This window comes from Chenopodium album, chromosome 24, assembly GCF_948465745.1.
Source record: "Chenopodium album chromosome 24, dcCheAlbu1.1, whole genome shotgun sequence".
Classification (NCBI taxonomy): Eukaryota; Viridiplantae; Streptophyta; class Magnoliopsida; order Caryophyllales; family Amaranthaceae; genus Chenopodium; species Chenopodium album.
Genome location: NC_137857.1, coordinates 17,778,879 through 17,850,967, shown reverse-complemented (window position 1 = coordinate 17,850,967; position 72,089 = coordinate 17,778,879). Strand labels below are relative to the sequence as shown.

Here is a 72,089-nt window from a genome sequence, read left to right as displayed (position 1 = left end):
AACAATCTCAAAAGCATCGTTAGTAGAAGAATCAACCATGCACACATCATCAATGGAACGAGAAAGACTAGCACATGCTATATCTTGCACACAAGACAAGGACTCATGCATTGACTTCAACTTAAAACTCTCTTCTAATTTTCCACATCTCAAAGTGATTCGGCCTCCCTTCACATCTATTAAGGCTCCCGAGGTGGCTAAGAAAGGTCTCCCAAGAATGATTGGAATATGCTCATCTTCCTCAATCTCCAAAACAACAAAATCCACGGGAAAGACAAACTCTCCAATCTTTAGAGGGACATCATCAATTCTCCCCTTAGGAAGCTTAATAGAGCGATCGGCCGATTGAAGTGTTATATTAGATGGTTGAAGCTCACCTAGATCAAGCCTCTTGAAAACCGAAAAGGGCATAATACTCACACTAGCCCCTAGATCACACAAAGCATTCTCAAAAACCATCTTCTTGATTTGGCAAGGGATTGAAAAATTCCCCGGATCTTCCATTTTCTCCGGAAGCTCACCATGGACAAGAGCAGTAAAACACTTCCCTCCTTCCACCAAACTACTCTCATCAAAATTTTCCTTCTCCTCTAGTATCTCCTTTAGAAACTTGGAGTACTTAGGCATATCAGGAATTGGCTCGGTAGAGGGTGTGGAATCATGGACTTCCTTAAGATCTTCAAGGAACTTCCCAAATTGCCCATCCATTTTGAATCTCAAGAATTTTTGAGGGTATGGTAGATCAGGAAATCTCTCTACCTCACTCATCTTTTCAACAACACTTTCTTCTTTTTCCTCAACCTCACAATAAATTTCCTTAGACTCAACCCTCTCCACTTCATTCTCCATAGCACCACTCTCATCTTCTCCCTCCTTTGAACAAGAAACTCCCTCACTAAAGTCATTTCCTCCACTAGTGGCAATAGAGTACACGGGTTTCTTTGGTTCAATACCTTGGGAAGGCAAAGATGAAGGACTAGCATAATCCTTAAGAGTGCTTGCTAGTTGGGGGTATTTGAGTCTCAAGCATCTTATTGTGAGTCATCATCTCATTGAATTTCTTATCACTAACCGCCATATTGGTGTTAATGATCTTGGTTTGATTATCAATCAATTCCTCCAAAGTAGTCCTAGGAGAAGAAGGTTGTGAATAGGAATTTTCACCTTGAGTCTTTGGAACAAATCCAGGTGGGGGACCTCTTTGAGCATTGTTTTGAAAATTTCCCCTTCCTTGATTGTTCCAATTACCCCTATTTTGATTTTGACCATAACCTTGATTATGATTACCACCACCTTGATTATGGTTACCATTACCTTGGTTATGATTTCCATAACCTTGGTTTTGATTACCATAGCCTTGGTTTTGATTACCATAATTTTGGCTTTGATTTTGGCCACTATAACCTTGGTTATGGTTACCACGAGAACCTTGTTTCCCTTGGTTCCTATAACCACCACCATGATTATAGTTGTCAAAATTGCCTTGGTTTTGGTAATTCCTATTCCATTGGCCTCTTTGATTATCAAACCTTTGGACATTGTTGTTTAACACAAAATTCACATGCTCACACTCATTGTTGTCAAACTCATCAACACATTCATTGTTGCAATTGCTAGAATCATGATCATATGATCCACATACATCACAAAACAAACATCCCATAGGCATATTATGTGAAGTAGAAGGAGTTTGAGAGTTAGAAGAAGTACCTCTCCCCTTAATTTGGGAGGGAAGAGTTGAACCTTGAGAAGAGGAAGAAACACTCTCCAACTTGGCCTTGATTGCCGTCATCTCCTTTCCCAAGTTTGTCATTTGAGAGGAAAGATTGTTGATGGCATTGAGATGGTCCACCGAATACAATGAAGATTGCTTGCTTGAGGAATCTCTTTGCCCATCTTGCCAATCTCTATAGTAAGTCACCACATCCTCTATTATGTCCACAACATCTTCTTCGGTTTTGTTCATGATTGGACCACCGGCCCCTCCATCAAGACATGCTTTGCCTTGAGGACTCAAACCACCATAGAAGATTTGGATCAATTGATATGTTGGAATTCCGTGGCGAGGATATTCTCTTTGATACTCCTTGAATCTTTCCCATGCTTCATAAAGACTCTCATTTGGCTTTTGCTTGAACCCTTGAATTAAAGCTCTTGCCTCCGCCGTTTTCTTTTGAGTATAGAAACGGGACAAGAAAGCTTTAGTGACATCATCCCACGTTCTCAATGAATTGGGCTTCACCTCTTTGTCTAGCCATTCCAAAGACCTTCCTATGAGGGAGAAAGGGAACAACTTAAGGCGGATAAACTCTTGAGACACTCCATTAACCTTGATTGTGTTGCAATATTTTTCAAACTCCTTAAGATGGTTCAATGGGCTCTCATTCTTTCCCCGCTATATTGTCTCCTCTCAATTAGGGTGATCATTGTCGGCCTAATTTCAAAATCGTTTGCCGGTGTTGTAGGTGGAGCTATGTCGCTCTCGAACCTATATGCACCGGGCACTCCCAATTCTTTCAAGGCAACTCTTGGTTGTTCTCCCATGACTTGCTCTTGTTCAATCTCTTCTTCGCTTGAGGAACTATAATCCAACGTTTTATTTGCTACTCTCCTCCTTGAGAGAGTTCATTCAATCTCCGGATCAAAGGGAACAATTGAACGATCTCGGGACCTATGCATACAAAACTCAAAGAAAATAAAGTGAAATAGACTCAACAACAACATGCACTCAAAGCACCATTCCCCGGCAATGGCGCCATTTTGATGGGATGAAGAACGGTAGGTCGTTGGGCTACCACCCCACCTAATCAAACAAAATTTATAACTCAACAAACCCCTATTAAATGTAGTGGTAAGTCAAGGCCGAACCCAAGGGAATGGAGGTCGAATGCACAATGCCCAAGTCAAGTTATTCCGAAGTCAAGTAAAGGGGTTTATGAAGGAAACTAGAGCTAGTGCTAAATGATGCAAGAATTTGTATGAAATCAATCTAAAAGACACTAGGGCAATGGATCCACATGTAATTGTAATGGAGAATGGTAATTTGGGAGGTCAAACCGACTAAGTCAAGTGATATGAAGGAAGATCAATCATGTATCCAAAAGAGCATACCAAGATAGTTCACCTAGAGGTCTAACTAGCGTCAACTACGCTAAACACTACATAGGGAACGTCACAAAGCACCTCAATCATGAAATTGCAAGTTACTAATCAATGGTCCGTATCATAGCAAGCTCACAATGCAATCTAGTGCAATAATCAAAGATGGCCAAACTTCAATCAATCACACACATGCACATGAATTATCAACCAAATTTAATCATATCATCAACTCCATCAATTATCCCCAAATTACTCTAATCCATCACTCAAACATGCTTCACCGTTTCCCTAGCTAGAAAACTACTCACTAGCCATGGAAATCAAGATCAAAACTACACTAATCATCAATTTCATCATCAACATAATTGAAATCAAAGATCAAATCAACAATCAATCAAAAATCAATAAAACTTCAATCAATCATTAAACAAACTTCAATCAATCAACAATAACATGGAAAACAAATGAAATCAACTAAAATCAAACTTGTATTGAAATCAAGAAGAAGATCCTTACAAAACTTTCATCTAAAGATCAATTACAATAAAGAAATCTTGAGCAATCACCAAAAACCATGAGTTTCTCTCTCTTCAATCCTTGAGTTTCTCTCTCTAAAATTCTAATAAAAAACTAACTATATGAAATCCAATATAAAAAAAACTCCTAAAAATAGAAAGAAATAACTATATATACAAAGAGGAGGTTGGTATTGACGCCCAAATATAGACCCATGTCGGTGCGGGCGCTTGGAGGAGAGAGAGTGGCGCGCCCCTGAACACACCCAGATAGGTGTGCCCGCACGCACCAGGTGTGCGGCCGCACCCGACCAATGTGTGGCCGCACACACATGGCGTTGTTTAATGCATTTGACTTTCATTTGACTTTCTTTTGACTCAATTATCTTTGTTGAATGCATTTGACTTTCATTTGGTTCAAAAAGTTTTGTTTGAATATATTTGACATTCATTTGATTCAAAAAGATTTGTATGAATGTGTTTGACATTAATTTGACTCAATTATCTTTGTTGAATGCATTTGACTTTAATTTGATTCAAAAAGCATTGTTTGAATGTGTTTGACTTTCATTGGACTCAATTAGCTTTGTTGAATGCATTTTACTTTCATTTGATTCAAAAAGAATTGTTCGAATGTGTTTGACTTTCATTTGACTCAATTAGCTTTGTTGAATGCATTTGACTCTCATTTGATTCAAAAAGAATTGCTTGAATGTGTTTGACTTTCATTTGACTCTATTATCTTTGTTGAATGCATTTGACTTTCATTTCATTCAAAAAGCTTTGTATGAATGTGTTTGACTTTCATTGGACTCAATTATCTTCATTGAATGCATTTGACTTTCATTTGATTCAAAAAGATTTTTTTGATTGTGTTTGACTTTCATTTGACTCAATCATCTCTGTTGAATGCATTTGACTTTCACTTGATTCAAAAAGCTTTGTTTGAATGTGTTTTACTTTCATTTGACTCAATTATCTTTATTGAATGCATTTGACTTTCATTTGACTCAATCAGCTTTATTTGAATGTGTTTGACTTTCATTTGAGTCAATTAGGTTTGTTAATTTAATTTCACTTTCATTTAATTCAATAAGCATTGTTTGAATGTGTTAGACTTTCATTTTACTTAATCAGATTTGTTGAATGCATTTTACTTTCATTTGATTCAAAAAGCTTTGTTTGAATGTGTTTGACTTTCATTTGACTTAATTAGCTTTGTTGAATGCATTTGACTTTCATTTAATTCAAAAAGCTTTATTTGAATGAGATTGACTTTCATTTGACTCAATTAGCTTTGTTGAATGCATTTGACTTTCATTTGATTCAAAAAGCTTTGTTTGAATGTGTTTGACTTTCATTTGAGTCAAAAAGCTTTGTTGAATGCATTTGATTTTCGTTTGATTCAAAAAGATTTGTTTGAATGTGTTTGACTTTTATTTGACTCAATTAGCTTTGTTGAATGCATTTGACTTTCATTTGATTCAAAAAGCTTTGTATGAATGTGTTTGAGTTTAATTTGACTCAATTATCTTTGTTGAATGCATTTGACTTTCATTTGATTCTAAAAGCTTTGTTTGAATGTGTTTAATTTCATTTGAGTGAAAAACCTTTGTAGAATGCATTTGATTTTTATTTGACTCAATTAGCTTTGTATAAATGTGTTTGACTTTCATTTGACTCAATTAGCTTTGTAAATTGCATTTCACTTTCATTTAATTCAAAAAGCTTTGTTTGAATGTGTTTGACTTTCATTTGACTCAATTAGATTTGTTGAATGCATTTTACTTTCATTTGATTTAAAAAGCTTTGTTTGAATGTGTTTGACTTTCATTTGTCTCAATTAGCTTTGATGAATGCATTTGACTTTCATTTAATTCAAAAAGCTTTGTTTGAACGTGTTTGAAATTTCATTTGACTCAATTAGCTTTGTTGAATGCATTTGGTTTTTATTTGATTCAAAAAGCTTTGTTTGAATGTGTTTGACTTTCATATCACTCAATTATCTTTGTTGAATGCATTTGACTTTCATTTGATTCAAAAAGCTTTGTTTGAATGTGTTTGACTTTCATTTGACTTAATTAGCTTTATTGAATGCATTTGACTGTCATTTGATACAAAAAGCTTTGTATGAATTTATTTGACTTTCATTTGACTCAATTATCTTTGTTAAATGAATTTGACTTTCGTTAGATTTAAAAAGCTTTGTTTGAATGTGTTTGACTTTCATTTGATTCAAAAAGATTTGTATAATGCGTTTGGCTTTCATTTGATTCAATTAGCTTTGTTGAATGCATTTGACTTTTATTTAATTCAAAAAGCTTTGTTTGAATGTGTTTGACTTTCATTTGACTAAATTATCTTTGTTGAATGCATTTGAGTATCATTTGATTCAAAAAGCTTTGATTGAATGTGTTTGACTTTCATTTCACTCAATTATCTTTATTGAATGCCTTTGACTTTCATTTGATTCTAAAAGCTTTGTTTGAATATGTTTGACTTTCATTTGAGTCAAAAAGCTTTATTTGAATGTGTTTGACATTCATCTGATTCAAAAAGCTTTCTATGAATGTTTTTGACTTTCATTTGACTCAATTATCTTTGTTGAATGCATTTGACTTTCACTTGATTCAAAAAAGTATTGTTTAAATGTGTTTGGCTTTCATTTGAGTCAATTAGCTTTGTTAAATGTATTTTACTTTCATTTTATTCAAAAAGCTTTATTAGAATGTGTTTCACTTTCATTTGACTTAATTAGCTTTGTTGAATGCATTTGACTTACATTTGATTCAAAAAGATTTGTTTGAATGTGTTTTACTTTCATTTTACTCAATTAGCTTTGTATGAATGTGTTTACCTTTCATTTTACTCCATTAGCTTTGTTAATTGCATTTCACTTTCATTTAATTCAAAAAGCTTTGTTTGAATGTGTTTGACTTTCATTTTACTCATATAGCTTTGGTTGAATGTGTTAGACTTTTATTTTAGTCAAAAAGCTTTGTTTAATGTATTTGACTTTCAATTGATTTAAAAAGCTTTGTTTGAATGTGTTTGACTTCCATTTGACTCAATTATCTTTGTTGAATGCATTTGACTTTCATTTGGTTCAAAAAGCTTTGTTTGAATGTGTTTGACATTCATTTGATTCAAAAAGCTTTGTTTAATGAGTTTGAATTTCATTGGACTCAATTAGCTTTGTTGAATGCATTGGACTTTCAATTGATTCAAAAAGCTTTGTATAAATGTGTTTGACTTTCATTTGACTCAATTAGCTTCGTTGAATGCATTTCATTTCCATTTGATTTTAAAAGCTTTGTTTCAATGTGTTTGCCTTTCATTTGATTTAAAAAGCTTTGTTGAATAAGTTTGACTTTGATTTGATTCAAAAAGGTTTGTTTGAATGTGTTTGACTTTCATTTGAGTCAATTATCTTTGTTGAATGCATTTGACTTTCATTGGATTCAAAAAGCTTTGTATGAATGTGTTTGACTTTCATTTGACTGAATTAGCTTTGATGAATGCATTTGACTCTCATTTGATTCAAAAAACTTTGTTTGAATGTGTTTGACTTTCATTTGAGTTAATTAGCTTTCTTGAATGCATTTGACTTTCATTTGATTCAAAAAGCTTTGTTTGAATGTGTGTGACTTTCATTTGACTCAATTAGCTTTGTAGAATACATTTGACATTCATTTGACTCAATTAGCTTTGTATGAATATGTTTGTCTTTCATTTGATTCTAAAAGCTTTGTTGAATGTGTTTGACTTTCACTTAACTCAATTAGCTTTGTTAAATTCATTTCAATTTCATTTAATTCAAAAAGTTTTGTTTGAATGTGTTTGACTTTCATTTGACTCACTATTTAATCATATATTTAATTTGACTAGTTAATCATATATTTAATTAGTATTTTATATTTGTTAAGTGACTTATATAATCTTTGAACCAATCAGGATATATGTTTTCATATTTGATCCAAACTTCATCTGAACTTTGGCATCTATGTTCTCTGATTATATTAGTATGTAAACATATAGATATGTTACGAGCAACATGTTATGGTACTTTTATAGAAATGTACCTTTCATATTGCTGTAGAGTTTCACAATTACTTAGAACATATCGGTGAGCAATTTTGTAATCTTTTTCAACAAGGTAACAAAGTTTGACCTTCTAACGAACTATGTTCAAAAGTTGAAGAGCACATCTTAGGTAAGTCAGGATTATTGTTCAATTCACTTTCAGCATGTGCACCCAATCCTAAATCCTTCACCTTAGAGTCAACTTCTTCTTCAAAATAAAGGGAGCAAAAATTTGTTACTTCCTCGAGTAGGTAGGCATTACAAATTGAGGCTTCCACTTGCACTTTATTACCCACTTTCCTCTTTAAATGGTATAAAAACCTATAATAAAAAATGTAAGTATCTTCAAATTAATTTAAAAAAAAAAGAAAGTAAAAGATGAATTTTATATGATTACCTCTTAAAAGGGTACATCCACCTATATTGAACCGGCCCACCAATTTTTGCCTCATATGGCAAATGAATAGGAAGATGCTCCATACTATTAAAAAAACCAGGCGGAAATATTCTCTCTAATTTGCAAATAAAAAGATCTCTAAAAAATTGGCTCAACTCAGTAATAACATTCCACACATTTAAGGCTGACAAGTCTTTAAATACCGCTGGTAGCAATCGTTGCATAAAACCATGACAATCATGAATTTTCATACCGAATAACTTACACTCCTTTAAATCAACGCATCTACCAAAATTAGAAGCATATCCATCACGAAACTTTAATTTCTTCACCCATTCACAAATAAGTTTCCTTTTCTCTTTAGGCAACACAAAAGGAGCATTCGGTTTTAAAGTCCGTTTTTCCCCTTTACTATTAACAACATCTTGCGCCTCCAATCTTCGTCGTTTACAATACTCCCCCAAGTCTCTTCTTGTTTTCACATTGTCTGTATTTTTACCCTTAACATCCATTATAGTGTGAAACACATTATCAAATGCATTTTTTTCAATGTGCATGACATCAAGATTGTGGCGTATCAAGAGCTTGCTCCAATATGGAAGCTCCCAAAAGACGCTTTGCTTTGTCCAATGGTGGAATTTTCCATATCCTTCTGCCTCGTTGTCTGATCTTGTTCCATATAATCTTTGTAATCTCGGGCCTATAGTAAAGTAAATAAGAGCACTGTGAGGAAAATTGTTGCCACTTTCTCTAAGTGTCTTATAACGACTTCCTCTGCAATATAGACATTCTTTGAGATCTTTGTGTTCCTTCCAAAATAACATACATCCATTTGGACATACATGAATCTTTTGGTGCGGAAGTTCTAGCCCTTCAAGCAATTTCTTAGTCTTGTAAAAAATATCTTTCATCTTGTTTTCATCTGGGCACATGTCTTTCATTAAGGAAGCAACACCATCTATAGCTTTATGTGGAATATTATACTCGCACTTGATGTTTGCCATCCTTGCAGCAGCAGACAATACAGACAACTTGCAACCATCATACAATGGCTCTTCCGCTGCCTTCAACATGTCAAAGAACTTCTTGTAACTAGCATGTGGCTCTTGTTCAATATTTTCTAAACCACCTTCTAGTCCAAAGGCATCTAATACCATGTTTCTATATGGGTTCAAAGCATCCTCGGTGGATATGGAGCTGCTACTTTGGGATTCTCTTTGGAAGTGCAGTTCACCATAAAAAAAACCCATTGGAAATAGTTAGGCAAAAAACCATGCCTATAGAGATGCTCCTTAATGGTATCAAAATCTTGATAAGGAATATTTCGACACTTTGCACATGGACATTTTATCACACCATCTATCACGACATTGTCTTGTGTGGTAGCAAATGTAATAAATTCATTGACCTTTTCAGCAAAGGTTGGACTAAGGAATTTTCCTTCTAACCGTTTATACACCCATGCTAGATCCTCCCTCATTTTATAGCAGTTTCACTAAAAGATAAATGATACAAAAATCATAGACAAAGTAAGTAAAGCACTTAGAAGAATGACATTCTTTTAGGTCATTTAACTATTTAAGGTCATCAAAATGAAAATTATTGTTCCCAATTAACATCATATGAGAAGAAGCGTTCCCATTTTCTACACGCTCTTTCTAATGAACTTGAAAAGGCTTGATTCATGTCTAATATATGTATTTATAAATTCCTAAGAAAATAAATCACAAAAAAAAGCATGTTATAAGGTTTTAAGGTCTTGTAGAACCAAAATCAAGCAAATTCGGCCAAAATGGGAAGAAGCGTTCCCATTTTCTACATGCTCCTTCTAATGAACTTATAAAGGCTTGAATCATGTCAAATATATGTATTTGTAACTGCCAAAGCAAATAAATAACAAAGAGAAAGCAGTTTATAAGGTTTTAAGGTCTGGTAGAACCGAAATCAAGCAAATTCAGGCAAAATGAGAAGAAGCGTTCTCTTTTTCTACATGCACTTTCTAATGAACTTGAAAAGGCTTGAGTCATGTAAAATATATGTATTTATAACTTCCTAACAAAAGAAATCACAAAAAAAGGATGTTATAAGGTTTTAAGGTGATGTAGAACCAAAATCAACCAAATTCGGGCCAAATGGGAAGAAGCGTTCCCATTTTCTACATGCTCATTTTAACGAACTTATAAAGGCTTCAATCATCTCACATATATGTATTAGTAACTGACTAAGAATAGAAATCACTAAGACAAAGCAAGTTATAAGGTTTTAAGGTCTGGTAGAACCGAAATCAAGCAAATTCGGGCAAAATGAGAAGAAGCGTTCCCATTTTCTACATGCTCTTTCTAATGAACTTGAAAAGGCTTGATTCATGTCAAATATATGTATTTATAACTTTCTAAGAAAAGAAATCACAAAAAAAAGCATGTTATAAGGTTTTAAGGTCTTGTAGAACCAAAATCAAGCAAATTCGGCCAAAATGGGAAGAAGCGTTCCCATTTTCTGCATGCTCCTTCTAATGAAATTATAAAGGCTTGAATCATGTCAAATATATATATTTGTAATTTCCTAAGTAAATAAATAACAAAGAGAAAGAAATTTATAAGGTTTTAAGGTCTGGTAGAACCGAAATCAAGCAAATTCAGGCAAAATGAGAAGAAGCGTTCCCATTTTCTACACGCTCTTTCTAATGAACTTGAAAAGGATTGATTCATGTCAAATATATGTATTTATAACTGCCTAAGAAAATAAATCAAAAAAACAAAGCATGTATTAAGGTTTTAAGGTCTTGTATAACTAATATTAAGCAAATTAGGGCAAAATAGTAAGAAGCAATCCCATTTTCTACATGCTCTTTCTAATGAAATTATAAATTCTAGAATCATGTCAAATATAAATATTTATAACTTCCTAAGCAAATAAATAACAAAGCAAAAGCAAGTTATAAGGTTTTAAGGTCTTGTAGAACCAAACTCAAGCAAATTCGGGCAAAATGGGAAGAAACGTTCCCATTTTCTACATGGTCTTTCTAATGAACTTATAAATGCTTGGATCATGTTAAATATATGTATTTATAACTCCATAAGAACATTAATCACAAAAACAAAGCAAGTTATGAGGTTTTAAGGTCTTGTAGAACCAAAATCAAGCAAATTCGGGAAAAATAGTAAGAAGCATTCCCAAATTCTACATGCTCTTTCTAATGAACTTATACCTGTTTGAATCATGTGAAATATATGTATTTATAAATGCTTAAGCATAGAAATCACAAAAACAAAGCAAGTTATAAGGTTTTAAGGTCTTGTAGAACTAAAATCAAGCAAATTCGGGCAAAATAGTAAGAAGCATTCCCTTTTTTTACATGCTCTTTTTAATAAACTTGAAAAGTCTTGATTCATGTCAAACATATGTATTTATAACTGCCTAACAAAATAAATCGCAAAAACAAAGCAAGTTATAAGGATTTAAGGTCTTATAGAACCAAAATCAAGCAAATTCGGGCAAAATTGTAAGAAGCCATTCCATTTTCTGCATGCTCTTTCTAATGAATTTATAAATTCAGGCAAATTAGTAAGAAGTCAAACGCATTTAAAAAAGTTAATTGAGTCAAATGAAATTCAAACTCATTCAACAAAGCTTTTTGAATCAAATCAAAGTCAAAAACATTAAAAAAGCTTTTTGAATTAAATGAAAGTAATTGCATTCAACAAAGCTAATTGAGTCAAATGAAAGTCACACACATTCATATAATGCTTTTTGAAACAAATGAAAAGTCAAATGCATTCAACAAAGATAATTGAGTCAAATGAAAATCAAATACATTCATACAAATTTTTTTGAATCAAATGAAAGTCAAATGAATTCAACAAAAATAATTGAGTCAAATGAAAGTCAAACACATTCAAACCAAGGTTTTTAAATCAAATGAAAGTCAAATGCGTTCAACAAAGCTTTTTGACTCAAATGAAAGTCAAACACATTCAAACAAAGCTTTTTGAATTAAATGAAAGTCAAATGCATTCAACAAAACTAATTGAGTCAAATGAAAGTCAAATACATTCAAATAAATCTTTTTGAATAAAATGAAAGTCAAATGAATTCAACAAAGATAATTGAGTCAAATGAAATTCAAACACATTCAAACGAAGCTTTTTGAATCAAATGAAAGTCAAATGCTTTCAACAACGCTTTTTGACTCAAATGAAATTCAAACACATTCAAACAAAGCTTTTTAATTCAAATGAAAGTCAAATGAATTCAATAAAGATAATTGAGTCAAATGAAAGTCAAACACATTCATACAAAGCTTTTTGAATCAAATGAAAGTTAAATGCATTCAACAAAGGTAATTGAGTCAAATGAAAGTAAAAAACATTCAAACAAAGCTTATAGAATCAAAGGAAAGTCATTAAATACATTCAACAAAGTTAATTCAGTCAAATGAAAGTCAAACACATTCAAACAAAGCTTTTTGAATCAAATGAAAGTCAAATGCATTCAACAAAGATAATTGAGTCAAATAAAAGTCAAACACATTCAAACAAGGCTTTGTGAATCAAATGAAAGTCAAATGCATTCAACAAACCTAATTAAGTCAAATGATAGTCAAACACATTTAAACAAAGCTTTTAGAATCAAATGGAAGTCAAATGCATTCAACAAAGCTTTTTTATTCAAATAAAACTCAAATATATTCAAACAAAGTTTTTTAAATCAAATGAAAGTCAAATGCATTCAACAAAGATAATTGAGTGAAATGAAAGTTAAACACATTCATACAAAGCTTTTTGAATCAAATGAAAGTCAAATGCATTCAACAAAGCTAATTAAGTCAAATGAAAGTAAAAGAAATTCAAACAAAGCTTTTTGAATTAAATGAAAGTCAACGACATTCAGCAAAGATAATTGAGTCAATAAAAAGCAAACACATTCAAACAAAGCATTTTGAATCAAACGAAAGTCAAATGCATTCAACAAAGCTTTTTGACTCAAATGAAAGTCAAACACATTCAAATAAAGCTTTTTGAATCAAATGAAAGTCCAATGCATTCAACAAAGCTAATTCAATCAAATGAAAGTCAAATGCATTCAATAAAGATAACTGAGTTAAATGAAAGTCAACCACATTCATACAAAGCTTTTTGAATCAAATGAAAGTCAAATGCATTCAACAAAGATAATCAAGTCAAATGAAAATCAAACACATTCATACAAAGCTTTTTGAATCAAACGAAAGTCAAATTATGCATCCAACAATGATAATTGAGTCAAATTAAAGTCAAACACATTCATACAAATCTTTTTGAATCAAATGAAAGTCAAATTCATTCAATAAAGATAATTAAGTCAAATGAAAGTCAAACACATTTATACAGAGCTTTTTGAATTAAATAAAAGTTAAACGCATTCAACAAAGGTAATTGAGTCAAACGAAAGTCAAACACATTCAAATAAAGCTTTTTAAATTAAATAAAAGTCAAATGCATTCAACAAAGGTAATTCAGTCAAATGTAAGTCAAACACATTCGAACAAAGTTTTTTAAAACAAATGAAAGTCAAATGTATTCAACAAAGCTTTTTGACTCAAATGAAAGTCAATCACAATCCAACAAAGCTTTTTGCATTAAATGAAAGTCAAATGCATTCAATAAAGATACTTGAGTCAAATGGAAGTCATACACATTCATACAAAGCTTTTTGAATCAAATGAAAGTCAAATGCATTCTACAAGATAATTGAGTCAAATGTAAGTCAAACACAATCAAACAAAACTTTTTGAATCAAATGAAAGTCAAATGCATTTAACAAAGATAATTGAGTCAAATGAAAGTTAAACTCATTAAAACAAAGCTTTTTGAATCAAATGAAAGTTAAATGTGTTCAACAAAGCTTTTTGACTCAATAGAAAGTCAATCACATTCAAACAAAGCTTTTTGAGTCAAATAAAAGTTAAATGAATTCAACAAAGATAATTGAGTCAAATGAAAAAAAACACATTCAAACAAAGGTTTTTGAATCAAATGAAAGTCAAATGCATTCAACAATGATAATTGAGTCCAATGAAAGTGAAACACATTCAAACAAAGATTTTTGATTCAAATGAAACTGAAATGCATTCAACAAAGTATTTTGACTTGAATGTAAGTCAAACACATTTAAACAAAGCTTTTTAAATGAAATAAAAGTCAAATGCCTTTAATGAAGATAATTGAGTCAAATAAAAGTCAAACACATTCATACAAAGCTAATTGCGTCCAAAAAAAGTCAAATGCAATCTACATAGATAATTGAATCAAAAGAAAGTCAAAGACATTGAAACAAAACTTTTTGAATCAAATCAAAGTCAAATGCATTAACAAAGCTAATTGAGTCAAATGAAAGTCAAACACATTCATACAAAACTTTATGAATCAAATGAAAGTCAAATGCATTCAACAAAGATAATTAATTCAAATGAAAGTGAAACACATTCAAACTAAGCTTTTTGAATCAAATGAAAGTCAAATGCATTCAACAAAGCTTTTTGACTAAAATAAAAGTCTAAGACATTTAAACAAAGCTTTTTGAATCAAATGAAAGTTAAATGCATTCAACAAATATTATTGAGTCAAATGAAAGTCAAACACATTCATACAAAGCTTTTTCACTCAAATGAAAGTCAAATGCATTCAACTAAGCTAATTGAGTCAAATGAAAGTCAAATACATCAAACAAAGCTTTTTGAATCAAATTAAAGTCAAATGCATTCAATAAAGATAATTGAGTCAAATGAAAGTCAAACACATTCAAACAAAACTTTATGAATCAAACGAAAGTCAAATTCATTCAACAAAGCTAATTGAGTCAAATGATACTTAAACACTTTTAAACAAAGCTTTTTGAATCAAATGAAAGTCAAATGCATTCTATAAAGATAATTGTGTAAAATGAAAGTCAAACACATTCATACAAAGCTTTTTAAATCAAATGAAAGTCAAATGCATTCAACGAAGATAATTGAGTCAAATGAAAGTCTAACACATTCAAACAAAGCTTTTTGAATAAAATGAAAGTAAAATGCATTCTACAAAGCTAATTAAGTCAAATGAAAGTCAAACAGATTCATACAAAGCTTTTTGGATTAAATAAAAGTGAAATGCAATTAACAAAGCTAATTGAGTTTAATGAAAGTCAAACACATTCATGCAAAGCTAATTGAGTCAAATGAAAGTAAAATGCATTCTACGTAGCTAATTAAGTCAAACGAAAGTAAAACACATTTAAACAAAACTTTTTGAATCAAATGAAAGTCAAATGCAATCAACAAAGCTAATTGAGTTAAATAAAAGTCAAACACATTCAAACAAAGCTTTTTAAATCAAATGAAAATCAAATGCATTCAACAAAGATAATTGAGTCTAATGAAAGTCAAACACATTCAAAACGGTCGCAGATTGCGACCGTCTCTGACGGTCACAGATTATAGTAAAAACGGTCGCAATTAGTAATTGCGACAGTCAACGGTCGTAAGGTGGTGGTCGTTATTCACGTGGTCGAAAAAAATCATTTTTGCGACCGTTTTTATTATTTTTCAACGACTGCTTAGAAAACGGTCGCAATAATTAAAAATTGCGACAGGTCATATCAGCGGTCGCAATTTTTGGAATTAAAGACCGCCATAAGCCGTCGCTAAAATTTTAAAAATAAAAACAAAAAAAAAAAAAAGAAATATCACACTACTGTACTTCACATCCAGCCTCACACCACCGAAACCACCTTTGCCCACTACCACTGCCAACCCAAACCACCTTTACCCACCATTTCTGCCCACCCTAACCACGAAAACCCGCCGCCGCTCACCTGAAACCACCTAACCCACCACCACCGCCAACCCACCACCTTTACCCACCACAACTCCCCACCCTAAATAGTAAATCAGCCGCTGCTCACCTGTAACCACCTTAACTCAGCGCCACTCACTTGTAACCACCTCAACTCAGCGCCGCTCACCCGAAACCACAAAAAATTTCAAAAAAATTAAGAAAATTACCCACAAAATTAGAAATAAAGTTATACAATAATTATACAAATTACAGAAAATTACCCACAAATCAAAAATAAAGCAATAACATAGATCTTTCTAAAATTATAAACTGAAATTAGAATAAAACAACACAAATCAGAAATAAAACAATAATATAGATCTTTGAAAATTAAAAATTAAAATTACAATTAAATAATTACACATAATAAAAAATTAGAAACAATAAAGTCAAACACATTCAAACAAAGCTTTTTAAATCAAATGAAAATCAAATGCATTCAACAAAGATAATTGAGTCTAATGAAAGTCAAACACATTCAAACAAAGCTTTTTGAATAAAATGAAAGTCAAATGCATTCAACCAAGATAATTGACTCAAATGAAAGTCAAACACATTCAAACAAAGCTTTTTGTATCAAATTATAGTCAAATGCATTCAACAAAGCTGACGTGGGGAAAACTAGGTCGTTGGGCTAATCTTCCCTAAGCCAAACAAAATTTATAAACACTCAATAAACCTAAATACAAGTATAGAGGTAAGTCAAGGGTTGAACCCAAAGGAACGGTAATGTCTAAGTGCTTCCAATTATGTGCCTAAGCTAGGTCGAAGTCTAAGGGTAAAAGGTTGCACTAACAACTACTAAAACGGAAAAACCAAACAAATATAAGAGCTAGGGATTAGGATTTGCAAATAATAGCAATGAACATAGCAAATTGGAATGGAAAGTCGACTAAGTCAAGCAATGTGAGGGTAGATCAAACATGTAACCAAAAGAGCATATCAAGCTATTCTCCTAGAGGTCTAACTACCGTCAACTACGATAAACTCTATCTAGGAAACATCACAATACACCTCAATCGTGTAAATGCAAGCCACAAATCAATGGTCCGTATCAATGTGAACTTACAATGCAATCTAGTGCAATAATCAAAGTTAGCTACTCTTTTATTAATCACACACATGCACATGATCAATCAACCAAGTTTAATCACATCATCAACTCCATCAATAATCCCCAATTTACATCAATCCATTACATCATAAGCTTCACCAAATCGCTAACCAAACAAGTACTCTAACATCATCATCTAACCAACAAACAACTAAAGAAATCAACAATCAACAATCTATGAAGAACAAATCCACTAATCAAAGATCAAATATCAATATAAAACCAAACAAACATGAATATCAAAGATCAATCATCAAATCATCAAATTCCAAAACAATCCAAACATTAATACTAAACAAAACAATAAATGAGATAGAGTTTAGAAATAAGCTTGGTGGTGTTGTATTTGTTTGGTGATTTCTTGATCGTGTTGTTAAGGATTGATCACCCTTTTGCTTCACTTTTTAGGAAAACCGCCAAATTTTAATGATTTGCCTTCTTGCAACCATTTGAGCCTATTTCCTTCTTTTCAAGCCACATCTTTAGTTCTTTGGCCCTTTGTTTCATTTTCTTTCTATTCTTGGTTTTTTGTGAAGCAAATTGATCATGTATGATGGAGTTTGTGGTGGATAAGTTGTATGTTTGGTTTTTATGAGTGCAAGATTGTGTTAAGTTTTCTTTGTGAATAATGGCAAGTGTTTGAGTAGAAGCCGTCCTTAATCATAAAAGGCATGGACTAATAAATTGCATTATAGAAAAAGCCATCCGAATTTAGCAAAAGGCAAGGACATTGCAAGTTTAAGTAAAAAAAAACACAAAAAAAATTGAAAAACAGTGAAAATTCAAAAATATTCTTTTCTCCTTCTAAGCATCGAGGACAATGCTTCATTTAAGCTTGGGGGATAAGCGTTTACGCTTTTTGTATATATTTCTTGTGAGTATAGCTTCAAATAAGCTTGGGGGTGTTGCTTTTAATTTGTTTGGTGATTTCTTGATCGTGTTGTTAAGGATTCATCACCCTTTTGCTTCACTTTTTAGGAAAACCGCCAAATTTTAAATTTAAGCCTACCTTTACCCCTTTATGCCTTACGTTACAACCTTGGGAAAAGACCTTTCGACCTAGAAAGTTGAGTCACTATTCGGGAGAGGGTATCATGGGTCATTGCCTAAGGAAAGTGATGAGTGACATTTATGGCACTCATTTGGTCCCTTTTTGGATGAATTTCATTCCATTTTATTACTACTTTCTTTAGTTTTCCTTAGTTTTATTCTTGTTTTCTTCATTTTATGCTTTTCGTAGTTAGTTTCTCTACTTTATGCATTTTCTAGTTTACTTGTTATTTTTCCCTTTTACTTGCTTTTTATCCTTTGTTTGTAGGTTGTGATTGATTGTCCAAGAATTCCCAAGCTTCCTCTCCATGATCTTTCATTATTTTCATGCCTAAAGCTTGTGCAAGAAGTTTCAAGTCAAAGGGGGATCCAAGAAACATGCTTCAAGGCCTTGCATATGCTCTTTCCATGGCCTATATCCTTCAAGAATTGCAAGAAAGTTACTGCCTACCTTGTCCTCCATCACCATCATCTAGGATGTGTGCACCACATGAGCTAGGACGAAGAAGAAGAAAGGAGGCTGCAGTTTTGTGCGGGCGCACATGGGGAGTGTGCGGCCACACATGTGTCGTGTGCGGCCGCACATGGGGTGTGTGCGGCCGCACATGGGGTGTGTGCGGGCGCACCTTTCTGGGTGTGTCCCGTGCGCACTTCTCTCTCTCCTCTGAGCGCCCGCACCTGCGTGGGCCTATTCTTGGGCGTCAAAACCGACCTTCTCCTTTGTATATATAGTTATTTCCTTCTATTTTTGTAGCAAGAAGTTTCATAATAGAATTAGATCATATTCTTAGCTTAGTTGAGAGCCTCTCTCTCTAGATTTAGGGGTTAGTTTTAGGAGTAGATTTTAGAGAGAGAAAGTGAAGAATTTCAATGGTGATTGAGAGATTGAAGATCCAATGGTGACAATTGTATTGGAGATCTACTCTATTATCAATGAGCATTTCTAAACTCTATCTCATTTATTGTTTTGTTTAGTATTCATGTTTGGATTGTTGGATTTTGATGATTGATGTTTGATTAGAGTAATTGTTCTTCTTTGATTGTTGATTCTTTGATTATTGATTGTTGATTTCTTTGGTTATTAGTTGAATTGATGATGTTGCTAGAGTAGTTGTTTGGTTAGGGATTTGGTGAAGCTTGTATTATGTAATGGATTGATGTAGATTGGGGATTTTGATGGAGTTGATGATGTGATTAAATTGGTTAATTGATTATGTGCATGTGTGTGTTTGATTTAGGCTTGATCACCCTAGTTATTCACACTAGATTGCATTGTAAGTTCACATTGATACGGACCATTGATCTGGGGCTTGCATTTACACGATTGAGGTGTCTTGTGATGTTTCCTAGCTATAGTTTATCGTAGTTGACGCTAGTTAGACCTCTAGGAGAATAGCTTGATATGCTCTTTTGGTTGCATAATTAATCTTCCCTCACATTGCTTGACTTAGTCAACTTCCTAAACCAATTTGCATTGTTCATTGCCAATATAAGTGAATCCTAATCCCTAGAATTTTATTTGTTTGATTTCTTTGTCTTAGTAGTTGTTAGTGTTCTCTTTTACCCTTTGTCTTCGACCTAGCTTAGGCACATAATTGAAAGCACTTAGACATTACCGTTCCTTTGGGTTCGACCCTTGACTTACCTCTATACTTGTATTTAGGTTTGTTGAGTGTTTATAAATTTTGTTTGGATTAGGAGGATTAGTTCAACTACCTAATTTTCCCACGTCAGAAAGGGGATGCGAAGTCAAGATGTCGAGTAGTCTAAAATTTTGATCTTTTTCCGGTTACTTCGCGGAATCTATGAGATGCTCACTAAGGGGAGACATGAAATTAGTAGGGGGAACGCGGTAAGACCGTTTGGGATGAAAGTGGAGTGTGATAACTAGTTCCTATGCTTAGCATATTTATGTTTCAATCAACCTTAGGTATCTTATAGCGTGCACTCCCTTACTTGTTTAGAAATATTTGCATTCACTTATGCTTGTACATTTGCAAAAGTCCTTTCATGAACATTTGTTTGCTTTTCTTGTATTTTGTTTTCTTTTTCATGCTTTTCCTTGTTTGTATTATTATGAGAGTTATGGGCAAACTCTTGGGATACCCTTACGAGAGCATCACTCGTCCTCTAGGGCGATCTATGGGTTTAAATGGCTTGTCTTTAGTTGCTAAAATTGATCGTGATTCCTACGAAAGTGAGTTAGTGTATATTCCCATCTTCTCTAGTTTTCTCGTTTCTTTCTTTGCTTGAATAATGTCATCATTTTTCCCTTGGGTTGGATTTTGTTTTGCTCGAGGACGAGCAAAAGTTTAGGTTCGGGGAATTTGATCCATGCCATTTATGGCACCTTTAGGCTATGTTTTCTTTATATTTCTATGCTCCTTTGTAGTCGTTTATGTCGTGTTTTTACAGAATAATGCTCGATTTGTGTGATTTTGTGTTAGTTTAGAGAAATGCATGCTTTTAATGGTTTTCTTATCATTTTATTCATTTCTCGGCTATTTCTCTTGCTTCTATGTTTCTTTGTGTTGTTTTGTAGGTACGTCGCGGGCTATATGCATGGAATTTGAAAATAGCACCCACTAGCATCAATATGCACTTTTTGGAATTGAATTTGAGTTTAAAACAAAGGAAAACGAAGGATTGCAAAGTATCAAATTGGACCTTTGTGCATTATTTCAGCCATATCTCACGTTTTAGAGATTGGATTGATGTGATTCAAGTTGGGTTGGAAACTAGACTTAAAGAGCTTTCCAATGATAGGTCGCACGCCCTCATACGATTCATATATTGAGAGTTACAGCCTTCCGAAGTTACCCCTAAAATTCTACCGCAGGCGCGGGCTACAGTACCTGCGGGCGCGGGGTTACTGCAGCTCCTAAACTGCCGTTTTTGGGCAGTAAGCACCCGCGGTTGTCCCGAGGGCGCGGGCCTTGGCCCCGCGGGCGCGGCTATTGGGGTGTCCGTTCTTCTCCGCGGGCGCGGCCGATTTCTCCGCGGGCGCGGGTTTCTAGGTCTTTTACGATTTTAAGCTTCTTTTCTCCTTTTGTTTATATAGTTTTTGGCTTCCTTTATTCTTCATTCATGTAATTCTTTAGTTTTAGGATAGTTTTCTCTCTCTTAGGTTGAGATCTTTTCTCTCTAGATTAGGAGTAGTTTTAGAGAGAGAAAGTGAGGAATTTCAATGGTGATTGAGAGATTGAAGATGCAAATGTGACAATTGTGTTGGAGATCTTTCTAATTATCAATGAGCATTTCTAAACTCTATCTCATTCAATTGTTTGTTTAATTTGATGTTTGATTGGTTTGATTTTGATATTTGATGTTTGATTAGAGTAATTGTTCTTGATATTTTGTTGATCCTTGTTTTCTATAGTTGATAGTAGATTTGATGATGATGTTTCTTGAGTAGTTTACTTGCTAGGGTTTGGGTAAACATGTGTGATTGATGGATTGAGATTGATTTGGGAATTTGAGTAGTTCTTGTGTTGTGATTAAATTGATTCATAGAGGTTTGCATGTTGCATACGTTTGACTGGAGTAGCTAACCATGATTGCTAGCATTGATTGCATGATTGAATTGATTGACATGACCACTTGATATCGATTTGATCATAATTAGTTGAGTATTTGATTATGTTTCTTCATATTGTTTAGCACTAGAGAAATCTATGTTAGAGAGTGTTAGGATGATTAGTTGAATGCCCCTAATTGCTCCTACTATTTGTCTTTGCATTGCTTTGATTGCTTGACTCCCTAATTAGCTTGGTTATCATGAATGCATGTTGATCCCCATTCCCTAGTGTTTCATTTGTTTGATTCTTGATTTAGGAAGTAGAATAGCGCTACCTTTCACCTTAGACTTCGACCTAGCTTAGGCGTTAATTAGAAATACTTGAACATAACCGCTCCTAGTGGTTCGACCCTTGACTTACCTCTATACTTGTATTTAGGTAGTTGAGTGATTATAAATTTGTTTGACCGTAGGGAGGATTAGTTCAACGACATAGTTTTCCCCACGTCAGTTGGTGAAGACCACATGGAGAGTAAGGGACCATACTTGCTCCCCACTCAATACTCACCTTGTGCCACATGTCCTCTCCCACTTACTCCCATATTCCAAGCTTCCCCTTATTCACAGCCCTATGGCCCGAGCCAAGCCACGAGCCAAGCCCGAGCCCAGCCCGCACCTAGCCCGAGCCCAACCCGCACCAACTGCTGCTGTGGCGCGGTGCGGCTGCGGCTGCTGCCGTGGCGCGGCACGGCTGATGCTGTGCCTAGCCGTGGCTGCTAGCACGGTGTGCTAGCTCGTCTTGCCCCTAGCATTCGGATGCTCGGGACACTCCGATGCTAGGGGTATTTTCGGGAATATGGTTGATTTTTTATTATATTGCACGTCTCGTCTTTTATCATTTAGACTCGACTTCTGACGATCGATTTTGACGCTCTAAGCTCGAATTACCGACGTCCAAATATTTAACACTCAGGCGACGAATTAATTTCTTCCGAATTAATTCGTCGAGTTGGTTCGCATATATTTGCTTGGGTGTGACCCGAAGGGTTCAGTCAAGATTAAGCTGTAATATTAATTATATTAATATTACTGATTGGAAGCGGCCTCCACCCAGGCATTCCGATCACTTGACCTTATTGAATATATTAGCTTTCTAATAATTCTGGACCCGCTATCAGAATAATACACTTGTTCGAAGGACACCATTCCTTTCAAATAAACATGCAAACAACTAAGGTATGTACACAACAACAAATATTGGTCACCGAGCAAAGCCTTAGTTCCCCCAAGCTAGATAAAAATACATCTCAACATCCCAAACAATACAAAACAAGCATCAAAAATATAAGGGATGGAGGTAAAAAGCACAAAAAGCACAAGGGAACTAATGAGTACTACCATCACCACCACCACCACCACTATCGCTAGGCCCGACCCCATTGGGGTCAATATTGCCCACGGGGTCATCGAAGGGATGAGGGTAAGGCTCCCATCCTCCGGTGAAACCCTCGGGCCACCCATAATGCCCCTTGAAAAGATCTTGTTGCCAAGGAGCAAGAGGGGTGAAGTTATCGGGCAAGCGAAGTTCGTAAGGGTGGTTTTCATGGACATGGGGGTAGTTAGGATCACCCCTATAGTCACATCCACCGGGAGCCTTGTAATCATAGTTACCGTGCTCATCCGAGTAGAAGCGACGCTCAATATCAGGGTCGGAAGGACCTGACCAATATGGATGCCCATATGAAGGTATAGGACCTTGTTGGGGCGGGAAATACGGATAGTTAATCGGGGGAACAATGTTCCCGCGGTCAACTTCCGCATCATAGAGTTGTTGTTGTTGTGCAAACATACCTTGTTGCATTTCTTGGATACCTCTCAATTGTTCGTAGATGGCCCCAAAATCTTGATCATACATGCCGTCCAAATGGATTTTCAATCCACTCATTTGCTCACTAAGAGCCCTCATATCGGCATTTTCATAAGTATGTTGCCCTTCTTGTTGTTGTTCTTGAGGAACTTGTTGTTGTGGAATTTGTTGTTGTTGTTGTTGTTGTTGGACTCTTTGGAGCTCCTCATCATCATCCTCATCGGAGTCGAAGTTGGGACGCCGAAAAGACCTAGGGACATGCCAAATGTTGTCGGTGTTGATCCGGCCTAATGAAGTCAATACGGGGTTAGGCAAAAAGCACCAATGCTCATTGTTCCTTAACCACTCATATCTCCCATCCTCGTAGTTCTTGGAGATGAATTGAATTTGACCCAATTGCCTCAAGTCGAGGTATAGGGTGGTGTTGTCTCCAATCTCCTTGCAAAAGGGAAGATATTGGTCAAGGCTGAGGCGAGTCAAAAGCCTAGTCACCATGCCCCCGCATGGAATCTCTCCCGAGCTCCGGCCTCTAAGATCAACACAATATTGTGCGAAAATGTACCCCAAGTTCAATCGGCCCACATACTCCGGGCGAGTAGACAACCATAGCACCTTGAGCTCAAGCTTGCTCATCTTCCCCAACTCTTGCTTTGGGAACACAACATATCCCAAAAGGCGGTGTACAACCCTAAGGCAAGGTTGGTACACCGAAGAGATCTTGGCTTTGTTGGTGATGAATTCATTTCCACCCGAAATATCATCCCACCAAGAGTTATGGTCATACTCCGGGAAGATGTAATGCTCAACATTCATGATATCCCCATGGGGGTCAAAGTCCAAAGCCGCGTTGAACTCTTCCAAAGAATGATCGAAATAGTGGTTGAATATTTGGAAACGCACCCTATATTGCCCTCCCAAGGGCACAAGCTCCAAGGTAACCAAAAATTCCAAAGTTGGCTCCTTGTAGGTGCGGTAGGCCGAGTTGATGAAAGACCCCAATCGCAAATTCAAGAGCAAGGATCTCACATCATCATCTATCCCCAAACTAACCATATCACGCTGGAGATAGTGGCGGGTCGGTTTAAGGGTTCTTTCTTCCTTCAATTGTTGGTAGAAGGTTTTTTGTTCGTTTGTGAAGTTTTTCTTTTTGGGAGGAGAGGTGGGTGGTCGTGTTAGAGAGGAGGGGTTTGATGTGCTTGGCCTAGAAGAAGTGCTAGGCCTAGAAGAAGTACTTGGGCGAGGTTCCTCAATGGAAACATCGGTCTTTCTCTTCTTGGTGAGTTTCTTGAGGATTTTAGACATGTTTGAGGTTTAGGGAAAAATCACCAACAACAATCAAAGAGCAATACCAATAACCAAAGAACACCACACCAAAGTCACAACTTACTACCAAATTCTCCAATTCACAACTTCACACTTTCTTCCACCAAAATCAATTCCTATCCAATCAAATACACCAATTATCCAAGAATAACTTCTTTCAATCAATCCAAGAACAACCAATAACCAATACCAACAATCAACACTTACTACCCAATTTCCAAAATTCAAACTCACAAATTATCAATCAAGGATGATGAAAATTGCTACAAAACCAACAAACAACTCAATGTTATGCAAAATCAATCAACAAACATCACAAAATCACATCCAATATCAAAATCAATCATCAAAAATCACAAAACCCATACTACACTATTCATGCTCATACAAAATTTCAATCTTAGCAAAATTATGATATAATTGACGAAATTAAAGCAAGGATAAGTGATTATACCATACAAGATGCAAGATTGACCAAGTTTGAGCCGCCAATTTCGATCACACACAAAAGCCCCAAATTTTCGTTCAACAATGGAGGAGAGAGAATGAGGGAAATTTGGGTCAAAATGTGAGGAATTTGATGTGTAGGAAGGTTTGTGAGTGAATTTAGATGAGAATGGAGTATTTTTGTGAAGATTGCTTGAAATTTGATGGAGAATGGTGAGTGTATGAGGTGCGCACGAAGAGGGTTTGAAGAGGAGATGCCGTGAGCTATGAAGATAGGGAATGAGGAAATGAAAGAAAGAAGAAGAAGGAGGAAATAAGAAGGGAGCACGGCGCAGGACGTGCGGCCGCACCAAGCTGGTGTGCGCCCGCACACGTAGCATGCGCCCGCACCATGCGCGTGTGCGGCCGCACATCAACGTGCCTCTTCATTCTCTTTTTTTTTTCTTTGATACTTACTGCCTATTTGGGTGCGCACATGAATCATGATGGTGATGAGGAACACCATAGGCAGTAGCTAAAAACATATTTATAGAGCTCAAAGATAAAGATTCATGTGCTCCCCACAAAAACTCACTAAGTATCAATTTCCTCCAACCTTTAAAACATGAATTTCCTATCTTACCTCTCTAAATTTCTTACCCCCTTTTACCTCAAATTTCGATCGGAATCGAACATATTCATGATAAGTGCCGCAAACACCTTCCATTCACCATGCATTCTTGAAGAAATCCAATCCCGCAAAATTCATCCTAAAAATCCAAACATGTAGAAAAGTGAAAGAAAAGAAAAGGTAATAAAAGAAACAAAAACAAGAAAACTCAAAAATCAAAAAGAAAAGTTAGAATCTCCGGGTTGCCTCCCGAGAAGTGTTTTCTTAAGGTCCTAAGCTCGACCCTTCCTCCAAATCATGGAGGGTCAAAGAACACCACCTTCTTCAAGGTAGTAGAAAGAGCAAAATCCTCTTCAATCTTAAGTAACCTCTCATTGTTGCTTGATGAAATCTCCATAGAATTCTTCTCAAATTCACTTTTCTCTTTTCTCAACTTCTTTCTTTTTCTCAACTTCTTTGAATCACGAGCCTTCTTCTTCGGCTTTTTGTTCAATGTAGATGGAATTTCAACATTCAAAACCATAGAAACTTTCTCTTCTTCTTGAGAAATAAGCTCAAACCAACTTGGAATCTCAACTTCCTCCTCATCCTTTGGCTTGGGAATCACAAATCCATCTTCACTAACCTTCATGCTATCAAAACTAGGAGTGGCAGTAGCTAAGGCTTAATATTGGAGGGCACACACTCCTTTGAAGGGAGCACCGCAAGCGAGCACAAGAGAAGAGCCAAGAGCGAGCACAAGAGAAGAGCCAAGGCTTGGAACTCCCACTTCTTTGCATCTTGAACTTCCCAAATGCCATGAACTTGATCCAAAAGCTTCTTCCACCATAGTGGATCACCAAAATCAAGACCCGAACCTTGTTCAATACCTACAACCACGAAAATAGAACAAATAAAGGAGAAAAGGCTAGAAGACCAACGAAATGCACGAAAGCTACGAAAAGAGAGAGGAAAGGTAAAACTAAGCAACAAAGCATAAAACTAAGCATTTATTAAGCATGAAAGCTATGAAAAGAGAATAGAAAGGACTTAAATGCTCATCAAATATGTGCCATTTATGACACACATCAAAAGCTAATTGAGTAAAATGAAAGTCAAACACATTCCAACAAAGCTTTTAGAATCAAGTGAAAGTCAAATGCAATCAACAAAGCTAATTGAGTCAAATGAAAGTCAAACACATTCAAACAAAGCTTTTTGAATCAAATGAAAGTAAAATGCATTCAACAAAGCCAATTGAGTCAAATGAAAGTCAAACAGATTCATACAAAGCTTTTTAAATCAAATGAAAGTCAAATGCATTCAACAATATAATCGAGTCAAATGAATGTCAAACACATTTAAACAAAGCTTTTTGAATCAAATAAAAGTAAAATACATTCTAAAAAGCTAATTGAGTCAAATGAAAGTCAAACAGATTCATACAAAGATTTTTGAATTAAATGAAAGTGAAATGCAATTAACAAAGCTAATTGAGTCAAATGAAAGTCAAACACATTCATGCAAAGCTAATTGAGTCAAATGAAAGTCAAATGCATTCTACATAGCTAATTGAGTCAAACGAAAGTAAAACACATTCAAACAAAACTTTTTGAATCAAATGAAAGTCAAATGCATTCAACAAACCTAATTGAGTTAAATAAAAGTCAAACACATTCAAACAAAGCTTTTTAAATCAAATGAAAATGAAATGCATTCAACAAAGATAATTGAGTCTAATGAAAGTCAAACACATTCAAACAAAGCTTTTTGAATAAAATGAAAGTCAAATGCATTCAACCAAGATAATTGAGTCAAATGAAATTCAAACAGATTCATACAAAGCTTTTTAAATTAAACGAAAGTGAAATGCAATTAACAAAGCTAATTGAGTCAAGTGAAAGTCAAACACATTCATGTAAAGCTAATTGAGTCAAATGAAAGTCAAATGCATTCTACATAGCTAATTGAGTCAAACGAAAGTAAAACACATTCAAACAAAACTTTTTGAATCAAATGAAAGTCAAATGCATTCAACAAACCTAATTGAGTTAAATAAAATTCAAACACATTCAAACAAAGCTTTTTAAATCAAATGAAAATCAAATGCATTCAACATAGATAATTGAGTAAAATGAAAGTCAAACACATTCAAACAAAGCTTTTTAAATCAAATGAAAATGAAATGCATTCAACAAAGATAATTGAGTCTAATGAAAGTCAAACACATTCAAACAAAGCTTTTTGAATAAAATGAAAGTCAAATGCATTCAACCAAGATAATTGAGTCAAATGAAATTCAAACAGATTCATACAAAGCTTTTTAAATTAAACGAAAGTGAAATGCAATTAACAAAGCTAATTGAGTCAAATGAAAGTCAAACACATTCATGTAAAGCTAATTGAGTCAAATGAAAGTCAAATGCATTCTACATAGCTAATTGAGTCAAACGAAAGTAAAACACATTCAAACAAAACTTTTTGAATCAAATGAAAGTCAAATGCATTCAACAAACCTAATTGAGTTAAATAAAATTCAAACACATTCAAACAAAGCTTTTTAAATCAAATGAAAATCAAATGCATTCAACATAGATAATTGAGTCTAACGAAAGTGAAACATATTCAAACAAAGCTTTTTGAATCAAATGAAAGTAAAATGCTTTCTACAAAGCTAATTGAGTCAAATGAAAGTCAAATAGATTCATACAAAGCTTTTTGAATTAAATGAAAGTGAAATGCAAACAAAGCTAATTGAGCCAAATGAAAGTTAAACACATTCAAACAAAGCTTTTTGAGTCAAATGAAAGTCAAATGCATTAAACAAAGCTTTTTGACTCAAATAAAAGTCAAACACATTAATACAAAGCTTTTTAAATCAAATGAAAGTCAAATGCATTCAACAAAGATAATTGAGTCAAATGAAAGTCAAACACATTCAAACAAAGCTTTTAGAATCAAATGAAAGTCAAATGCATTCAACAAAGCTAGTTGAGTCAAATGAATGTCAAACACATTCAAACAATGCATTTTGAATCAATTGAAAGTCAAATGCATTCAACAAAGCTAATTCAGTCAAATGAAAATCAAACACATTCAAACAAAGCTTTTTAAATCAAATGAAAGTAAAATGCATTCAACAAAGCAAATAGAGTCAAATGAAAGTCAAACACATTCAAACAGTGCTTTTTGAGTCAAATGAAAGTCAAATGCATTCAACAAAGATAATTGAGTTAAATGAAAGTCAAACACATTCATACAAAGCTTTTTGTATCAAATGAATGTCAAACACATTCAAACAAAGCTTTTTGAACCAAATAAAAGACAAATACATTCAACAAATATAATTGAGTCAAATGAAAGTCAAACACATTCAAACAAAGCTTTTTGAGTCAAATGAAAGTCAAATGCATTCAACAAAGGTTTTTGACTCGAATGAAAGTCAAACACATTCAAACAAAGCTTTTTGAATTAAATGAAAGTCAAATGCATTCAATAAAGATAATTGAGTCAAATGAAAGTCAAACACATTCAAACAAAGCTTTTTGAATCAAATAAAAGTCAAATACATTCAACAAAGCTAATTGAATTAAATGAAAGTCATACGCATTATTCAAAGCTTTTTGAATCTAATGAAAGTCAAATGAATTTAACAAAGTTTTTTGACTTAAATGAAGGTAAAAAACATTCAAACAAAGCTTTTTAAATCAAATGAATGTCAAATGCATTCAATAAAGCTAATTGAGTCAAATGAAAGTCAAACGCATTATACAAAGCTTTTTGAATCTAATGAATGTCAAACACATTCAAACAAAGCTTTTTGAACCTAATGAAAGACAAATGCATTCAACAAATATAATTGAGTCAAATGAAAGTCAAACACATTCAAACAAAGCTTTTTGAATCAAGTGAAAGTCAAACGCATTCAACAAAGAAAATTGAGTCAAATGAAAGTCAAACACATTCAAACAAAGCTTTTTGAATTAAATGAAAGTCAAATACATTCAACAAAGATAATTGAGTCAAATGAAAGTCAAACACATTCAAACAAAGCTTTTTGAATCAAATGAAAGTCAAATGCATTCAACAAAGCTTTTTGACTCAAATAAAGTCAAACACATTCAAACAAAGTTTTTTAATCAAATGAAAGTCAAATGCATTCAATAAGGATAATAGAGTCAAATGAAAGTCAAACACATTCATACAAAGCTTTTTGAATCAAATGAAAGTCAAATGCATTCAACAAAGGTAATTTAGTCGAATGAAAAGTGAAACACATTGAAACCAAGCTTTTTGAATCAAATGAAAGTCAAATGCATTAAACCAAGAAAATTGAGTCAAATGAAAGTCAAACAAATTCATACAAAGCTTTTTGAATAAAATGAAAGTCAAATGCATTCAACAAAGGTAATTGAGTCGAATGAAAGTAAAACACATTGAAACAAAGTTTTTTGAATCAAATGAAAGTAAAATGCATTCAACAAAGCTAATTGAGTCAAATGAAAGTCAAACAAAGTCAAAAAAAGCTTTTTAAATTAAATGAAAGTCAAATGCAATTAACAAAGCTAATTGAGTCAAATTAAAGTCAAACACATTCATACAAAGCTAATTGAGTCAAATGAAAGTCAAATGCATTCAACATGGCTTTTTGACTCAAATAAATTCAAACACATTGAAACAAAGCTTTTTGCATCAAATGAAAGTCAAATGCATTCAAGAAAGATAATTGAGTCAAATGAAAGTCAAACACATTCATACAAAGCTTTTTGAATCAAATAAATGTCAAACACATTCAAACAAAGCTTTTTAAACCAAATGAAAGTCAAATGCATTCAACAAAGATAATTGAGTCAAATGAAAGTCAAACACATTCAAACAAAGCTTTTTGAGTCAAATTAAAGTCAAACGCATTCAACAAAGCTTTTTGACTCAAATGAAAGTCAAACACATTAAAACAAAGCTTTTTGAATCAAATGAAAGTCAAATACATTCTATAAAGATAATTGAGTAAAATGAAAGTCAAACAAATTCATACAAAGCTTTTTAAATCAAATGAAAGTCAAATGCATTCAACAAAGGTAATTGAGTCAAATGAAAAACAAACACATTAAAACAATGCTTTTTGAATCAAATGAAAGTAAAATGCATTCTACAAAGCTAATTGAGTCAAATGAAAGTCAAACAGATTCATACAAAGCTTTTTGAAGTAAATGAAAGTGAAATGCAATTAGCAAAGCTAATTAAGTCAAATGAAAGTCTAACACATTCATGCAAAGCTAATTGAGTCAAATGAAAGTCAAACGCATTCTACATAGCTAATTGAGTCAAACGATAGTAAAACACATTCAAACAAAACTTTTGAATCAAATGAAAGTCAAAAGCATTTAACAAAGCTAATTGAATTAAATAAAAGTCAAACACATTCAAACAAAGCTTTTTAAATCAAATGCATTCAACAAAGATAATTGAGTCTAATGAAAGTCAAACACATTCAAACAAAGCTTTTTGAATCAAATGAAAGTCAAATGCATTCAACCAAGATAATTGAGTCAAATGAAAGTCAAACACATTCAAACAAAGCTTTTTGTATCAAATTATAGTCAAACGCATTCAACAAAGCTAATTGAGTCAAATGAAAGTCAAACAGATTCAGACAAAGCTTTTTGAATTAAATGAAAGGGAAATGCAATTAACAAAGCTAATTGAGTCAAATGAAAGTTAAACACATTCATGCAAAGCTAATTGAGTGAAATGAAAGTCAAACGCATTATACAAAGCTTTTTGAATCAAATGAATGTCAAACACATTCAAACATAGCTTTTTGAACCTAATGATAGAGAAATGCATTCAACAAATATAATTGAGTCAAATGAAATTCAAACACATTCAAACAAAGCTTTTTGAGTCAAATGAAAGTTAAACGCATTCAACAAAGCTTTGTGACTCAAATGAAAGTCAAACACATTCAAACAAAGCTTTTTGAATCAAATGAAAGTCAAATGCATTCTATAAAGATAATTGAGTAAAATGAAAGTCAAACACATTCATACAAAGCTTTTTGAATCAAATGAAAGTCAAATGCATTCAACAAAGATAATTGAGTCAAATGAAAGTCAAACACATTCAAACAAAGTTTTATGAATCAAATGAAAGTAAAATGCATTCTACAAAGCTCATTGAGTCAAATAAAAGTCAAACAGATTCACACAAAGCTTTTTGAATTAAATGAAAGTGAAATGCAATTAACAAAGCTATTTGAGTCAAATGAAAGTCAAACACATTCAAGCAAAGCTAATTGAGTCAAATGAAAGTCAAATGCAAACAAAGTTTTTTGTATCAAATTATAGTCTAATGCATTCAACAAAGCTAATTGAGTCAAATGAAAGTCAAACACATTCCAACAAAGCTTTTTGAATCAAATGAAAGTCAAATGCATTCAACAAAGCTAATTGAGTCAAATGAAAGTCAAACACATTCAAACAAAGCTTTTTGAATCAAATGAAAGTAAAATGCATTCTACAAAGCTAATTGAGTCAAATTAAAGTCAAACAGATTCATACAAAGGTTTTTGAATTAAATGAAAGTGAAATGCAATTAACAAAGCTAATTGAGTCAAATGAAAGTCAAACACATTCATAAAAAGCTAATTGAGTCAAATGAAAGTCAAATGCATATTGCAAAGCTAATTGAGTCAAATGAAAGTCAAAAGCATTTAAACATAGCTTTTTGAATCAAATGAAAGTCAAATGCATTCAACAAAGCTTTTTAACTTAAATAAAGTCAAACACATTCAAACAAAGCTTTTTGAATAAAATGATAGTCAAATGCATTCAACAAAGCTAATTGAGTCAAATGAATGTCAAACACATTCAAACAATGTATTTTGAATCAATTGTAAGTCAAATGCATTCAACAAAGCTAATTGAGTCAAATGAAAATCAAACACATTCAAACAAAGCTTTTTGAATCAAATGAAAGTATATGCATTCAACATAGCAAATAGAGTCAAATGAAAGTCAAACACATTCAAACAATGCTTTTTGAATCAAATGAAAGTCAAATGCGTTTAACAAAGATAATTGAGTTAAATGAAAGTCAAACACATTCATACAAAGCTTTTTGTATCAAATGAATGTCAAACACATTCAAACAAAGCTTTTTGAACCAAATAAAAGACAAATACATTCAATAAATATAATTGAGTCAAATGAAAGTCAAACACATTCAAACAAAGCTTTTTGAGTCAAATGAAAGTCAAATGCATTCAACAAATGTTTTTGACTCGAATGAAAGTCAAACACATTCAAACAAAGCTTTTTGAATTAAATGAAAGTCAAATGCATTCAATAAAGATAATTGAGTCAAATGAAATTCAAACACATTCATACAAAGCTTTTTGAATCAAATGAAAGTCAAATGCATTCAACAAAGTTAATTGAGTCAAATGAAAGTCAAACACATTCAAACAAAGCTTTTTGAATTAAATAAAAGTCAAATGCATTCAACAAAGCTAATTGAATCAAATGAAAGCCAAACGCATTATACAAATCTTTTTGAATCAAATGAAAGTCAAATCACTCACCTAAACTCACGACCCTAACAAGCCACCATAATTACCCAGCCACCGCCCACCACAATTAACTAGCCACTACAGTAATTACTCAGCCAACCTCACCTAATAATTACAGCCTGCGTCTATGGTGGTGAAGAGAGAGGAAATCCAGAGGGAGATGTGACCATGGTAAGAGGAGATGCTGTCAGAGCTTCAGTAGGAGCTTGAGCTATGGCGGAGACGACGTGGAGAGAGAAGAAAACGAGTATTTAACCTCAAATTCGAGATTCAAGGTCATCAGGTTTATGTGGGTTAAGTCAATTTTCGAGTCAAGTATACGCCAGGAAAAATGGCATAGCAGGGGTAAGGGAGATTTTTGTAGATTAAAGAGGCGCCCGCACGAACTTTGGGTGCGGACGTCCGCACCCACTAGTTTGTGTTATACTTTTATGGTTGCTAAATTCGAATACGAGTTAGGCTTAGTCCGATGATTGTTGAGTTGGATAATCTTTAGAATAGGGGTTTGAACCTGTATAATTGCATAGAAGAGGTATCAGGTATATTGTATATCATAAGTTACGAAAAATAACAATGTATCAATATTGTTAAGCCAAAATTACGACCCTTATCATTGTAATCACATTAAGTATTAAACTCAAGAGTAATTTTAATTGAACTTATTTTGGGTTCGATAAAATACAAGTCGAGTTGACATCTAATTTCATGTTATTTTTGGGTCTGGTCAATTACTATTAACAAATGTAGTTGAAACCAATTTTTTGGGTCATTAACCATTGTTCAATTACAACGGTGAGTCAATTGATAATGACAAAGGTAGTTAAAACCAATTTTACTAAGTAAATTGGTAGGGTGTACACAACTAAAATTTGGTAAATGGGGATGTTTTTTCATTAATGTTGCAAACAAATGTAGCACATGTGCAGGCAAATTCAACAATATACACATATTATTACACCCTCATGCAGTCATGCCCCCCTCTCCAACCCAAATTCTTCCATAAGAAAATTATCAATGGTTGTTAACATTCTAAGTTCCGGAATTGAACAAAAAACCTCAACGACATCAGCAACCCCTCAATACAAAATTTGTTGCAGTGTATGAGGTTAGACACATTCCATTGTATGTTCTCTAATAGCTGCTTCTATTTCTGCAAAAATGCAATCATGCTTGTAATGAAACAATGGCAGGTATGAATATAATTAAAGCTTATGAATGTAGATGAGATCATACATTTACAGGTTGTACAATCAAACAGGGAATCCCAGGGCACTCTTGACTCAGGGAATACATGGTAGTCAAACGTTTGAATTTGGGGGCGGATCATCTTTCCAACCTTTGCTAAGTAAATCAATGTTGATTGAAGCAAGCTGAGAGAGATTCTGGAGAAAACAATAAAGAGAAACACAGGAGAATGAGAATGAAGTAATGAACCATGGTAATTTCCTCCTTGAAAACATATACTTCTGCAAATAACAAATTGCAACATATACTTCTACAAAACTTGGTTAAATGGGATACCAGAGACCATAACATTTAAGTTTAATCAATAAGTTATTGTGAGCTCATGCTAGAGTTGATTCAAAAGAAATTGAACTTACATCCGATCAAAACTTGAGAGATTCCCTGACTTGTGCAATTTCACACATGATAAATCTCCCATAAACATTGAATATAGCCTGTCTTAATCATATTTCCTACTTTAATCGTCCTTGGCTTTACAACAAACCCAAGAACACCTGAATATACCCCGTACAGTGATAGAGGGTGGATAAGCACCTTACGTCTTTGGATTATAGGTTGTTGATTTGGTCCATGTAGCTATTCCCTCCCCCACCCACCCCCCCCCCCCCCCCCCACCCCATCCCCCAACCCACCCACCCCATGCCTGAGAGATTCCCTGACTTGTGCAATTTCACACATGATAAATCTCCCATAAACATTGAATATAGCCTGTCTTAATCATATTTCCTACTTTAATCGTCCTTGGCTTTACAACAAACCCAAGAACACCTGAATATACCCCGTACAGTGATAGAGGGTGGATAAGCACCTTACGTCTTTGGATTATAGGTTGTTGATTTGGTCCATGTAGCTATTCCCTCCCCCACCCCCCCCCCACCCCATCCCCCAACCCACCCACCCCATGCCCCATTTTCTCCCAAATATAGTTTCTCATCTTTTTAGATGAAACATCTAGCAATGGCATGTCAGTTTATACAAAAGAGAATTTAATAACTTTGTTGCCCATAAAAAAAAATAAAAATACTCTTAATGCAAGTTAACCCCCAAAACTGCATCACCCTATTCCCCTTCTACCAACACCTTACTCCCAACAATTATCATTGCCACGACCATTCACCCCACTAGCCTAAGCCAAACCACCAGTGAACCACACCACCCAGTGCCATTGGCCTGCACCAATCCACAGAATTTTCCCATGAAAAACCCCACCATTGTATTCAACCTTCCATCAATCTCAATCACTTATAACCATCGTCACAACGCCAGCACCATTCACAAATAAAATTCTACACTAAGATGGGTGAAACCTGGAACTTTTCAGATCAATTCACCTCTAAAAGTTTATTCTCGATGTTAGTCACTTTACTTACTTAGTCCAATCATATACGCATCATAAAAAGTATTTTTCAAAATTAAATTAGCAAGCAGCCACTGATTTTGATAACTTAGTGATCAAATATCGCAAAAAATTCACCCAAAACTTCAAATTTGATCTTCTTTTTTTTTTTTCTTTGTTAAGGGTTCATTAATCATTTACATTCTTTGTTAAGGGTTCATTAATCATTTACATAATATTTTATAAAAATATTTGGTTAAACCAAATAACATTTAGAGGCAATCCAAGAAGATAAAAAGCCACATGATGTCAAACAATTGAGCATCAAGAATATACGCTTCCTCAATTTTCCTAGGTTCTACTCACTTTCTGTTTTCATCTATTTTCCTAATTTCCACTGACTTATTACTTAATTCCTTTGATGGCAATCTTTTATTCAATTCAATTTTGTCCCAATTTTAGGGAGAGAGAGAGAGAGACTATATACTAATACAATTTTTAAACAGGGTAAGAAATAAGCCCTAGCAATTCTGGGTGCAATGTCTGTTCAAAAGGTTTATATTTTTCCTCCTGTGTTTCAATAATCAATAAATATATATAAATAAATTCACAGATATGCTGGAGCCAAGAACACACCTTGAAGGAGAAATTACTAAAGGAGTAATTGATAGCTGAGCCAGATTCAAACTCTGTCAATCCACTGCATTCATCTCCCTGATGACAAAATTACCAATATCAATACATTAGTGGTCAAGGAAAATGATGACAAAGTAACAAGTTCCACTTCAACAGACATTACCAATTCATCTTGTTTGTCACTCAGATAGCCACTGCTCCCACTAGCAGAACCATCATCACTGCTGTCTTCAAATTCACTAGCTGCATTAACATGATCATCTGAATGATTCCAAGAATAACGACTTGTGAAGTAACTCGTATCATCTGCACTCTCTGAAGCAGGAACAAATGCTGCCTGAGGTAATTAAAACATCAGATAGCGTATACACATTTAATAAGTAACAATAGTCACAGGCGTTTAAGATCAACTTAAATGTTGCACCTTCTGCCTAGCCAGCGTGTCCCAGTTAATATCTCTGAAGAAAGGATGTGCCTTCACCTAAATTGTAAATTTATGGGATTAGAGATGATACATTCACAGGAAATTAAAAAGAAAGATATTTAAGAGCCTAGATGAAACACAGTATTACCTCTGATGCTCCTTTAGCTCCAAGTCTCTGATTAGGATCTTCAGTCAATAATCTGAATTATACATTTGATTGTAAGAAAAAAATTAATAGTAGAAAAGATCAGAATTGATCAAAGCTTTTCCATTATAGCTATTTATAGAACTCATGGCATGGTCTTATAACTTGATTATATCATCATACCAAACATGTTAACCGCTCTGGTGACTGGTCTTTATAAATTGTAAGCTTATAACAACACAGATAGAATAAAGCAACTGCACCAGAAATTAAAAAAGAATTTGCATACTTGTTCTCAATTTTAATAACCCTAGGCCTACAGGCCATCAAAAAGCATGGTCACAGAAACTCTGATTCACTATAAATGTTAGCTAATTCAATTCCACACTAACATAAAAGCTATAAACAGAATTCTATACAGACCATTACGATTAGATGAAATAACCTCCCCAAAAACCTATTAAGCAGCAAACTCTTGTTGGCTGTTGGCATTAAAGTCTATGTCTTTTTTATGTGAGCCTGGTGCTGATTACACACATAATTAAACAAATGTGCACCTTGAAATTGAAAATAGACAAAAATTAAAGCTCTAATAAAATAATATGAGGCAGAAAGGATCTCTGAACTGCCCCATTTATATGAAACTCACACACAAATCCCCCCCCCCCCTTCTCTTTTTTTTTAAAAAAACTTTTTTCTTGGAACAACAACAAAAACGAAAGTCCTATTGATTTGGTTGGCTAACATGAATCGTCAAGATTGCCGCAAAATATACTCGCCAACAGTTTTGCCTTTCTCACATATAAACTTTGTAGCCTTTGCTAAATATAGTGATTAGTGAGGATATGCTGGAATTTTTAACCATTTTCAAATTGTTTTAGATACTAACTTTTGTTAGAATCAGTATGTCATTTAATAATTATGACTCTGATGAGCTTGGTCCCTACAAATCTACTGTTAAGAATTAGATTGCAAACATGGTAACAGGAAAATTAACAACTACAAAAAACAAACCAACAAACTTGAGGTATCCTTAAATCCTGACGACATTATTTAAGATGATAGACAGACAGAACACCATCTGATCATAGATAAAGCCAAATAACTCATCGAATAACTTCTTGTTACTTACTTGTCTATAAGATCTGCTGCTTCAGAGCTCATTTCATCTGGAACACGAGGCCAGGGAATATTGCGATTGAGAATATTGTCAAAAATTATCTACAAGAGAAATGAATTTGTTAAAATGAGGCACTAACAACGAAACTACCCATGGAAAACATGAATTCTTCAAAACCAAGAAAGACGTAACATGTGTTCATGTCCATGTAGTGACGAGCAACCGCATGCACAAAACTGCATGAAATGACCAAGATTGAAAAAAGACTAACACTAAAAAAAATATATTAATTTTTCCATTCCTTTAAATGGTTATTCTACAAATTTGAATGCTTAGTTTTAAAACACACAAGGCAAAGCAAGGGGCTAAAATCCTTTTTTTTTTTTTCCCCACTCAAGATCTGCATTCTCACTGACTACTTCCCATAATGATTTGTGAATGTAAACACCATCATGGGATTCCTTTGACAAAGGTGAACAAAAGCCCTCTATTTGTAGATCTATGGCTTCGATAATTAAAGATTTGATGTAGTTGTGTCCGACAGTAAATTACCATATCTTACCGGGATTTTGTACCTATTGATAATTTGGTAATAAAGGAGATCCCGCATAATTCTTTATTAACGAACCAACTTCTTGGTATTACAAGAATAGATGGGGTTGGACACCGACACTACTTACATTGAAAATAAGGTGTGTGCACAAATACACCAGTCTAGGAATTCAAGTTTGGTACTCAATGGCCCAATCCATGTTAAAAACAGATTTGGAGCTTCCAGTCCGGTACAAGTAAAAACCAAAATGTTATGGCTTGGACCAGAAACCCGTTTTACATGGAATATAACTCTTTGATATAAAAGATAACCCCGAGCCAATATTAGTTTGGGATCATATATTGATATAATGACGTCATATTCCGGTAAAAATGGCCGAAAATTGGATTTTGGTTGTAGTTTAAAATGTGTAGCGAGGTCGTAATTTGCAAAAAACAAAAAAAAAAAAAAAAAAAAAAAAAAAAAAAAAAAAGGTGATGGTTGTAACCCGCAAAATGGGTAATTTAACAGGTTGTAAGTGGCAGATTTTCTTATACTTTATAATTGAAGACCTTTTTCCATAAGAATAAGATCAATTAAGATCTAGGCCCCGTTTGGTTTGATGTAAATTGGTTTCATGGAAAATGATTATCTCTTTTTTTTCCATTTCCTTTGGTTGGTTTGTAAAGGAGTAGAAAACAATTTTCCCAATGGTGAAAAGATAACATCCATAATGATGGTAAACATTTTCATTTTACAAAGGGAAGCCACATTTTCCTCCCTTTTCCTTGCTTCCTTTTACTTTCATCTCATCCATCCTCACATTCCCACAACTATTTTTTATTTTTCTTTTTCTTTTTCTTTGTACGTAACCAAACAAAGGAAAACTAATTTGCAGTTGTAATTTTCCTTTAAAATATGTTCTCCACGAAAACTAATTTACATTGAAAATGTTTTACATCAAACCAAACGGGGCCCTAGAGTGTTGGGCTTAAAATTTTCATTAATTTGGTATAGTATATAAGGATTATTTGAATTAAGATCTTTCCCCTTTTGTCATATTTTTGAGATTTCCTATACTTAACTATATCTGATTGCGGCTTATTCTTGATTACAACAATTAATTAAATAAATAAAAATTGAGGTCTATCCTAGTTTGAATCCGGATCGGACATGAAATTGAGATCCAATCCAGTCTAGACCAACTATTTACTGGTCAGTCCCGATCTTCAGAATCTTATAATTCAGGTTCCGGGGAATCAGGTACAGTCCGGTTAAAGACCAGTGCACAGTCCCAATAGACTTATAAGACTAGAAGTCAACAGCTAATGATGATGATTAAGTGGTTGAAAAGTGTTTTATTAATGGGATAAATTTATTTTTTTTCTAATGTGTTGTTAAAAACATGTGTGTCTTTTGTATCTCAAACAAATGAAGGAAAAAAGAATGACATTGACACTGCTTGGAGCAAGCAATTCTACATATAATGAATATATGTAGGTCAAAAAAAAAACCCCCCACATCACCAAGTGGCTAATATTCTGTAGTTCTAACACAAATTGTTTCCTTCTTGACCAGAACAAGCACACCATCTCAGCCATAGAAATTCCATTCTGTAGTTTCACACCCATACTAAAATGATGCAGCTCTGGTTAGTTGGGTATGGACATATTAGGTCCAGCTTATAGATATTGTTAATATGACATCCCCCTAACCCAGTCTAAAAGTATTAAAATAAAGAGAAATAAAGTCTGCCTTAATTAAAGATTTTCAAGTCTGAAAACATGCATGGACACTATTTCTAGTCTGCTTCAAAGGATTGTATCATTTATAAGGAAGATATTTAGCTTTCTATGATGCTAGGTGGATGCATCAAAATCACATGCGAACAATATAATAGGAGCAACTGGGTGTTGATTAGATTAGATAGATGCCTTTCTTTCTAGGTTCTTCGTTGTTTAATAAATATACAGTTTTTTAAGGCAATTTATAAATCTACAGTTATCACGTCGCCACTAGATGTATGTGTTATTATCATTACACTATTTATTTGATTTAATGTTTCCACTTAATCAGTATCTACTATCTTCACCAAGTCATTGGTGCAAGTTTGCAGTGTTTTTGAAAACCAAAAAAGATATTGGAATTTGGACACTTGAAAACCAGTTCTCTATAGTCTGATTTCAAGATTAGCATGACTATTTTAAGTTAACTAATTTTAATTTCAATACACAATTCCTATTATATACCTCATCTGCTTTATGATATTGGTACCACTATTTTTACAGTGACCTAGAAAGTTGCACAGGATCTTATTTCTTCTTTGTGAACCTCATTTTCATATTGATTTCTTTGTGTATTAGAGACATAGGAAGAAGAAAAAAAAAAAAAAAAAGAAGACAAAGGTTAAGGTTTCTGTAGTTTTATTCAATTCTTTTACTTTTGGACTATTAGTCGTTCTTACATAATAAAAATTCTTCAAATTTTCTGATGTATTCCAGCATAAATAACTACACATAATATTAGATGATGAGCCCCATTTTTTTCGCAAAAATACTCAAATACCAGGTTATGCCTACGTCACATTCGACATATTGCAACAAACATTTTAATCCATTAGCCAATTTTCCTAGGACCCAAGGTATTATCTGAAACTAGAAACTACACTTCCAAAAAGAAGTATATTCTTTTCCACGACTCTCAAAGGAGGACTAATCCTCTAGCTTTTACAATGACCAACTCTTACAGATAAATAAGCCATATTGCAGGAGCCAACTAGTCCTGCCCATATTGAAGGTGAAATACAAAGAGAATATAACCAAACAAAATTATAAAAAGTAAAAAATTACCTGGGGATGTTCAGCATTGAAGGGAGGGATTCCAACAATGAGTTCGAATAGAATAACTCCAACAGACCACCAATCAGCCGTAGCTCCTAAAAACAAAGACATAAATAATAATCATAATTATTATAATAATGAATAAAAACCCAGATACCACATAAATAAATAATTTTTGAAAAAACAAACTGAAGTAAATGCGAAATAAAGATATAGGAATCAAGTATCAACACAATGCTCTTCTCAATCTATTTTAAGTATCCATCCAAAAGCCTGAGTAAAAAGTTCGATTAAATAGATTATTCTACAAGAACTATTGCACAGTTCCACAGCTTTATACTAATAGCTGCAAATAATTTGCCCATGCATCTGGCAGTGACGGATCCAGGATTTGTAAGTAAGGGTAGCACTGCGCACTACATGCGGGGGGCGGGAACCTACATAACTATAACGTATAAACTCATACTCGTTATACACTATTTAGGGTATCGTCACATATACACAACAAACAATTGAACAAACTGAGCTAACATTTATATGACAGGTTGTATTGTTGTATACTCCCTTGGTATCTTTTTTAGTGTCCCATTTTAAGTATTTATCATCACAAATTTACATAACCACTTTAACTCGTTTTACAAAAAAGTAGTGTAAAAATATACAATGTTGAATAATATGGATGTTTTATCCATACAATCAAACATTGAGTATATAGTTATGTGAAACAACAGTTGCAACACACTATAAAAAGAAGGTTTTTATGGTGAAAATTGTGCTATTACCTTTGTTAAAAGCATATGACCCACTTGATTATACTCTTATTCTTTTAACATAAATTGTGTGTTGCAACTATAAAGAAACAGAGAAATGAAGTATATATTAATGGCTAAACACGAACATTGGAAACACTGTTATGAAAATGGGAAGAATTTCTATGAATGGAAAGTGTATGAAACTGAATTAAATGTGAGAGCTAAGAGGCTTTCTTAAAGCCTTCAAAGATTAAAATATTAAAAAACCAAAATTTGTATGCTAGCAGCTTCGAACCCCTGACCCACATAAAATAATAACCTTCCTACTGGTATCCCGACCATCAAAGCAGCGCCATTCATTGTTAACAAATCCACAAATAAAACTTTTATATTAATACTGTTGCAGGCCTTAGCAAGTTTTTAACGATTTTTTTTTTTATTTGAAGGGGGGCACGTGCTACCCCGGGCCCCTAAGTCGGTCCGCCAATGGCTGGCTACACCCAATGGACCAAAAAGTTGATGACCTTTAAACCATTTAGTTGAAAATTACATTTGATACCTCATATAAATCAGGCAGATTTCTATATTCAGGATATAAAGTAAAAGATAAGGAAGACAAACCATGTCCTGTTCCCAAAAGAATCTCAGGTGCCAAATAGTCAGGTGTTCCAACTGCAGAACGCTTCTTCCTTCTTTCCTGCTGCTTCTCTGAAGCAGACAATTGCGGTTGATCATCTTCAAAAATGGTTGTCCCACTAACGGCAGGGCCAGATAAATCATCAGTGCTGTTGATGAGACCAACTTTTGATAGCCCAAAGTCTGTCAACTGACCAAATGTGGAAAAAATGCAGTAAGCTTCAACAACAACAACAACAACAACAACAAAGCCTGAGATTTTGCGACCAGCTGACATGAATCGTCATAAGGAATCGTACAATATAAAGAAAAGGCCATAACAAAATCATCATGTGAAGGAGTTTGGAAAAGGTGAGTAAAGTGAGTAAACGAAAGAGCTTTGAATAATTAAGGGAGTTTTAAAAGAGAACCATGAATAAATTCAAGAAAGTTTTAAGAGAGTGGTTAAAACGTTGAAGTAGAAAACATAAAGGTTTGACAAAACTTTAGCAAAGGAAAAAAGTTCTTAAAACATTGGTGGGCTAAAAAAAAAAATCAAATGCGAAAATAAAAATAGAAAGTATATACGACTTCCGTTAACAGTTATTTGCAACATTTACCAAAAAAGGGTGCAACTATTATTTACAACAAACTTATTTCTTTCCTATTTTGGTAACTTTTTTCTATCAAAATGACCAAAATACCCTCATTTAAAAATTATTAACACATAAAACTATACATAATTACAAATCATTTTAACCCTAATCTAGATTAATTATCTAAGCCTTCCCACCCTAATAATCAGATTAAGTTCAATTCATCTTCCCATTATCTTCTTTCTCCTTCATCTTCTTCATCTCTCACCAAATTCCAGATTTGGTTGTTCGTCAATGGTTCGCTTGTATTTGTGGTTGGATTAGGTGGTTTGAGGGTGGGTTTGCAGGTTTGTGGGGGTGGATCGTGGGTTTCGGTGGTCTTGGTTGATTTTGGAGGTTTGTGGATTTTGGTGATTCTTGTGGGGGTGGTTTTGGTGGGTTTCGATGGTTCTTCGTTGATCGTGGATTTCGGTGGTTCTTCATTGATTTTGGTGGTTTGTGGGGGGTGGATCGTGGGTTTCGGTGGTTCTTCGTTGATTTTGGTGGTTCATGGGGGTGGTTTTGGTGGTTCATTGAAGGGTTTCGGTGGGGTGGTTTTGGTGGTTCGTCGAAGGGTTTCGATGGGGGTGGTTTTGGTGGTTCGTCGAAGGGTTTCAGTGGTTCATCGGTGGTTTTCCAGGGTTTGTAGTTGAATTCCGGTGGTTTCGGTGGTGGTTTTGGCTTTTGGATTTCGATGGCTGTGGTGGTTCCGGTGGTTTGGAAGGTTTGGTGGTTCTGGATTTTTGTGTAATTGTTTTTCGTTTTTTTTTTTTAGGTAGTAGGATTAATACTTAAGGGCTTAAGCATATGCCCTTACTTTTCAATAATCACACTTAAAAACTTTTGCCTAGGAGTCCGAAGTCCGAACACCCTTTGTTGCAAATAAAGGTTAACGGAGGTAGCATTTAGAGAGTAAGTATATAAACAATGCAGTGAGCTTCAAGAGACGTTATTAGCTAATACTTCATATAGACATTATTAATTTGTTCTAAATTTCTGATAGTTAAAAATCTGATTTGGCTTAAATATCCTAAACTATAGAGAAGTAATGAAACTAAGATTGGTGTGATCTCAGCCGACGGGTATGTAGGCAGTCATTGTCAAAAAGATGCAATCGCATATAGATGACGCAATTTGTTCGTCTAAAATTAGAATATCTTTCAAATTCTGAATGAGGTACCGGTTCATGAACATATGGGGTTATTATTAATAACCACAATAATTCTGTAATTTAAGCACGATAAATAAATGTGTAGAAAAGCAAAATTTTTTAGGAGAGGAGGAAGAAATGATAAGTAGAATGGAAGAAAGGAGTTGTACAACATGTTCCATTGTTTATTCAGAAGAGCAACTTTACTCATTCTGTAATTAGTGCACTTAAGCAATATAATTGATTAGATTTTAACGTACAAAATAATCACGTCTATTAAAGTTTAGAATATAACTTTAAAAGTTTTATTTTTCTTAAGTTTTATGTATATTCTTCACATTGTGGTTCTTTGCTTTTCACAAAACCAAAGGCAAATTGTAAGAGTAACTAATAAAATTAGAAGCCATATTTTCCATGCAAGCTCCATCAGGTTAGGTATGCTTCAAATATGTGCAAATTGAGTTAAAAATTTGAACGGACACAATAATCATTTTATACCTTGATATGACCATCATGGGCAATTAATAGATTGTCCGGCTTGAGATCACGATGAACCACATGAAGAGAGTGCAAATATTCTAAAGCAAGGACCTGAAAAATATCCAAGGCTGAGGCAATCTTGCATTCATAACGAAATTGAAGATAAATATAACCAGAAGATAAAAGATACTACCTCCGTTTCATATTATTTGCAACGATTAATCGTTGCAAATAATATGAAACGGAGAAAGTATAAGGAAAAAACTAACCACTTCGGCTATGTAGACCCGAGCAACATCTTCTTCTAAGCAGCCTAAATTCCTTAACAGTGAATACAGATCTCCTCCATTCAAATACTCCATAACCAAATACAAGTTTTCACGACAAGTAAATGAATAAAAGAACCGAACCTGATAATAACAAATAGAGAATAAAGAGATTATCATTCACTGAAGGAAGGGAAGAGGAAAAACAAGATAGACCTGCTCACCACAAAAGGATTGCGGACAGAAATCAAAATATTGCGTTCTGCTAAAATACTCTCCACAGCATTCTTGCGAATCATATCTGCCTTAGCCAAAACCTACATAAATAGCAAAATTTAATTGAGTAATAGATGGCTTTCAAAATTTACATGTGACAATGTCAAAAATAATGGGATTGAAACACCAATAGAAGTATCACAAAATTCAAACAAATCAAAAACATCATACTATACATACATTCAAGATGACAGAGAAAAAGGGTACCTTTATAGCAAAAAGATCTCCTGTTGTTCGTTTCTTAGCCAAGAAAACCCGACCAAATGCCCCACGACTAATAGGTTTCATAATCTCAAAGTCATCAATTGACGTGCGATCCTTGGCAGAATGAATAGGGCTGGTTCTTAAACTACGTACGACATCATCTTCCAAAGGTGCATCTTCATCAATTACAGTACTTACAAGATCAATTTTCTCATTATCAACCAGCTCCACTAGTTGTAGATATTTTTCCCTGAAGAAATTAAGGCAGTGATGAAGCACTCGGGTGTAATTATAAATGAACAAAACAGCTGAGCATCAATAACATTTAAGCTACTTAAAGCATCAGCTCTGTATAATCAATAAGCATAGCTCCTAATACTCAAACATCAGCAGAACCATAGCTTCCTCAATTTAAAATTCGAGCCATACCCCCAGTACAAACACACACACACACACAAAAACAAACAAACAAAAAACGGAGAAAAGACTGACCGAATCAACTTCTCAATTCGGGCTCCAAAAGTCTCTACAGTGAGTGCATCAAATTTCCGACGGCCAATGACAACGCTCAAATCCTCCAAACACGTGAGTAAATAATTCATTGAACGATCATCTTCAGACAGCGCATTTGCTGAACATCGAGCAATGTCTGCCAGTTCAGACATCTGCATCATACAAAAATTTTTAAAGGGATAGAATAACCAAATGATTTATATCAGTATATTAAACATTTTCACGGCATTGTAAAAATACTGAAATAATGAACATTGCTAATAACAAGCATTTGTGAGTGTAGTCAAGCTTGAGGGAACTTTTATTTTAAAATTTGTCCCCCCCCCCCCCCCCCCCTTTTTTTTTTTTGTTTCCCAATAATTAAATAAGTTTTGGCAAAAGTAATACTATCACTATAAAAAATGAAGATGATTTCCTTAGGTAGGTAAGAAGACCCCTCAAAAGCCTTAACCAAACCAGATTTTGGGCCAAGACTACTCAAGATTGGAGAGATCAAGGAGATTAAAAAAGAAAAAAAAAAAAACCTTGGGAAACATTAAATTAAAGCATTTCAAAGCGAGACTGTTAGACGCTACGATAAAGTAAAATGGAAAGCCAAGAAAATCGACAAGGAACATTATGAGGCAGAAAAGGTTCGGTACTTCGGTGCACTTTATAATATTAGCAGAAAAGGCATAAGCCAGAATATTATACGACAATTTTTTATTGAATTAAACTTGGACCTACCAACATTATTCCACAATTTAGTTTTACATCCACAATCACCATAGTATTCTTAAAATTAGAAGTTACTTTTAGCAAAAGTCAGATGAACTCACCTCCAAGACTTGCTTTATAAGCTAAGGAAATAAAATGATGATTTTAGAATTCCCTATTTAGAATCATTGTACAACATAGAAAGAACGGAGATTTGGATAACAGAAATTTTTGTAGTCTATGAATCAATACTCTTTCACTCTCAAATCTCAATCTCAAATTCTTTTGATCAAAAGGATAAGAGACTTTTACAGTTTTGCTATGGAGATTTCCAAAGAGAAAGAGAGAAGATAGGGAAACTGCATTGTGTATATGTTTTGGCATGAGGGATATGTATTATTGCTAATTATCAGAAAGATTTACATTAGATATTGGTTACTTTGCTTTTATGTAAAAAGTTGTGCATGTGCTATTTCATTTCCTACAAAGTCTATACGGTTTTAATTCTCTAAACATTTATTTTTTTTATATCGTTAAGAACTAGACTACGTTTAGTTCACTTTATTTTTACTTAGTTGATATGAATTTATTTTTTGACAACACTTTGACCTTATATGTACGTTAATCCATACGAAAAAAAAAAAAAAAAAAAAATACTTCCTCCATTCTATAATTATTGCACCACTTTCCTTCCCAGGGAGTTTCACATATTGAACCATATCAATTTTAGGAAACAAAATATACACTTACATTTAACATTTCATTCTTTAGTTTATGTTTACATCACATGAATAATTTTGTATTTGACCCCTCTTTCTCTTCCTTTGTCACACTACCAAAAAAGTGAGCCCATGAGCAATAGTAAAAGAATGGCTTAAGTATATCAAGCAGGATATTGTTAGATTTGTAATAATGTGTAATTTGTTAATATGTACTTTATACATTTTTTCATTACAGAACTTAAAGATATCTAGCGATTAAATATCGCACATGCGATAAAGTATGATCAAAACTTAATTTTTCTAACTAATCCAAACTTATTTTTTCTCTTCTCATATGAAGTAAGTAAATTGAAGAGTTTACTATAACAATTGGAGTTCATCAAGGTTCTACATTTAGTCTTAAATCTTTTTCAAATAGTCATGGAAGAATTGACAAGCCCAATTCAAGATGATATACCATGGTGCATGATGTTTGCTAACGATATTGTGTTAATTGATGAGACGATTGAAGGTGTGGAAAGTAAGTTGGAATTGCGGAGACGGACTTTGGAGTCACGTGGCTTAAAGGTGAGCAGAAATAAGACGACATATCAGGAATGTGAGTTTAGCGTGTCTCGAAACAAGGGTGGGTGATCACCTTGGATGGGAAGATTGTCTTTCGATATTTAGGTTTATTATTCAAAAGGATGGAGAATGGGATGGAGAAGTAGCTCATAGGATCAGAACGGGGTGGTTGAAGTGGAAGCGTGTGGCGGATTTTTATGTGATCCTAGCGTGCCCCATAAATCAAAGGGGAAATTCTATCGAATAGGTAATAAGGCTTGCTTTGTTATATGGGACAGCCGTTAAGTATTAAAACTGCGCCTAGGCGCACTTAAGGTGCGAGGCGGCCTAAAAAACGCCTCCCATAGCGTTGCGAAGTCCACGAGGCACACCATCGCATTTACCTTAAGGCGTGAGGCGCTTTGAGGTGCCGCTTTGCTTATATAAAGCACTAACGAACACGTGCTAAAACTGTAAGAATTGGTTCGAGCTTTCCCCAACTCATCCCCCTTGGGGGACCTTGCTCGTGCCGAACGTCTTCAACTGCAATTTAACGGTTCATTGGCCGATTAACATTAGAGCTAAAGGATATTTTCTTCCTAAACAACCAAAAAAGAAAGAAAAATCTATTCTATTAAAGGTGGACCAAAGCAGAGTTTGGCCCTCGCTAAGCTACTATGGGGTAGGGGGGTTGTGTCTCGTGCAATTCTTATAAAGAGAAGCCTTTCCATCTTTCTCTTTTTTTTTTCTTTTGCTTTTTCTAATTAAAAAAATCGAAAAATAGAGGATTTGTTATAAATTCAATTTCCAAAGCAGTCGTTAGAGTCCAATCCAAGAGGTATTTTAAATAAAGACTCCACTGGGTAGTGACATTGATTCACAAGAAGGTCAACAAACTCTTGAAATAGCAGAAGCTAACTTGAGGAAAGGGGAAGGAAAGAGACAAGTGATTGAAGCAAATTTAGCTTTTAGACGAGCTAGGACACAAGTCAGATGCTAGCAACCAGACGGTGTGCTGCCAAATAATCATAATCAGACGAAGTTAAATATTAAAAAAAAAAAAAATAACCAGGCTTTAATAAAAGAAAAAGAAGAGAGAGAAAACATATTATTCGTAAACTAAAACACTAGTCACCAATTCCCGTTAACCAATTCTCGTCGAAAACCAGTCGAGCTTTGGTGGAAATTGCTGAAAACCAGGTATGCTTGCTTTTATTTAGCATGTTTATCTTGTTACTGTTTTCTATTTTCAGATTACGTTTTTTTTTTTTTTCTTTTCCTGTTTATAGAGGTTCTACATTGTTCTATTTTTTTAACTTTTTTTGTTTTTCCAGTTTGTATATTTTTTTAAAAGTCTTCTGCTTTTTAATTGCTTTTGCTTTATTTTTCTTTCTGTTTTTTAGTTTATCTTGTAGAGCTCAAAAACTCTAATTATGTCCAACTTTGTTATTTCAGCTTGGATTCTTGGAACATGACCGAAGAGTCCCTTCCTTCCACTGGCGGACCCGGCTAGAAAATATGGAAAACCAGAACCTAATAATAGAGTTAATTGGCATTGTTGTTTTTGTGATAAAGTGACAAAGGGAGGGGCACATCGTTTTAAACAACACTTAGTTGGTGGCTGTAAAAATGTCACTAAATGCCCTAAATGTCCCGAACATGTGAGGGAGGAGGTTAAGACTTTTATGCTAAACAAATCTCAAGCAAAAGTCGATAGTCAAATGATAACTTGAAACAGATGATGTTGATGAAGAAGAGGAAGATGTTATCACAAAACTTGCAAAATAGTTAAGAAACTTAGGCACAAAGGTCAAACATGTGAGGGAGGAAGTTAAGACTTTTATGCTAAACAAATCTCAAGCAAAAGTCGATAGTCAAATGATGTCGAGCGTGTCCCAACTTGAAACGGGATGATGTTGATGAAGAAGAGGAAGATGTTGTCACAAAACTTGCAAAATTGTTAAGAAACCTAGGCACAAAGCCACAAAGGTCCTTTTGATATGTTTATTACTACAACTCGTTAAGAAGTAATGCAAGCTAGGAAAGAAAGAAAGGAATTTTTGGTGCTTTTGATACGGAGTTAAGGGAGAAAACTTGTAGGACAATTGGTAAGTGGTTTTATGATGCGTGAATTCCATTCATTGCGGCTACCTATAATAGCTTTGGAGCAAAGATTGAAGCTATTGGTCAATATGGTCCCGGATTAAAACCATAAAGTATGTATGAGCTTAGAGTTCCTATCTTGAACAAAGAAGTCAAAGATGTTTGGATGCAAATAGAGGAGAACAAGAAAGAGTGGGCAAGTAAAGGTTGTTCAATTTTATCCGATGGATGGCATGATTCGGTTTTCCAAAAGGATATTATAAACTACCTTGTCAATTCTCCTAAGGGTTCTGTGTTCATAACATTGGAATGCGGAGTTATTATAAAAACTTCTAGATAAGATAGTAGATGAAATTTGAGAGGAAAATGTTGTTCAAGTGGTGACAAACAGTGCATTTAATTATGTCGTCAAAGCTGGTATGAATTAGTAAATAGTCTTGTCACACTTGTGATATGTTCAATCAAATTTCCCTAATTAGTTTACTTTGTAAGTTTTTATTTAATACTTTTTTTTTTGTGAATTGTAGGAAAATTACTTGAAGCTAAGAGACCTTATCTTTATGGGACTCCTTGTGCGGTTAATTGTATTAATTGTATTAATTTGATGTTAGAAGACATTGGAAAACAACCAAGAGTTTTAAATGCACTAAAGAAGTGCATGTTCATCTATGGCTATATTTATAGTCATACCTCTCTTGTGAACTAGATGAAGAAGTTCAATCAACAAAGAAATTTGCATAAACCATCAATGACTAGGTTTGCAACATCATTTATCGCTCAATTTCATAAGCAAAAAGGCAACTTGAGAAAGATGGTAACCTCTCGAAAATAGAGCTAAAGAGGCTATAGCGAAGTCTTTTGATTTACGTTTAAGTATTTTTAGAAAAATAATACTCCCTCTATCTATCATTAATTACTCACATAATAAAGAGAAAGAGGCTTTGTATTAAGGGACTGAGGGAGTAACAAAAAAGCTGTAAAATTTCTTCAAAAAAGCACTATGTAAAATAAAATAAAATAATTATCACTTTAATTTGATTTTTAAATAATTTATTCATGCCAAAAAAGAAGTAAAATAAAAATAGGTTAACCTTAAAAATTTGCGCCTCATATTCAAGAGGTGTGCACTTTCACTTTGCGCTTTCGCAGGGAGCCTGCACGCTTTTTAAAACTAAGTTCCAAATTAGTTGACATGTAATCCTTTTTAAAAAGTTTCTTTTTTATTGATGCACTTTTATTTTGGTGTCGATTTTACCCTCATCCTCATCCTGATCTCTCTTCTCCCTTCCCGATAACAAATTAAGTTCTCACTTTCACCCTCTTAACCCAAGACCTCCTCTCGTAGGCGCCATAGCCACCCCTAAACACACCATCACATTTTCTAACTCCTACCTTACAACCACCACTCCAACTCAAACATTGGAACGCAGGACGTAAGAAAAAATACATTTTTGTATTTTTATCATTTTGACAACGTTTTTCCTGCCATTTTCTTGCTTTGAGGATTGATGCCTCCTCCCCATATCCGAGATATAGATAATATCTGTGTTATCACTTGAGTATCATATGATTTGCCAATGAAGCAGCTGGAAGTGATTTGTTCTTGCACTACAAGATTGCTACGTAAGGCGGTAAGGTAGACTGTGGTGTTGTGGTGAGTAAAATAATGCAAATTTTGTGTGTTGTGGTGGGTAATAACATGCCTCTTTCATTAGTTGTTACTTTAAGCTTCTTTGTGGGATATAGTAACATTCTTTACTATTCTTTGGAACGAATGCCTTTGAGTTAAGCCTAGAAATGTGCATTTAAGATGTTAAATTTAAGTAAAGCTCTCTTTTAATTTCCTCTATAGCTCAAATCTTCCTATCGATATGTCATAAATCTTCTTGAAAGTATTTTTTATCCTTACTATATTATCTGGCCGATATTTGACCATTATCTTGAAACTTATACTACCTCCGTTTCAAATTATTTGCAATGATTAGACAATATCTACTCATATTTTATGCCAAATCGATGCAAATAATCTGAAACGACGGTAGTATTATAATAGCTTTTAGAATTATGACATTCATGCGTATGAGTGAGTAGTGACACTTGCATACTATTTTCCAATGACTTTCACCTTTCCAATGTGGTCATGATGGTAATCCACTTTACATATGCACTTTTGATGAAACCTCTTAGGTGTCCTTTAATTATTCAGTGTTACTCCAGTTTTTATTAATTTTACTCACTTTCCTGTGTTTGGATGATTTTTTTTTTATTTACTCACTTACACCTTACTAATTTTATAAATAGAACCCACCACTTTACTCTCACAAATAATATTTTTTTATTTTCACTTTCACATTATACTTTTTCCCTCTCCTTAATATAAATGCTTTTCTTGGTTATGTGAAAACTGAAGTATGTAAATTGAAAAGAAATGGAGGGAGTGCATAAAAAAACGAATATAGAATTTACTCTTTATTTTCATGGGCAACAATTCTACTCCCTATTACATAACAAAACAAATAGAAAATTCTACTCCCTCTGTATTTAGTGCAACACTTTCCTAATTTGCCTTTTTTAAAGTGCAACAACTTAATAACCCTCTACACTTTTTTATTTTATCCATCTCCACCGTCCCCACTCTTACTTCTTTAATATTTACATTCTCTCACATTTTTTCTTTTAAGAAAACTATTCACCCACTTTTTCTATTCAATAATTTTTATAAAACCAATGGGAGTACTTTGTTTATGTCTTAGGAAATGTTTTCACTTTCAGCAAGTCACAACAAGGAGTTACCTTGCGATTATTTTTAAAAGATTAAATGTGAATAGTACTTTCTTTTATTTAGGGGTGAAACAAACTCAGTTTAAAACCGAACCAAACCGAAAACCGAACCGAATAATAAATATGGTTCGGTTTTTTTCGAGAGTGGTTTAGTTTCGGTTTGCAAAATGAAGAAACCGAAATTATATGGTTCGGTTTCGATTTCGGAAAATGAAAAACCGAAACCAAACCGAATTTTCGGCCCAACCCTAAAAAACTCTAGCCCAATTCTACAGAGTATATAAAGAAAAAAAAAAAAAACCTAATCTGTTTTCAGCCTCCTTCCGTCATTTCTCTCTCCTATCCTCTTATTTTCTTTGCCCGTTCTCTCTCCTTTTCGTTCTCTGAGAGTCTGACTCTCTTCTTCAATCTCCTCTTTTTTCTCTTCTTCTATCTCCTCTTTTCTTTTCCTTTTTCTTGTCTTTCTCCTCGCCTTTACTCCTCTTTGTCTATCAAAACTAGCACAATGTCACAAATTCCGCTTATTTTGGCCAAAACAAAGGTTTTACATCGAAGAAAATATTTTTATGGTCAAAACGAAGGTTTTCGTACAAAATTTGCGAAATTTGGCCAAAACGAAGGTTTTAATGGTCAAATTCGACCATGAAATCTCTAGATCTAGAGTTTTCATGTTCGAATTTGACCATTTTAAACCAAATTTGAGATGAAATTCAAGGCCATTTTTGGTTTAAAAGGTATGTTTTCTTGTTTTTAATTTTCTTTATTTTTTTTTTTTTTTGAATTTTTAATAAATCCATTAATATGATATGATTTCTAGTAATTTTTGTGCTTGTTTTGGTAAATTTCATTATATTTGGTGAAAAATTGGTGGTGATGGTTTCGGTTTGGTGTGGGTGGGGTTTGGTTGGGTTGGTTTCGGTTGTCGGTTTGGGTGGGGTTTGGTTCGGTTTGGTTTTGATTGGGGTGGTTAGGTTCGGTTTTTTTGCAAAATTTGATGTTTATGATCCTTGATAGGAAAATTCGGTGCGGTTTGGTTTTTTATAAGAAAACCGAAATTTAGGTGGTTTGGCTTGGTTCGGTTTCAAAGCTAAAGTGGTGCGGTGTGGCTTGGAAAATTATGAAACCGAAATATGGTGGTTCGGTTTCGGCTTGGGCAAAAAACCAAACCGAAAACCGAACTTTCACCCCTACTTTTATTCCACAAAAAATTCTAGACTACTTTTTGTCCAATCTCAAAAAAATATTATTTCTACTCTAATAAAAAAGAAACTATATATGAGCTCTAAATGGTCACGGCCAGGCAGCCATAATTATACACATGAATACCAGGTTTAGCTGGAGAAGGTGAAGGGTTTAGGTTGTGAGGCTAGTTAGCTCAATGGCAAGAGAGGTGCTGAATGTTCTGTCATGACTCATTATAACTACAACAAAAAGGGAAAATCAATGAGTCATCTAATAACCTAGTGCGAGCATCCCATAGTGATGACTAGAGCGGTATTACTAGCTTGCCTTTTCCGGGTAAAGCAAGTGAGATGGAGGTATAGAGTCCTATCCCTACCCATAATGTTTATGCTCCTTTGGAATGTAAACCTGATCCCTAACTTAGCTTTAAAAGGCGTGCCTCAACAGCGCCTAGGCGACGGGTAAAGCGAGACAGGCCTAAACGCCTCGGGCATCCCAGACCGCCTCCACCTATGCGCAAGGTGCAGCGCCTCAACCGCCTTATGTTCAAAAGCGTGAGAAAAGGGATGTGGATTAATTTTTGTTAAAAAAAAACATTTTTTTTTCAAATTGGCACTTACCCCGTCTCTAATATGATGAATCGAGCAAAAGCCCCATATTAATTGAATGAAATTGCTTAAATCATCACTAGGGGTGAGCAAAAATTTCGGGTACCCGAAATTGGAACCGAAACTGGTTAGGAACCGGCGGGTCCGGAACCAAGATTAGACCCGGTGGTTCCAATTCCGGGTAATAAATTAAGGACCCGGTTATAACCAATTCCAATTCCAATTCCAATTCTCAACTTTTTGGAACCGGAACCGGTTGGGTACCCGGTTACCCAATATATCCTAAACTAAATAAATTTTAGATAATTAAAATATGTTAAATGTATCTAATTTGTAAAATAAAAAAGTAATATTAATACCTAACATGAATACAAATAGCTTAATGCATATATTTATATAAGTATTAAACACTAATAATGGTACTAACTAAAATAAGAATTATAATTTGTATTATATTTTAAAAATTACATATATAAGTGGGTACCCGGAACCGGAATCGGTACCCGGTGGTTCCAATTCCAATTCCTAAATTTTAGGACCCGGTTAAACCAATTCCAATTCCGGTTCCGAATTTTAGGACCCGGTTCCAACCAATTCCAATCCCGGTTTGCTCACCCCTAATCATCACCCAATTGAAAAACCCTAACTATTGGTAAACCCTAATTTACGGGTTACTGAACAGTTGGTGAAATTGATGGGTACCGGAGGCCGGCGCTGGTGAAGCAACCTTGGTAAGTTTTCTTCGTTTTGTTCTTTCTTTCTTCTTCTACTTCTTCTTCTTCCATTGATCTATGCTCTTCTTCTCTCTTTCTCAATCTTCTCTTCTAAACATTCTTGTGCTGTCTGTCCCTCATGTATCTCTACGTTCTTTTCCCTTTTCTTTTCCTTTTAAATCTGTAGTTGAAGACAGCCCACTTCCTCTTCTGATTTTAGTAATCACGTGACTCCTTCCCCCTCTTTCCTAATTTTTTTTAATAATATTATAATGTTAATTAATTATTAACTTATGTAGTTATATTTTAGGTTATTTTCCTATGTTCAATACCGCTGTAGAATGATTAAATAGAAAATTTTTAAAAAGTGTGCCTCATGTACAAGAGGCGCGCGCCTCCGCCTTGCACCTCACGCCTAGGCTCCAGGAACCCTTTGCGTCTCGGTGCGCCAAGCGCCTTTCAATACTAAGCTCCCTAAACAATCATGAATCAAGATTCAAGACATGCAAAGGGAATGGATCCTAGAGTAATCCATTATTTCTCCAATGAAACGAGAGGCAGCCAATCTCTAAGGATTTCCAGCTTGTCCTATTCGAAACTAGGGCAAGGGAAGATTTTGAGCTTCTCTAATAAATCTGTTGGCTTATGGATGATTGTACAAATGAGGGAAAAGACTACTCAGGATGGCATTCTGAAACTTACAAGGGTACGGACTCCAAAAATCCACAATCCTTGTTCATGCCTCGTAGGAAGATGAGTCCAAGAGAGAGGAGACATGACAAAAAATCAAAGAGGAAAAAGGTCAAGCCCTCTCAAAAGTGGTCAACCAGTTTGTTAGCCCTACACTTCTGTTGTTGAGAGGTTTGATGAGCCCATGTTTTCACGAGTAATTGATAATAGCAATGAAGATTCAAGCATCAAGGATGGGAGTGAAGTTCCAGTGAGAGACTATTCTACCACTAATAATGCTGAAGTGGAATATGTTGGTTCTAGTGAAGAAGACCCGATGGCTTTTGATCTAGACCAGATATCTATCCCAACACTTGCAAGTTCACTGTAAGGAAACATGGAAACATGGAAAGCCGCACATGTCAAGGGTGAAGAACAAGAAAGGTAAAATGTATTCTAGATATTTGGTTGTGGAGGTCCGAGAAGCGCAAAGGAACAAACACTGAGCATCTTATAGCTAATGCCTGCGATGGAATTCGACAACCCCCAAATTTTTATTCCTTAGCAAGTTATGAAAGTTGTACCCCCCATCCCCCGATAAAGTCCTAGTGTTAGTTTGGTTAAGAGAACTAGGCTCTCTCCTTGTTGTATTAGTCTTTGAGTCTATTGGGAGCTAGTCTCCTTTTCTGACCGTTGTAAAAATAAATTTGAAAAAAAAAAAAAAAAAAATCATCACAAGTGACTTGGTAGAGCCACAAAAGTGTTCTGATTTTCATACAAATGAATTTCTTCTTTTCTAGCCCTATTTATGGAGGGCCTCATTCTTCTAATCCTAAAGGAAAGCTTTTTTTTTTTACAGATTCTCAGTAGTTTTCGAGGTGGCAAGTGCCTTTATTTTTCTTTGATCGGCATACTGTTTTCCATTTCTTGGTGTTTACGCACCTGTGTTTCAAGTAATCAGTCATGCGCCAAATATCATGGAGCACAACAATATCAACCTACCTAAGAGCAAATTTGTGGTTTCTACCTTAGTAGTAATGTAACTACTCAGTACTCAGCAAGCTTAACAGTGGAGCATTACCTCAAATAAGAGGCAATGATTGTGCAAAACGATGTAAGAGTTTCATTGATTTCCAAATTTACTAAATAACTATAAACAGACAGCATGAATATGACGTTTACAAAACTGAGTAAATTACCTGAGGATGATCTTCGTGTTCTGAATAACCACCTTTACTAGATAGAAGCAAATCTATTTGGCTGGTTCTTGGTGTCATTAAAGGAGACCTAGGAGTCATGCTACCAGCAGATGATGTTGTCATTCCTTGATCAGATTTTGGGCCAAAACGAGTCTTACAAGACATAGATGATAAACCTTTCAAATCATCCATGAATACAGCATTATCAGTGTCAGGAAAAGAGTCCAGCATGTCCTCTGATCCCCTGCGAGACCAGTCACTAAGTTTTGGAGAAAAAACATCAGACTCTTCAGTAACACTGGAATTTGATACTTTTGCAGCATCAGGACTCCCAATTGCAGGTTGAAAATCCTTTTGTGGAGGACATTCAATCATCTTTTCTAAAGTGTCAGCAATTCTTAAAAGGCGTTCATTGACACTTAAGCCCTTCTGATCACATCTATCAGCAACTGCACATACTTTTGAATGATCTTCCACATGTAAAGTTAAAACCTCTTCCTCACATATTCGGCATATTATGGAACTCTCATCTGACACACTTGGCTGGTCTCCCCAGTAACCCCAGGAATTTTTCTGCCGGTGTTTAGATGAAGCACAAGTTTGTGCAACTGAATCTTTGGAAGAAAGGGCCTCAGATCCCTTTATAGAAGACGGATCCGTATCTAATATTTCACTTTTGTTAGATATGTTTATATGCTCCAATTTACTATCACTCTGCTCGATTTCAAGCGGAACTTCTGTTCTTTTAACACCAGGCGAAGGGAGTTTTTTCCAGGAAGTAATCCGCTCCCTCCCAGAAGGAGATTCAGTTATCTTTGTCACTTCAACAGGAGTGAATATATCTGAAGTACGCAAACTGTGACCATGTTGTTCTTGACTAAAGGATTTTTGTGCAGATGATCCCCTTGAAATCTTCCCAGAAACACTGCTTTTTCTATCTTTTCCAGGAGGAAGCCTTTTTTCTGCGAACTGTAAAATTGTTGATTGGCGTAGCTGAAGGGCATGTCCATCCTCTGCTAATCCACTTTCCTTGTGAAATTGCAACAATCTGGTACATCGCGTTAGTATAAAAAGCATCCGCGTATGAAGCTGCTTCAGAGTACCTGGAGGCAACTCCTGACGCCTGTCATCCAATTCCTGAACTATGCTTTCACACTGGAGCCAGAACTCATTTGGTTGTGTCATAGCACAACTCCGAGCTAGGATCAATAAGTCCTCAATAGTTTCCTGCCACCCAGGTTGATTTTCTGTGTTCTTTTCTAAGAGACCGACTAGATCGGCTGCAAAAACAGCTAAGTCAGAGTCTACTTCTTCCTTGGCTTTCTCAAACCTTCCTCGTATCATGATTAAAACTTCCTACATGAAATATCAATTTCTAAAAGTAAATAAGTACTGAAAAATTATACCATCAGGAAATGAGTGAGACTACAGCACATAATAGTTACCTCCAGATTATTTAAACCACGAGGCTTCCAAAATGGAAAAGGCCGTACTCCCTTAGAATTCAACTCATGGGAAAAGCTTTTTATATCTGCTGGATTTCTTTTCCTTGGCCCACTTGTAACACGAAGAATGGCTTGAAAACGAGGAGATTCAGATTCCTTTGGAGTTTCACAATCAAAAGCCATCTGAAGAATAAAATATAATAATTCAATTAGATATAACGAAAAAAGAAAAACAACATAGCGCTTCTAATATGCAAAGTGATGAGAGAGGGAACTTACAACCTGTCCTTCTGGAGTACAAATATCTGGACTTTGTATGCCTCCTGACTGCTCCCAGGATGAATTTAACTTTCCTGCATAGAAGGTACAGACTTAGTAGGATAGGTAGAAATAATCAGAAACTGAGCTAATTTTGATTTTTCTAATGAATAATGGATGACACAAACTCCTTGCCTAATTCTTAAGTTCAGCTCTTCTCTCTCCCCTTCCCCCCCCCCCCCCCCACCCCACTCTCTCTCTCTCCCCCTATATCAGAAGAGGTAACTTGAGCAAAATATAAGAAAAAATAAGCCTAAATAATTTAACATAATTTTGGAACAACTCTGCCTTATGTGATGCACGTGCCTTCACCTTACACATTGGCATTGGACTTGATCACAAAAAGATAGACACTGAGTCCCTGACACAGCACCATGAATAACCATGTTCCTAACATTGGGGCTGTTTGGCACTCTATCAAAAGGAAAAAGAATCAAGAAAGAAAAGCAAGGGAAAAATTCAAGAAAGGGAACTTGATATTTTTTTTTTTTGTTTAGTCAAAGCAAGGTATTCAATATTACCTTGTCATATGTTTGGTTGTAAATAAGTAAAATTCTGTGGAAAACTACAATCAACCAAAAAAAATACATAAATAAATACACTTCTTAAAACATATTATATAGCAAAGTAAATGGTTGTTTGTTATATGGTACCTGGTCTCTTAAGCAAAAACTGCCAAGTCAACACCAGATTTTAAGTTAAAGGCTGTAATCCGACAAAAGGTAAAATTTTACAAAAATATATATACAAGAAAGTTTTTTTATGAAAGTTTTTGTAAGGTAGTTCCTAAAGATAAAAACACAATTTATTTTCTTTCTGTTTACTGGGCTATTGAATATGAGTCACAAAACTCACAATCATAACAAAGCCAATGCCCATCACTAATTCAACCCTATCAAAAATTATCTCCTCATCTCACCATTATCATTCCACATGCATGTTGTCATCACTCCCCTCATTACAACCATTGCAACCTCCTCCGCTAGCAAATAAGCTGTAGGTGGTCACATTAATCATCAAACTCCACATACAGAGTTCCATTGTTGTTAAACTGGACAATCTAAAGCTGTAACTCTTGGTGTTGAGTTGATTCTTGAGTACTTTTATTCCTTTTCCTCTTCTCTAAAAAATTTCTGAAATGGGTGTCTAAGAGGAAAAGTAGGTTTGACAAGAATACTGTCGTGGTACAAATCAAGGTCGTGATCCATTGCCTATTAAACCTAGATACCCAAATACTTCAAATCACCACATAAATAGGAAGCGTATGGAATTTCCTTTTAAATCTCTCCTAGATGCCAATACAGTAAAATAATAAATTGAAAAGTCTTGTGACACAAATCAGAACCACATTGTTACATCAGCATTCACATTTGAAAATTGTCGAGGAGTTTTAAATATTGAAAAAGAATGTGCTTTCCCATCAACCGAAATTCAAAGAAAACACTTTATAACTCACTAGTATGCGTACGCACGCGCGCCAACACACACTCTCTCACATTAGCTTTTAGCCTCACACCTCTTTCATTGTAGAAAGGTGAGGAAAGGGGAAGTCGGGCAGCAGAAAAATAAAAAAAGAGTAGCTTGCACTTTTTTCCGACGCTTTAACAATTAAAGGTTTTAAATTATCAGAGGGAGAATATACAGATGCAATTCCATTTCCACCTCTTCTCATTTTGATATCCCAATTAAAAAAAAAAAAAAAAAAAAAAAAAAAAAAAAAAAAAAAAAAAAACCCTTATCGCGCCGAATTCCATTCCCTCCAATCTCATTCAGACATCCCAAGACTGCGTATACAGAACCTAATAATCAACGGCTCAGCATAATAAAAACCATCATCATCATCATCAACCTTAACAACCACCATCACTAACACCATAAAAATCATAGCACAAAGCAACTTAAAATTAGAAACACAGTTGCCCACTTCCTATTATTTCTTGGAAAATCATTCATGTTCAACGACTGACAATACGACACAGCTAAAATAACCAACCAGGCAGGATTGTACTACAGGATACTATCCATAACTACAAGAATTACAAAAATGTACATAGTTAGATAAATACAGGGTAAACAATTCTCTCCTCGATTGATCAAATCATCACATAGTTACGTAATTATAAGCAAGTAAGAAACCCTTACCTACTCCTCCAGACGACAGTCTAGACCGCGGCAACTGGCTTGCATTCAACAAACTCGGGCTCGGGGCAGTCCCACCGCTCTCGGGCGACATGCTATCAGAATTACTTCCACTCTCAACAACATTATCCAACCAACCCAATTCCTTTTTCCCACTACCCTTACTACTGGAGCCACTCCCATCACTAGGAATCGCCGCACCAGGCTTAGAAAGATTACTAGACCCAAGCACAACACCGCTCTTTTCGGGTCGAAACCCAAAAAAGCTCTCCTGAGGCAACGGCCCTGATCTCGTCTTAATCTTGTTCAAACCCAATGACGAAGCAAGAATCGGCGACACCGAAGCCGACGGTGACCCTGAATTGGGCTTAATCCCAGGATCAATTCGAGCTTCCTTACCTTTACCATCCTTTTTCTTGGTAACAACTGAATGTTTCAAATTACTACTACTATTGTTAGTAGCTGAAACAGTAGAATTACTATTACCAGTATTATTAATTATATCTTTTTCAGATGATTTACCCTTCTTCTTCTCGGATCTACTGGGTGAATTGAAACGACGAGGACTGTTGGATCCATCAGAATCTGATGATTTCTTCGAGGAGAAAAATCTGCCTTTAAATACCATTTTTTTTTTTTTGGCAAAGTCGAAAAAAGGATAATCGGAAAGTAGTACTACATCATAGCCGGAAAAATGGGGAGTTTTGAAGTGAAAATAGGAGGAGAGTAGAAATGGTGGGTGGAGTAGGTCGTCTTCAGAGTTTCAAAGATTGGACCAGGATTGGTATAGAGTATAGAATAGATAGCTGATAGAAAAAACGACAGAGAGAAGACGGTGATGCGCGTTTACAGCATATCTGCTGTGATTTCAGATTAGTGCGTCAGTAATAGGGGTGACGGGGTGAGTAAAAATTATAGGTACCCGGTTCCAGAACTGGAATTGGTTTGGACCCGGTGAGTCTGGACCCGGAACTGGTTTAACTGGATCCAAGTTCAATTCCAAAAATACGGACCCGGCTAAAACTGGCTCAATTCCAAGTCCTGAATTTTTGGACCCAGTACCGGGTTAAATCAGGTGTATGTATTAGAATTGAGCATTTTTGTAAGGAAAAATTAGAAAAATTTTGCAGCCCATGTAATAAAAGGCCCAATCCCAAACACAAACCGTTAAACCTCTCAATCTCGATGAGCCACTCTATATCCTCATGCACTCTCTCTCTTGCTTTCTCTCATTTTTTCCTTCCTCATGCTTCAATATTCCACTACTCTAAAACTTTAATTTCTCTCTCTTTAATTTTATTACTTTTTCATCCTTGTATCTTCTTTCTTTTTATTTCACTTGTTTTGATAGTATGAGATTGTGAGGGATTAATTTCTTTTTTTTCCCAACATAGTTAGATATGAACGGGAATGGCGATATGGAGTTTACTCTTTGTGGATTCTTGATTTACTGATTGAATTTGTAATTGCTTGCTAATTTTTTATGTGACAGTAAAATCTAGCAAGGAATTTAAGCCAATTTAGTTGTTGTTGTTGAGAAACCGGGTACCCGGTTTTGGAAGTGGTTCCCTCCAATTCCGGGACCAATTCCATAATTGTTGGACCCGGTTAAAACCAGTTCCAAGACCAGTTCCATAATCTCGGACCCGATACTAACCAGTTCCAATACCAGTTCCATTGTTTTTGACCGGGTACCCGGTCTTGCTCACCCCTAGTTAGTCTTACTATTTTAATAATCTGTAGTATTTTCCTGCTTTCTTTGCATTCACGAACATCTTCTTAATTGTTGAATTTTGATCAACTTGCATAACACATTGAAAGGAGGAAAACTAGGTCGTTGACTAATCTTCTTTAAGCCAAACAAAATTTATAATTACTTAACAAACCTAAATGCAAGTATAGAGGTAAGTCAAGGTCGAACCACTAGAAACGGTTATGTTCAAGTGCTCTCAGTAAAAGTCTAAGCTAGGTCGAAGGTGAAGAGGTAACACTAACAGCTACCAAAACAAAGAATCAAGCAAATAAAACACTAGGGAATGGGAATCAACCAATAATCATGACAATTGTGACAACTCGGGAATTACATGTCAATTAATGGTTGTGAAGACTAATGATAAGAGTTATCAATTGGAAACAAAGAGCTATCTCCTAATCGTTAAGCTAGTGGTCTCTACGAATAACAAACTAGGAGAATCACAATCCAAACCAATCAACAATTGCAATTCTTAAATCAATGGTCCGTATCATTAGAAATCACAATGCAATCTAGGATAATTCTCAAGGCCTAATCAAATTACACACATGCAAACTTACATTAATTATTTTAATCTCAACAATCAATCAACATAATTCCCAAATTAATAACAATCAATCAATCATACAAGTTTTACCCAATCCTTAGCAAGCAACTAATCAAGAATCATCATATAATCAACAAACAACTAAAGAAATCAAGAATCAACAAAATATGAAGAACAATCACAGTAATCAAGAATTAAACAACAAAATCAAATCAAACAAACATGAAATCAAACAAAGCAATAAAATGAGATAATGTTAGAAATGCTCATTGATAAAAGAAAAGATCTGCAATACAATTGTCACCCTTGTATCATCAATCTCTCAAATCACCATTGAAATCTCTTACTTTCCCTCTCTAAATCTACTCCTAAACTGTTGATGCTTAAAGGTTTTGATGATGATGAACTTAAACTAAAGCAAACTCAACTAATAAAGGTTTATAAATGTTTGATTAGTACTGGTGAAATAGATCTAGGTGATGGAAGAGTAACTTAAGCTAAGAAGACATGAAGAAGCCTTTAAAGATAAAATTAAACAGAGAAGAAGAAGAGTTCTCTAACAAGAACTAAGTTCCCTAACAGGAACGTTCTCTAACAGGAACTTGAAGTTAGTAAGCTGAGGTGTTAGCTTGGTCTACGAATGAAGACAGTAAGTTCCTAAAGGAACTTGGTCTGCGTGAAGCCCAAGTAACCTACATATGCAGAAATGCGGCGCAGCAATATTATTTAGTTAATATTTTATCTTCTAGATTTATTTTTAAATATGTTAAGTAGGTTATGTACGAGATATATTAGAAGCGTGGCAAGTAGCTTGGCAAATAAATTAAAATGGAAAAGATAAAAGATAGATTTTAGAAAAAGATTTTCTAAAGAATTTATTTCTTAAAATCCGTTTGTTAAAAAGATATTAATCTTTTTAACATAATCTTTCTTTATCTTATTTTCCGAAAAAGATTTTCTTTAAAATGATTAACTTAAACCGTGTTTATGAGATAAGGAGATTTAACATCTTTATCTTTTGGAAAACCTACTTACTATACGAGTAATACTTGTATAACTAAATAGTAGAGATCTCATTTCATTAGGTTTTTGTGAGTTTATGCGTGGAGAAATCACAGAGCTTTAATTGTGTAAGTTTGCCAAGCTTCTAACCTTGTCATATTAGTTCGGGGTTTCGTGCATAGCTTGCCTATCATATACTAGGTGTCATATACTTGTATTGGTTGGGTTATTTGGGTGAATGTGTGTAGGCGTCGCTCGAAGTGCGCCTACGTTTAAGCATGTTGTGAATATGCTTGGCACTCATAGGAAGTGAGAATTGACATTGCGATTAGGGACAACGATTAGGGATAAGGAAAGTAGGGAGCCGTCAACAAGTTTTTAAGGAACTTGTAAACCGTTCACGGATCATAAAAGGCAACCACGAATAAGGGACAACGAAAGGCAACAACGATTGACCCGTGAAGGTTACACCCCATTCATAATCCATGAGATTACTAACTCCATATGGTTCGGAACCACGAAAGGAGGATCGGGGATGATGGTACGTAGTGAGTCATGGAGTCACATTCGCCCGTATTGGCCTCTACTCGATTCTTATAGTGAAAAGTATTCCTGCGATCTCAAAAGCATACAAACAAAGATTCAATTTGCTCCAAACTATTATTGGTTGAATATTAATGCAACACATAATTCTAATTATCGTGACCACTTGATTAAACAACAAGATTAAAGGAACCTAAACCGGTTGTCCAAATTATTTTATTAGTCGTGATTTTTAATTACATATTCCCTTTGACATGCAATATGGTGATCATAAAAATAATAAAATAAACATTAATATTGGAAGGAATTTAACAATAATAACGTTAGTCAAATCAAATAATAATCCTAATTATGATACTAGAAATATAAAATAAAAAAGTAATTAAAATAATTACTCACATTCCGCGCGCTCCTTTAAATTGCTACATCATGAATAAATTGTTAGTAATTTCAATAAAATATAAATCAAATTAAAATAATTAAATTAAATAAAAGTAGAGTTGATTTGGTCCAAACCCTCAGTTATTTGTACCTTTCACGCCTTGGTTTAAGGACGGAACCTCGGGTTAAGTATGGACTCTTTGGAGTGCTTAAGGGAAAGAATGATGTAATTAGGAATATAGGTTTAAGGCTTAGAATATGAGAGAGAGAAGAGAATGATTTTTGGTGTAGAAGAGAGGAAGAGAGAATGATTTGGTGATTAAGCTTGTTGATGATTGAAAAAGGGGTGATATGACCTCTAATAATAGGGAAAAAAGAAGGTCGAAGAATCAAGAAAAAGATCGAGTTCAATCGAGATAAAACTCGATAGACTACATTTTTGCGGTTTTGTTTTTATCATATCTTTTGATCTAGAAATCGGAATAAGTTAAATGATATGTCGTTGGAAAGCTCTTGAAGTCTACTTTTTAACCTAATTAGAATCAGGTTAAAATATTTTGTAGAATAAACGATATGGCCGAAATAGTGAGACGGTGTCAGTTTTGGTTAGAGTTTGATATATCATTCATATCTTTTTCGTTATAGCTCGAAATCAATATTATAATATATCATTGGAAAGATAATTTCAAAAGCTACCCAACCAACTAAGATTTAGATAAAAATTATGAGGCACAAAAATAATTTTTGACTATCTTTTAATGTCTTTCAATTCAAATCGAATTAGGACTTTCAAAAAGAGGAATTTTATTCAAATTCAAACTCTTTAATCTTATCTTTTCAAAGGGGATAATTAAGATCTTTTAGAAACTTATAGAAGCTTCCAATTAATCCTAATTAATTCAGGAATGAGATTAAATCCTTTGGCCCCTTCACATGATCATTGGGTCGTAGGTAAGGTGGGCTTAGGATCGGTTTGGACTCAGTTTAGTATTTTGGCCATAACTTATTCGTTATAACTCGAATTTGGGCTTTTGATATACCGTTGGAAAGCTCTTTTCAAAGCCCATCCAAATATTCAATAATTGGACCTAGATTATGGACCAAAATAAACTGGTATAAATGTTTTTATAAAAAGACACGAAATGAATGATTTTAAAGGACACGAAATGAATTATTAAGACACGAAAAGAAGAAAATAAGTTATGATTTGGGGAAATGGGCTAGGAATTGGGTTGGTTTATAAAATGTATAGGGATTGGATATTAATTTAAGCACTCCAAAGATTAAATACTCAACCTGACCAATAATAGCGGTGAAAGGTTGTTCATCATCGGGTTTGGTTTTGGGGAGACATTTTTATGTGTCTACAGTGTGTGAATTATACTTTGCATACAGTTGGGAGAGCTTCTAGTGTGAAGCTGTGAAGAATTGTACTTTGGGAGTACGAGTGAGTCTAAGTGTGGGACTTAGATTGGGTAGGATAAGGTCCTACTGTGTAGCAAGTTTATTCTGGAACTTGTGAGTAAAGGTTTGAGTATAACAGGTTGTAACTTGGTGTTTGTCTTATTATAGTGAAGTGGTTTGTGTTTGAAATCCCTAAGATAGGGTCGAGGTTTTACTTACAGTTGGGCCCTGGAAGGTTTCCTCGTAAAATTGTATGTCCATTGCAAGTTCCTATTTTATTCTGTTTTATATTCCACAAAAGTAGTCACTAGGAACTCACTTACAATTCACCCCCCTCTTGTAGTGTTCGTCTCAACTAACAATTGGTATCAGAGCACGATTCTCACGTGCAAGCAGATAACTTTGCTGAGTAAGTTCTTAGAGAGACGAATTACAAGGAGAAACTTGAAGATGGGTACTCTACCCAACGTCTACCTATGTTCAATTGTAAGTTATACACCTACTGGAAGAACAGGATGGAGATTTTCATCAAGGCTGAAAATTATCAGGTTTGGCGTGTAATTGAATATGGTGATTTTGAAATAACTGCAACAAAAAAAGATGAGGTAGTTCCTAAACTTATTACTGATTATGATAAAGAAGACTATCAGAAATTAGAGTTGAATGCTTTAGCTATAAGTATTTGCACTTTGGACTTGGACCTCATGAACATAATCGTATCATGGGATGCAAGTCTACTAAACAAAGTTAGGATCTACTAGAGGTAACTCATGAAGGTACAAATGAGGTAAAACGTTCTAAAATTGATTTATTGATGTCTCGATATGAAAGGTTCGAAATGCAATCTAAGGAAACCATAGAAGAAATGTTTACTAGATTCAATGATATTATTAATGAACTGAACTCCCTTGGCAGACACATTCCTATTGATGAACAGGCAAGAAAGATCTTGAGAAGCCTACCACAAGATGAATGCTGGAGATCCAAGGTGACTGCAATGAAGGAAGCTAAGGACTTCACCAAGTTCAACATGGAACTGACAAGTGGAGAAACGTAGGTCGTTATCTATCCTTCCCAAAGGTCAAACAAAATTTATAAACACTTAACCAACCCTATACTAGTATATGGTAAGTCAAGGGTCGAACCCAAAGGAATGGTGGGCTATTGCCTATCGTTTATAGTCAAGCTATCCCGAAGTCTATAGGTAGGGTTGTGAATTCTAAACTAGGACAAACACGGAAAATAAACGAGAAGAAATCAAATGTAATAAGCACTAGGGCTTGGATCCACATGCATTCATAATGGAATTGACTGATTGGGAGGTCAAATTGGCTAAGTCAAACAATGTGAGGGAAGATCAATCATGCAACCAATAGAATATATCAAGCTATTCTCCTAGAGGTCTAACTAACGTCAACTACGATAAACTCTAGCTAGGAAACATCACAAGACACCTCAATCGTGTAAATGCAAGTCACAAATCAATGGTCCGTATCATTGTGAACTTACAATGCAATCTAGCGCAACAATCAAAGTTAGCCAATCTTCAATCAATCACACACATGCACATGATCATCAACTAAATTTAATCACATTGTGCATTCGACCTCCATTCCCTTGGGTTCGACCTTGACTTACCACTACACTTAATAGGGGTTTGTTGAGTTACAAAATTTGTTTGATTGGGTGGGGTGGTAGCCCAACGACCTACCGTTCTTCATCCCATCAAAATGGCGCCGTTGCCGGGGAATGGTGCTTTGAGTGCATGTTGTTGTTGAGTCTATTTCATTTCATTTGCAAAATACAAAAAGATTTTACACTTTAGGCTACACTTGTAGCCGTGCTACTTATATTTCCTTTGAGTTTTGTATGCATAGGTCCCGAGATTGTTCATTTGTTCCCTTTGATCCGGAGATTGAAAGAACTCTCTCAAGGAGGAGAGTAGCAAACAAGACTTTGGATTATAGTTCTTCAAGCGAAGAAGAGATTGAACAAGAGCAAGTCATGGGAGAACAACCAAGAGTTGCCTTGAAAGAATTGGGAGTGCCCGGTGCATATAGGTTCGAGAGCGGCATAGCTCCACCTACAACACCGGCAAACGATTTTGAAATTAGGCCGGCAATGATCACCCTAATTGAGAGGAGACAATATAGTGGGGCAAAGAACGAGAGCCCATTGAACCATCTTAAGGAGTTTGAAAAATATTGCAACACAATCAAGGTTAATGGAGTGTCTCAAGAATTTATCCGCCTTAAGTTGTTCCCTTTCTCCCTCATAGGAAGGTCTTTGGAATGGCTAGACAAAGAGGTGAAGCCCAATTCATTGAGAACTTGGGATGATGTCACTAAAGCTTTCTTGTCCCATTTCTATCCTCAAAAGAAAACGGCAGAGGCAAGGGCTTTAATTCAAGGGTTCAAGCAAAAACCAAATGAGAGTCTTTATGAAGCATGGGAGAGATTCAAGGAGTACCAAAGAGAATGTCTTCACCACGGAATTCCAACATATCAATTGATCCAAATCTTCTATGGTGGTTTGAGTCCTCAAGGCAAGGCATGTCTTGATGGAGGGGCCGGTGGTCCAATCATGAACAAAACCGAAGAAGAAGTTGTGGACATAATAGAGGATGTGGTGACTTACTATAGAGATTGGCAAGATGGGGAAAGAGATTCTTCAAGCAAGCAATCTTCGTTGTACTCGATGGACCATCTCAATGCCATCAACAATCTTTCCTCTCAAATGACAAACTTGGGAAAGGAGATGACGGCAATCAAGGCCAAGTTGGAGAGTGTTTCTTCCTCTTCCCAAGCTCCAAATCTTCCCTCCCAAATTAAGGGGAGAGGTATTTCTTCTAACCCTCAAACTCCCTCTACTTCACATAATATGCATATGGGATGTTTGTTTTGTGATGTATGTGGATCATATGACCATGATTCTAGCAATTGCAACAATGAATGTGTTGATGAGTTTGACAACAATGAGTGTGAGCATGTTAATTTTGTGTCAAACAACAATGTCCAAAGGTTTGATAATCAAAGAGGCCAATGGAATAGGAATTACTATACCAAAACCAAGGCAATTTTGACAACTATAATCATGGTGGTGGTTATAGGAACCAAGGGAATCAAGGTTCTCGTGGTAACCATAACCAAGGTTATAGTGGCCAAAATCAAAGCCGAAATTATGGTAATCAAAACCAAGGCTATGGTAATCAAAACCAAGGTTATGAAAATCATAACCAAGGTAATGGTAACCATAATCAAGAAGGTGGTAACCATAATCAAGGTTATGGTCCAAATCAAAATAGGGGTAATTGGAACAATCAAGGAAGGGGAAATTTTCAAAACAATGCTCAAAGAGGTCCCCCACCCGGATTTGTTCCAAAGACTCAAGGTGAAAATTCCTATTCACAACCTTCTTCTCCTAGGACTACTTTGGAGGAATTGATTGATAATCAAACCAAGATCATTAACACCTATATGGCGGTTAGTGATAAGAAATTCAATGAGATGATGACCCACAATAAGATGCTTGAGACTCAAATTACCCAATTAGCAAGCACTATTAAGGATTATGCTAGTCCTTCATCTTTGCCTTCCCAAGGTGTTGAACCAAAGAAACCCGTGTACTCTATTGCCACAAGTGGTGGAAATGACTTTAATGAGGGAGTTTCTTGTTCAAAAGAGGGAAGAGATGAGAGTGGTGCTATGGAGAATGAAGTGGAGAGGGTTGAGTCCAAGGAAATTTATTGTGAGGTTGAGGAAAAAGAAGAAAGTGTTGTTGAAAAGATGAGTGAGGTAGAGAGATTTTCCGATCTACCATACCCCCAAAAATACTTGAGATTCAAAATGGATGAGCAATTTGGGAAGTTCCTTGAAGTTTTTAAGGAAGTCCATGATTCCACACCCTCTACCGAGCCAATTCCCGATATGCCTAAGTACTCCAAGTTTCTTAAGGAGATACTAGAGGAGAAGGAAGGAGGGAAGTGTTTTAGTGCTCTTGTACATGGTGAGCTTCCGGAGAAAATGGAAGATCCGGGGAATTTTTCAATCCCTTGTCAAATCAAGAAAATGGTTTTTGAGAATGCTTTGTGTGATCTAGGGGCTAGTGTGAGTATTATGCCCTTTTCGGTTTTCAAGAGGCTTGATCTAGGTGAGCTTCAACCATCTAATATAACACTTCAATTGGCCGATCGCTCTATTAAGCTTCCTAAGGGAAGAATTGATGATGTCCCTTTAAAGATTGGAGAGTTTGTCTTTCCCGTGGATTTTGTTGTTTTGGAGATTGAGGAGGATGAGCATAATAGATGTGAAGGGAGGCCAAATCACTTTGAAATGTGGAAAATTGGAAGAGAGTTTTAAGTTGAAGCCAATGCATGAGTCCTTATCTTGTGTGCAAGATATAGCATGTGCTAGTCTTTCTCGTTCCATTGATGATGTGTGCATGGTTGATTCTTCTACTAACGATGTTTTTGAGATTGTTGATGATGTTTGTGCAAGTCTTGATGATGTTAGTGAAGAAGAATTTGTAATTCAAAAGCCAAGGGATGAGAAAGAAATTGAGATTCCAAATTGGTTCAAGCTTAATTCTCAAGATGAAGAGAAAGCTTCCATGATTAAGGATGTTGAAGTCAAGCCAAAGAAAAAGGCCCGTGACTCGAAGAAATCAAGAAAAAGAAAGAAATTGAGAAAAGAGAAGGAAGAATTTGAAAAGAATTTTGTGAAAGTTTCATTAAGCAACGACGA

The 72,089-nt window shown here is 34.8% G+C and overlaps 1 protein-coding gene and 2 non-coding genes across 6 annotated transcripts; 1 reads left to right on the top strand and 2 right to left on the bottom strand.

Annotated features, from left to right (window-relative positions):
• Window positions 1-2,054: 2,054 nt before the first annotated feature.
• On the top strand, window positions 2,055-2,160 carry LOC145612818 (small nucleolar RNA R71). The gene has a single exon (XR_014106734.1). It is a non-coding gene; the product is annotated as a small nucleolar RNA R71 (small nucleolar RNA).
• Window positions 2,161-33,450: 31,290 nt separating this feature from the next.
• LOC145612329 (putative serine/threonine protein kinase IREH1) lies at window positions 33,451-62,579 on the bottom strand. 4 transcript variants are annotated; one of them, XR_014106576.1, is made up of 18 exons: window positions 61,721-62,579; window positions 59,540-59,613; window positions 59,261-59,443; window positions 57,816-59,171; window positions 46,579-46,751; window positions 46,090-46,336; window positions 45,831-45,923; window positions 45,610-45,750; window positions 45,359-45,451; window positions 43,082-43,286; window positions 41,718-41,803; window positions 38,349-38,437; window positions 37,220-37,271; window positions 37,072-37,128; window positions 36,811-36,984; window positions 36,648-36,725; window positions 34,664-34,812; window positions 33,451-33,941 (listed from the first exon to the last, which is right to left on the bottom strand). XR_014106576.1 is itself a non-coding variant. In XM_081667701.1 (17 exons), the coding sequence occupies exons 1-17, from the start codon at window positions 62,343-62,345 to the stop codon at window positions 34,729-34,731; spliced, it is 3,810 nt and encodes a 1,269-aa protein (XP_081523827.1). In that variant the 5' UTR covers window positions 62,346-62,579; the 3' UTR covers window positions 34,305-34,728. The 4 variants fall into 4 exon arrangements, 1 of the variants encoding a protein (XP_081523827.1); XR_014106575.1 differs by lacking the exon at window positions 33,451-33,941 and adding an exon at window positions 34,305-34,580; XR_014106577.1 differs by lacking the exon at window positions 33,451-33,941 and adding an exon at window positions 34,305-34,580 and having other exon boundaries at window positions 59,543-59,613.
• A 7,157-nt stretch (window positions 62,580-69,736) lies between these two features.
• On the bottom strand, window positions 69,737-69,842 carry LOC145612931 (small nucleolar RNA R71). The gene has a single exon (XR_014106835.1). It is a non-coding gene; the product is annotated as a small nucleolar RNA R71 (small nucleolar RNA).
• Window positions 69,843-72,089: the final 2,247 nt, after the last annotated feature.

Excerpts from the sequence above, each read along its gene's own strand:
- LOC145612329 (XM_081667701.1), bottom strand. The coding sequence starts at position 62,345 with ATGGTATTTAAAGGCAGATTTTTCTCCTCGAAGAAATCATCAGATTCT. Across the intron at positions 46,752-57,815 it reads AACACGAAGATCATCCTCAG|ATGTCTGAACTGGCAGACAT; the intron begins GTAATTTACTCA and ends TGTATGATGCAG. Across the intron at positions 36,726-36,810 it reads GTGACAAACAAGATGAATTG|GGAGATGAATGCAGTGGATT; the intron begins GTAATGTCTGTT and ends TTTTGTCATCAG.